A 64,861-nucleotide genomic window follows, 5' to 3' on the forward strand; every position below is an offset into this window, starting at 1 on the left:
CTGGAGCCCAAGAAAATAAAGTCTGTCACTGCTTCTATTGTTTCCCCATGTTTGCCATGAAGTGATGCGACCAGATGCCATGATCTTCATTTTTTGAATGTTAAGTTTTAAACCAGCTTTTTCATTCTCCTCTTTCACTTTCATCAAGAGGCTCTTTAGTTCTTCTTCACTTTCTTCCATAAGGGTGGTGTCATCTGCATATCTGAGGTTATTGATATTACTCCCAGCAATCTTGACTCCAGCTTGTGCTTCATCAGCCTGGCATTTCACATAATGTACACTGCATGTAAGTTTTACACATGGTAGTGTATTTATGTCAAACTTAGTCTCCCAATCCATCCCACCCTCTCCCTTTTCTCTCGTGTCTATGCGTCTTTTCTCTCCATCTGCATCTGTCCCTGCCCTGAAACTAGGTTCATCTGTACAATTTTTTTAGATTCCACATACATGCATTAATATATATTTGCTTTCTCTGACTTTATTCTGTATGACAGACCCTAGGTCCATTCACATCTCTACAAATGATCCAATTTCTTTCCTTTTTATGGCTGAATAATATTCTATTGTGTGTATGTACCGTATCTTTTTTATCCACTCATGGATACTTAGGATAGACATTTAGGTTGCTTCCATGTCCTAGCTGTAGTAGATAGTGATGCAGTGAACACTGGGGTACATGTGTCTTTTTACATTATGGTTTTCTCAGGGTATATACCCTCTAGGGGGATCGCTGGGTCATACACACCTCTATTTTTAATTTTCTAAGGAACCTATGTATTAATTCTCCATAGTGGCTGTATCAATTTACATTCCCACCAACAGTGCAAGAGGGTTCCCTTTTCTCCACACCGTTACCAGCATTTACCCCTTGTGTTTTTTTTTTTTTTTTTTTTTTGATCATGGCCATTCTGATTGCCGTGAGATGGTACCTCATTATGATTTTGATTTGTATTTCTCTAATTAGTGATGCGTTGAGCATCTTTTCATGTGCCTCTTGGCCATCTGTATGTTTTCTTTGGAGAAATGTCTGTTTAGGTCTTTACCCATTTCTTTTTTTTAAATTGGGTTGTTTTTCTGATATTGAGCTGCATGAGCTGTTTGTGTATTTTAGAGATTAATCCTTTACTGCTTCACTTGCAAATATGTTCTCCCATTCTGAGGGCTTTTTGTCTTGCTGTGCAAAAACTTTCGAGTTTAATTAGGTCCCACTTGTTTTTGTTTTTATTTTCGTTACTCTGGGAGGTGGATCCAAAAAGGTGATTTGTATCAGAGTATTTTTCCTGTATTTTCCTGTAAGAGCTTTATAGTGTCTGGTCTTACATTTAGGTCTTCGGTCCATTTTGAGTTTATTTTTGTGTATGGTGTTAGGTAGTGTTCTACTTTCACTGTTTTACATATAGCTGTCCAGTTTTCCCAGTACCACTTATGGAAAAGATTGTCTTTTCTCTGTTGTATGTTCTTTGCTTTGTCATGGATTAGATAACCATGATGCATGGGTTTATCTGTCCTGTATGATTGATCTGTATTTCATATTGATCTGTATAGTATTTGTGCCAATACCATACTGTCTTGATTCCTGTAGCTTTGTAGTAGTCTGAAGTCAGGAAGCCTGATTCCGCCAGCTCTGTTTTACTTTCTCAAGGTTGCTTTGGCTATTTGGGATATTTTGTGTTTCCATACAAACTGTAAAATTTTTTTGTTCCCATTCTGTGAAAAATGCTGTTGGCAGTTTGATAGGGTTGTATTGAATGTGTAGATTGCTTTGGGTAGTATAGGCATTTTCCCTCTATCGAGTCTTCCCATCCAAGAACATGCTTGTCTCTCTCCATCTGTTTGTGTCATCTTTCATCCGTTTTTTAGTTTTCTGAGGACAGGGTTTTTGCCTCCTTGGATAGGTTTATTCCTAGGTATTTCATTCTTTTTGTTGTGATGGCAGATGGGAGTGTTTCCATAACTTTTTTCTGATCTTTTGTTTGTTGTTAGTGTATAGGAATGCAGGAGATTTCGGTGCATTAATTTTGTATCCTGCAACTTTACCAAATTCATTGATGAGCTCTAGTAGTTTTCTGGTGGCATCTTCAGGATTTTGTATATAAATAGTATCATGTCATCTGCAAACAGTGACAGCTTTACTTCTTTTCCAACTCTTTTTCCCTGATTACCATGGCTAGGACTTCTAAAATTAGGTTGAATAATAGTGGTCACAGTGGACATCTCTGTCTTGTTCCTGACCTTAGAGGAAATGCTTTCAGTTTTCCACCACTGAGAATGATGTTTGCTGTGGGTGTGTCATATATGGCCTTTATTATATTGAGATAGGTTCTCTCTATGCCCTTTTCTGGAGTTTATTTTTTTAATCATAAATGGGTATTTAATTTTGTCAAAAGCCTTTTTTTGTATCCATTGAGGTGATTGTGTGGTTTTTACTCTTATATTTGTTAGTATAGTGTATCACATTGATTTTTTATATATTGAAGAATCCTTTCATCCCTGGGATAAATCCCACTTGATCATGGTGTATGATCATTTTAATGTATTACTGGATTCTGTTCGCTACTATTTTGAGGAGTTTTGCATCTGTGTTCACCAGTGAAAATGGTCTGTAATTTCCTTTTTTGTGTGTGATATATTTGGTTTTGGTATCTGTAATGGTGGCCTCATAGTGTGTTTGGGAGTGTTCCCCTCTCTGCAATTTTTTGGAAGAGTTTGAGAATAGGTTTTCCCGCTTCTCTGAATGTTTGATAGAATTCGCCTGTGAAGCCATCTGTCTGGTCCTGGACTTTTGTTTGCTGGAAGATTTTTCACTGCAGATTCAACTTCATTACTTGTGATTGGTTTCTTTATATTTTCTAATTCTTCCTGGTTGAGTCTTGGAAAGTTGTGCCTTTCCAAGAATTTGTCCATTTCTTCCAGGTTGTCCATTTTATTGTCATATAGTTGCTTACAGTAGTCGTCGTCTCTTATGATCCTCTGTACTTCTGTGGTGTTAGCTATAATTTTTTTCTAATTGTATTGAGTCCTCTCCCTTTTTAATTTTTTAAAGAAAATTTTAACTGGATAAAAATTGCTTTACAATGTTGTATTGGTTTCTGCCATACAACAGTGTGCTGCTAAGTCACCTCAGTCGTGTCCGACTCTGTGCGACCCCATAGACGGCAGCCCACGAGGCTCCCCTGTCCCTGGGATTCTCCAGGCAAGAACACTGGAGTGGGTTGCTATTTCCTTCTCCAATGCATAAAAGTGAAAGTGAAGTTGCTCAGTCATGTCGGACTCTTCTCAACCCCATGGACTGTAGTCTACCAGGCTCCTCCATCCATGGGATTTTCTAGGCAAGAGTACCAGAGTGGGGTGCCATTTCCTGCTCCACAAGTGTGAGTCAGCCATAATTATACACACAGCCCCTTCCTCTTGAGCCTCCCTCCCCTCATCCCACCCATCTAGGTCATCACAGAGCACCAGGCTGAGCTCTCTGTGTTATACAGAGAGCTCACCAGAGAGCTCACCAGTTATCTGTTTTACATGATAGTGTATGTATGTTGATGCTACTTTCTCAAATTCAGCCTACCCTCTTCTTCCCCACTGTGCCCACAGGTCCATTTTCTTCATGTACATCTCCATTCCTTCCTGCAAACAGGTTCAACAACTATTTTTCTAGATTCCATATATGTGCATTAATATATTTTTCTCACTCTTTATAAACAGGAGCTAGTTCATCCACCTCAGTAGAACTGACTCCTTTGTTCTCTTATGTGGCTGACATTCCCTTGTATATACCTACCACATCTTCTTTATCCATTCATCTGTAGACAGACATCTACGCTGCTTCCATGTCCTGGCTATTGTAAATAGTGCCACAGTGAACGTTAGGGCACATGTGTCTTAGAATTGTGGCTTTCTCAGGATATAAGCCCAGTAGTGGAAGTGCTGGGTCACATGGTCGATTTATTCCTAGTTAAGGAATCTCCGTAACGGCTCCGTCAGTTTCCATTCCCACCAGCAATGTCAGAGGGTCCTCTTTTCTCCATGTCCTCTCCAGCAATTGATGGCTTGTAGATTTTTCGATGGACATTCTGACTGGTGTGAGGTGATACCTCATTGTAGTTTTGATTTCTCTATTAAGTGATGTTGAGCAACTTTTCATGTGCTTATTTGCCATCCCTTTTTTCCTTGATTATGGCTAAAGGTTTATCAATTTTGTTTATCTTCTCAAAGAACCAACTTTTAGTTTTACTGATCTTTGCAACTGTTTTCTTTGTATCTACTTCATTTATTTCTGCTCTGATCTTTATGATTCCTTCTAACTCTTCTGTTGCAGTTGTCTGGTTGCCTTAGGTATAAGGTTAGATTGAGATTTTTCTTGTTTCTTGAGATGAGACTGAACTGTTCTAAGCTCCCCTCTTAGAACTGCTTTTGCTGTGTCCCATAGGCTTTGGGTCATCATGTTTTCATTGTCACTTGTTTCTATTTTTTATTTCCTCTTTGATTTGTTCAGTGACTTCTTGGTTATTCAGCAGAGTGCTCTATCAAACCAACGAAGTGCAGACAGTGGTCCTACATCCGCTTCACTTCTGACTTGAACTCTTCTAAATGTGCTTTGACCTGATGACTGTGGATCAGAGCACAAGTCACTAGTCATGGAGGTGTGGTCTGTGCTACGTCACCTTCCTATCCACTTACTCTAATGCATCAAAGGCTGAAAAACACCAACCTGGAGGGCACTACAGTTACATGAAGCACTTTCATGTGGTACGAAGACATAAACAACACTTTTTGGAAATAAATATGTTTATTCTAAAATTAATGCAAATAATTAAAATTATAGAAGAGGATGTTAAGGAGAGATTATGAAAAAAAGCAAGCACAAGATAAAGTAAGGCTATTACAATAGACAACTCACAAGGCTCTCAAACACCTGATTTTTTACATGCTGTAGCTGGGAGCTACCAAGTCAGGCCTCTGTCATTACTTCTGTCACTACTGGATCTAGCTAAGAGCAGGTTGTTGCTAATAAGACCCACAGAGAAGGCAAAGGAGCTCACAGCTGTAAGGAGCAGGTAGAAGCATCAAAATGCCACCTCTTGGGTGTGCCATGCCTCCCTCTAATCATATCCTGGGCCTTCTTTCTCTAGAGTTTACCCCATAGCAAGTAGGTCCTCAAGGAACCAAGTCATTTGGCGGAAAACCATATAGCAAAGGTGGCATTCCTTGGCTTGATTCTGGCTAAGTACAAGTGGGCTGAGAGCCAGAATGCAAAGCTAGGGCACCTGATGGACAGAACTAACCCAAATAATCCTTCAGAAAGACCTCTCACTTCCTGGTCATAATGGAACAAGAGGCCCAGGGGTTACCTCCGCAGATATCTGAGGTGTTCTGTCAGCTCCCAGAACAAATGCAGGGTTTGAAGTCAGTGTCCATTCATAAGATGGAACCACACTGCCCAGCTGGCTAGGGACCACCCAAGACAGTCCAGTCCATCATTAAGATGTGTGCAGATACGGATGATAACTGAAAACATAAGGCAGGACACTGGCTTTGAGGAACTCGAGATGCGAGTTCCCAACTTCCCTTTAAACAGGTGTGACCACCACTCCTGGTGGAGCTACCAAGGGTAGTGCTTGGAACTGAGCAGAGCTGCCACTCATGTATGGCTGTGACCTGGTTCTAGTATCAGTGGGCATGCACAACCACCTCCCCACAAAAGAGCACTTTCTCACCAGCAGCCAGTTTGCAGCAACCACCACCCCAGCAGGTTATCTCCCCTGTATGCCTAAATAAACAAATGAATGCGGTCATCCATCCACAATGATTAAGATTTGGGACATTTTATTACTTAGTTGCTTCTTAAGAGATTATTGCTACAATTAGGAAGGGAGCCTTGAGATGGAAAAGGGGGAGGTTAAAGACAGAAAAGATTTTAAAGAGGCAAGTACCATTTTCTAAGTATAAAACTGGTCATATTAAAAGTGACACGGCAGTATATTCATGCAACTACTTAAACTCTAACCCAGAAACAAGAGTAGTTTTTGCAGAGGCCAATGAGACATCTGCGAGCAACATGATATCATGAAGACATTCCATCTACCGCTGCAGACTAGATGCTACTTACGCACACAGGTACGTAAAGAACAAAAAGCCCACAAGTGTTTAAGTCTAACACTCATGATCATAAAGTGGCGACAGCAGGTCCCTTTGAAAACACCACAGCCCACAGAGGAAGGTCCTGGGGAGACACGGGAAGCAACAGGACACTGCAGGTATGTGCTTCTTCGTTTTTAGCAGCTGACAAACCACAGTCGTGCCTGCTGAGTGGTTCTGGGTCCCTGGAATTCCTCCAACACGATGAACGCACTGGAGATCCAGGGATGGTTCACACACAGTGCCCATCAGTTCATCAATCAGGGCGGAATGTGACTCCCCTATCCAAAGGATCTCTGCTTCTAACACAAACATACCCACATTCCTGGAGCCCACAAGGACAGAATGAAACACAACACACCAGCCCTGCAATGACGCAGCCAGCCAGTCAGTTACTGTGGAGGAAGTACAGCGCTAAAGAACACTTAGACGAATGTGCCAGGGAGTCTGGGGGAAGTCCGGGCCAGCACTGCCAGTGAAGAAGGCTAGAGGACACCAGCCTGAGGAGGCTGGGTATTCAGGAGTCCCTGAGAAGGGTGGTGGATCAGAGGAAAGTGTCTCCTGACTTACCCCTACCCAGGTAAAAACCTCAAAGACTGATCCAGGCCTGGGTCAGGAGTAGCCCATCACTGCTCACTGCTGAGAAAGAAGGCACATCGTGTGTTGTCATGCGGGTAGGACAGTGGCTCAACCGAGATCAGGGCCCTGTGCAGGGGGGCAAAGAGTAGGAAGTGGGCGCAGGGTTGGGTCCTGTTCCTGCGCCACCCTGAGCAACTGGTCTTAACGAAGGAATCCCAGGCCCTAGGCCTCAAGTGACACTTGACGTCTTTCTATTCTAGAAAGTTTCTCTCATCATAGCCAGGGCCGAGGAGCGTTCAGTACCTGAGGCTTGACTGCCGTCGTACCTTTGGGAGTTGAATGAAGGGGGAAGAGGCAGAAAGAACACACTAACAGAGATTTTCCTTGCCTTGGGGGCTCTCTCACGCCCTCCCTGGGTAAGTCAAGGCAACTTGTGAAGGTGCTTTGAGCTGTTCCTTCAGGCAAACAAAAAACAAACATGTGCATGACGGCTAGAGCAGCAGGGCGGGGAGGACTGCTGCTAACTCTGGTGGCACACCGGAAGTTTGGGTACCTGGAAGTCTGGGAGCTCGTCCTGCGCTGATACTCAGGGAGGTCTAGAAAAAGGCCTGGTTCCCATCTTCAGAGGCCCAGCAGAGGGCTCAGGTGTGCTCCAAGAGGCAGCACCAGGGCCAGAAGGCCCTAGCTTCTCTGGAACCCACACCACTCTCGTCCTAATCCACGCAAAGAGGAACAAACCACTGGGAACGGAAGGTGATGGCAACCAAGTACCACATGGGGACTGCAAGCACGGACAGGGACCACTCCAGACCCTGCCAGCCCCACAGAGCAGGATGATGGCTGGCCAACCTGTGTCCTTGAAAGCATAAGCTGTGAAAGAAGGGACTCTAAGAGAGAACACTAGGGCTGGGAAAGCCTCCTGCTTGAGCAGACCTCACCCCCACCTAGGGGAACACCAGATACAGAACAGAATTCCTGTCTGACTAGCCCAGCTGCCTGAGGTAACAAAGTACACCTTTTCCTATCGTAAACTGGAGCCCAGCTTCCCTAAGGAGTCGGGACAGGTCAGAGCTGCCACACCAGGATTAAGGGAAGTTGGCAGCAAGAGAGGTTAGAGAAGGAAATGGTTAAAACAATTCCCAGGGGAACATTTAGAACAAGGACAAAATAATTACGTCATGGGATCCTTTGAGGTCTTCACATTAAAAACCACCAAAGGATGAGAATCCTGAGGATCGCGCTGTCTCGTGGTCTGTGTCGCGCTCTATGGAGCAAGACCAGATGTTGAAACCGCATGGCCTGTCCCACACCCCGAGAGCCTCCTGAAGGCCAGACGCCCCTCGGGGTTACAGAGGGTCTCAGCTCAGCGGGGTTTCGGAGAGCCATTCATCTGGCTGCCCTGAGCTACAGTGTCTGTACTGAAAAGGCTGTCCAAGAAGACGGAGGACAGCTCCGCCACCAAGTTCCTGTCGACGGTAGCCTGGGCCATGCCATAGATCGCACCCTAGAAGTCAAGTCAAAGAAGGTCATTAGTGATGAGGGGTTTGAAGGAAACAAGTTGTGGTCATGCGCCCCTCCTCCCCCCATCTCCCTGCTCCCATCCCAGGCGCAGTTCCACCAGAAAGATAGCTGGCGTAAGACGATCGTCATAGGCTTTTGCCGGTCTGCCTTTCTGCCTAAAGAACTAGCCTGTGGGATCTGGTGTAGAAAATTTCAGAGGAAACTGGCTTAGTGCCTTTCCTGTGTAAAAATTTTCTTTTTAAAGGAACATTACCACTGCCTGCCTTCATGTTAACACTCTCTATTATTTTATCTATAGGTACCTTATTTGAGACCAAAAATCCCTGGGAATGGGTAAGCAGAGACCATCAGTTCTGATTAATGAAGAAGTTTGTGGATAAGGGGCAGAGGCAGGAACAGACTAGAGGTCATCTGATTCTTTCAAACCCACCACCAACACCTAAGCTTCCACAGGAAAAAAAAAAAAAACAAATGCCCCTACCATTCCTGTGGTCTTTGCTTTCGGATTCTTCATGATTTGAGTGACAGATTCCCGGATATCCTTAAGGAACTGTATGGCTACCCGCTTGCGGGTGTGTACCAATGTGATGCAGAAATGAAGGCTACGGGAGAAAAAAGACAAAGTGAGATGAATCTGAGAAAAAGAGGGAAACACATTCTGAAATCAAGCAGCTCCAAATGCAGGAATTTATTGGTTGCTTATTCATGTTATTATTCATGACAAACATAGTCAAGTTGCTCCCAGTCCTAGGCATCAGGGCTCTCAAATACCCAGACTGTAGGCTGGCATGAGGGTGTCATGCCCTGAGCGTGATCAAGACCCACTGTGGTAAGTCGAATACACCTGGCTGTTCTGTGCCACCCCTCCCCTCAAACTGTCCACTGCTTTAGGACTTTTGTCTTAGGTGGTAAACCTCATGGTGCTAGGGTCACATGGCCGGGGTCTTGAAGGACTTCAGGGCAAAGAAACTCTGACTCCCTCTGGAGGGAGACTGGGTACAAAAAGGCTGTGAAGAGACCAGGGAGTCCGGATGGGACTGGCAGCAGCACCAACACATCAAAGAATCAGGGCTGCGTGGAGGATACCGGGAGACCTTCTCTTGGAACGGAGTGCTTACTTAAAGGCGTCACGGAAGACTAGAAAGGCATGTGCAAGGGGACAGTATCAGGCCCAAGTGATCAGAGGCCCTCTGGAAGGTTCTGAGCTCACTGTTATTCAGGTAATCAGAGGAAGAGAGAGAACAAGAGCCCAGAGCAGGGGTGGGGGTAACAATCTCACTGTCTCGAGAGGCTGCCACCCCATTTGCCACAGTTTATAGCTAACAGTCTTATTCTTTAAACTGAGAAACTCCTAACGGCAAGACAAACGATCTACAGACACTACAGCTGCCATGAAAGTGCTGCTGGCAGTCCCTCTCTACCCTTGAGGTCACCTTGCTGCCATAGCTCTTCAGCAGCCATAGACCAAAGGAAGCGTCTCCAAGCTCACCTGGGTGGGAACTGCAACTGATTCAAGTTCCAGCCCTTGGCATGCATCAGGTTGAACAGTCGGTAGATATCAAAATCACGAGAGCCCAGAGCGATGACTGACAACTGAGGATTCCCAAAGACAAAGATGCCTTTGATGTTTTCTAGTCTTAAAGCGAACAGAAAGGAAATTCAGTCACATTATTCCGGCCAACATCTCATGTCACCCTTACAACAATCTAAGCTTTGGGGACTTGAGTTTCCTAATCAGGTGGCTAGACTCAGATCAGCAGTTCCTAAATATTACAAATACTTAAAGGCCCAAACCCCACTAGATTCAATACTTTTGGCTCCTAATCTGTCTGCCCAGCTCCTAAATTATGTATCCCCCCCCAGGAGTATCTGCGGAATAAACAATGCACTTTTTTTTTTTAATCCTAGAAAAACGATCCCTCCATCTCTCCTTAAAAACTCATCCATGTAATCCCTGAAGCAGGAGGTGGTACAGCAGTTCTCAGCAGATGGGTGTATCAGGACAATATACAGGCCTTGGTCAAACGAGCCAGGCCTAGCGGCTGCTTTCGTTCAACCTCAGTAACATATACAACCAAACAGGTAACACGTGAAGAAGAGACATGAGACAAAGCATGCAGCATGGTTTTGCCTTAACAACCCAGATTTCAGCACCGCCTCCTCCCCAACCCCTCCAATTCTTTTCTTATTCTAGTGATTCTACAAGTGTGATTCTTAGACCTGCAGCATTAGTGTCTACTGGGCATTTCCAGAAATGCAAATCCTCACATTCCTGTTCCAGACCTACTGCGTCAGAACACTCGGACTGGGGCCTGGTGATCTGCCTTTTAACAAGCCCTCCAGGTGATTAGGATTCAGCCTCAAGTTTGAAAACTACTGTCTTAACCATTAAGCACTTGGTAAAAGCTGCCAGTTGGTAAGACATCCTTGGAGACAAGATGGCCTACAGATGAAGCCTGGCTGTGACCCCAAGTCACAGCACAGCAAGGGAGCTTATTCTCCTCGGCCAGCAGCACACTCCTAAGCTTCAGGGGACTACAAGTGCTGGAGCTGTGGTGCTTGGCCTGGCAGATGCCTTGAGCCTACGTGCCTACGACGCAAGAGACAAGGCAGAATGCCAATCTTGCACACGTACTCTGACTTGAGGAAGCGAGTGGTTTTGATGATCTGTTTGGTAGCTTCAACGTAGCCGCTCTCACCGAAGTACATCAAGGAGGCCCAACAGGCTGCGCTAATGCCACCAGGCCGTGAGCCTGCAATGGTTGGGGAAGCGTAGATACCACCCTGCCAGTCTGTGGCAACGAAGAACTGATAGCGCCTGTACTTCTTGTCAGAGTATAAGACCACTGAAGAGCCCTTGGGGGCATAGCCGTACTGCAGGGAGAAGCAGACAGGTGAGTGAGTGGTTCGCCTGGTGGACCCGCCCCAGAACTCTAGGCATTTTCCCTTCACCTGTCCGGGTCTCTTGACAGCCTCATCTCACATTAAGATTTCCAACTCAGAACTTACTCAAGAATAGAGGACACCAAAGGGAAGGGGTTTCAAATTCTCTATTTTAGGACTGAGGAATCTGAGGCCTAGGAAAAATAATGTCTTATCTAGTTAATGGGTTTTGCCTCTTTTCATCCAGCATGTAGTTTTCCTTATTTAAAACAGGACCTCAGGGCGGTATGTCAGGATGGAAACTTCCTGGAAGGAAAATTTCCACTGGAAGCCAGGAAAGAAAGGAATTCAGGTCACTTGGAGCAACTAAATTCATGATTTGACTCACTTCCCATCTTTTTTGCTTAGTATACTTTCCTCTTCAGAATACCATGGTGCTCAAAATCTAGAAGCTACTTAATCCAGATTTAAAATAAACTAGGTACTTGACTAACGTGCCCTCCTAACTCTCACTGAAGCTAAGATGGAACTCATTTCACTCCCTGAGCCACAGATGGTAAGAAAAAGGGCATGGGGCTATCTGATGTAGACTTTGCCTCCGGGGACAGCAGCATGGACATTTCAAACATCACAAGCCAAACATTCCTGAGCTCGTAAGTTCATCCCTTTTCCCAGAGGCCTCTCCTGTTGATAAATTCCAGTCACTCAGGTGCAGGAGCCCCAGGAGCACGGGGGCTGAAACATTAACATACCTCCTCTTAGGAATTCTGCTATCAACCTCACCTCTTCCCCAAAACTCTTAAGGGTCCAGGAACCTTTGTGTAAGAGCCACCACACTAGTATGTCCTGGTTACGTATAGTCACTGGATACAGAAATTCTCTTAGCCATGTGACACAAAGATAATAGGTTCCTTTCCACTGCTGCTCGTCACCTCCAGCTCTATATCCTGTCATATCACTTTACCTTGAGACAACCATCAGCTGCCCTGGCAAGAGCAAAGAGCCAGATCTAATTTTACACTTATGGGGGAAACTGAGGCTTTGACTGATTTCTTTTAAATAATAGTCAAAATAATCAACTGTCAACTTTGATTAACATGTGGTCTTTTTCCTCGCTCACCTTATGAGTATCAGCTGAAATGCTGGTCACGCCTTTCACCCGGAAATCAAATGGCTGCTCCAGCGGGTATCCCGCTTTCTCCATAAAGACGATGAGGAAGCCCCCCAGACAAGCATCCACATGAAGAGGTATTTTGTATTTGACAGCCAGCTAGTTCCAAAGACCATAAAGAATATCAGTTATAGCCCTATAACAAAAGCTTTGCGACACATGGGTGGAAAGCTGGGATATAACCAGAGCATTATGTACTATGTTTTAAAATCCTGGTTATTTTTGACATTCTTAATAAAGCTCATCTTTCAAGTATAGTTAGCCTTTAAAATAATTCACCTGAAATGTGGTTTCTATTTTAAATATGCAGGGCCTCCAACTCACTGAAAAATCATGCAAGAAATGAGCAGAACTCTGATTTAGGCTTGAAGATGTGTGGTGTCCTGCTCTAGTAACTGCAGGGTGGGGAAGGAGGGAGGGGTGCTCTGGGGCAGCACAGTGGGTGAAGACCACCCTCTGGTAGGCATGCCCCTAAATGCAGATTATTTCCTTATCTGAATCAAAATGTCAGCACTACTGCAGAATGGACAGTTTAAATGTGTATTATCCCTCCTCCACAGCCCAAGCTAGTTACCTTCAGAGGCTTCCAGAGAGCTATGCAGCTTACCACAGGGTGGATGAAAGGTATTCACCACCACTGGGCTACAATCTAAACTCAAAATCACTTTCTTCTTTCCTATAAGGCACCATTAGACTCTAAAATCTCTATCTGCCTGCCTAGTAGTCCTTTCTCCCACATACCTTGGCCACTTCAGGGATAGGGTCTATCACACCATGAGGGAACTGTGGGGCAGAGCAGACGAGCATGGCCGTATTCCTAGAGATGGCTCTGCGCATTGCCTGAGGGGATAAAGTTAAAAGGAAAATGAGAAGTCACATCACAGTTACTCTGCTCTCATGCTGCCAAGAGCAGCCTAGGCTACTAACCTAAAGGTTCAGCTCCACCAGCACACCCCCTTCACCTCTCCAGCTCAGAGGAAGACACTGCCCCACCATGGTGGTCAAATACAAACCCCTGGGGAAAACAGCAAAACCACTGTGATGGTAAAGAAGAATAGTGGGCTAAGAGGCAAGAGCGCCCCACGTTAGCAGTGAAAGCTTGAGGAAACTACTTAACTTCAGTCAAGTGTGTTTCCTCATCTATAAGATGGAATAATACTAACTGCTTCTATGATCCCCCCAGGTTATCATGAGGCTCAAATGCAGCTCTGAAACTATAAAGTTCCTCTACACAGATGCAAGGCACACAAGTAATCACTAAAGCCTTATTATTCTGGCTTAAAAAAGAAAGCCTGCCATTTGAGACCATGTAGATGAACTTGGAGGTCACAAGCCTAAGTCAAATAAGTGAAGTGAAGTCGCATCGCTCAGTCATGTCCGACGTTTTGCAACCCCGTGGACTGTAGCCTACCAGGCTCCTCCGTCCATGGGATTCTCCAGGCAAGAGTACTGGAGTGGGTTGCCATTTCCTTCTCCACGGGATCTTCCCGACCCAGGGATCGAACCGAGGTCTCCCAGATTGCGGGCAGACGCTTTACCCTCTGAGCCACCAGGGAAGCCCTAAGTTAAATAAGCCAAACACAAAAGGACAAATACTGCATGACTTCAGTTATACGGGGAACTGAAAACAGTCAAACTCACAGAAGCAAAGGACAGAATGGTGATTGCCAGGAGCTGGAGAATGAGGGAAATGGGGAGACGTTGGCCAAGGGGTGCCAAGTTCCAGTTATTAAGATGAGTAAGTTCTGGAGATCTAATGCAGAGTCATGGGACTACAGTGAACAACGCTGCACTGTATACCTGAAATCTGCTTAGATATCTAGAGGGTATAAGTATGCTTACCATGAAAAAAGAAAAAGAAAACTAAGTGAGGTGATGGAGATGTTACATAGCTTAATTGTGATGATTATCAGTCACAATGTATCCATATAGCAAAACACCAAATTGCACACCTTAAATATACACAATTTTTTTTTGTCAATTAACACCTCAATTAAGGTGGGGGGATAATGCTAGTGGTAATAAACTGGACAATTTACTTCTAAAAAATACTTACCATTAGAAGGGCAATGGTACCAATTCAGGCCAACTGAAAACAATGAGTGTCTTGGGGCAAGTTAGTCCAGGCTCATTTTACAAAGAGAAGAGAAAGTGATGGTACTGAAGCAGAACTCAGGTCTTTAAGGTACCAAGTTAGCCTCAGCTTCCTATGAAGAGTTCACGTACATATGAAAGGACTGATGCTGCGATGACTCACCACTGCCAGTGGCAGATTTTCCAAGTCCTAATGCTATAATCAAAGGCACTCCCAGTCTATCCATGTGTGACCCTGAAAAAAGCTAGTGATCAGGTGCACTTCCTGCTTCTCCCAGCCCCAGACAGACAACAGCTCTTCAGAGGAACTCACCCGAACATCCACCTCCATCATTTTGTTCAGGGGAACTCGTATAATCTTCATCCCAAAGTAACTGGCGGCTTTGTCAAATGCAGCATGGGCACTCTGGGGGGCTACGCTAAAGGAAAACAGTGAAATTCAATCAAACCAGGTTCAAGAGATACCATGGCTAGCAGCTAATTGCAATCACCAGGAATAAACTTCTGCTTATTTTTCCTCAAAATTTTTTAAGTGTTTATGTTGTTTTACTTTTCGTTTTAAACACAAACAAAAAGAGGTCAAATGATTTTCTAGAGAAACCTCCTACTACTTAGGAAATCACTTTGGTAGCAGGAAGAACTTGGAAGTAATGCCACATGGAGGAATCCCAAGCTTACATCAGGGCAGATAGGTGAAAGGTGGCAGAGAATTTGGATCAGATCACCATGAAGGTGTGCTTTCTGGTTGTCCAACCAAAGAAGGGCACCCCAATGAGGAGCAAGCTTCCTGGCACCACACACACTCAGGCAGAAAATATAAGACTGCTTGGCAGGGATGTTAAAGCAGCCGTCAAGCATCACATCGATGGTCTTCTCCATCTCTGGAAGACCATGATCCTGTGAAAAACTAAAATTCCCGTTTGTCCAACACACTTGGGAACAGCATTTCAGACAGTATGGAAATCAAGTCATTTGCTTCAGACTTCCCTCAGTTACTCCACTCTTAAAATTAATCTATTCCCTTTGAAGGAAAAAAATTGCCATCAGTGACTAAGTACCAAGTACCAAAGATGTCTGTGTGAAGAAAGATGGTAGCCTGACTTCCTCTCTTACTCTTGGCGTGAATTATAGCACGAGATCACATGCAACAAAACCCGGAGTCACTGACACTTGTGGGAAACCACTAACCCAAAAGCTGTGGTATGAGCATACTGTACAAGGGGGAGGGCTGAAAGAAAAAATTAAAGCAACCAAATAAAATATGGTCATCTCTGGATTTTTAGAATTTTCCTTCCCAGAACACAGCTGGCAGGCTGAAATTTTCTTAAGGAGCACCCTGAAGCAGTCTAGGTAATTTTCACTGAACTAAGGTAAGTTAGAGAGTTTTCCTTAGGTTCCAGATAAACTTACAGTAAGTATCACAGAACTCAAAGATATAGTCCTATAACTGTTACTTTTAGAAAAAGAATCTTGTTCTTGCAGTATATACCATGTATAAATTGGGGGGGAGGGGTGGGTGGGTAGGAAAGGGAATATTAACTAGCAAAAGCACTCAGGATTTTGCTGAATGTGAAGGGTAATAATGGTCAAGGGCACAGGACAGGACGGAAGGGGACTGGAATTGCCAGAAGAAGCAGAAAACAGATGGTCAGGCTGTTTCCCACAGAAAAACCTAAATTGGCGGGGGCAGAGGGGTGGGGAGTCAGCTACACATAACACAAAATATTAGGGGGGTAAGTTCCAAAAAGCAAAAGCTGAATTTGCTGCACACCAGCAACTGTTTACATAGCATTTACATGTTAAGTATTGTAAGTAATCCAGAGATGATTTAAGACTATAGGGAGGATGTGTGAAGGTCATATGCAAATACTACACCGCTTTACATAAGGGGCCTGAGCATGGAGAATTTGGTATCCATTGGGGTCCTGGAAGCAACACTCCATGGATACTAAGGAACAACTGTACCTACATTTCTGGAGTTTTGATCCCATTCTCGAAGGCTAGTTCCCGATAAGCTTTGCAGGCCATCAAAATACTTTCTGTGCCCCCAGAGGTCACCTGTAATAGAAAAGAGAGTTGGGGTAGCTATCAGCATGCGCTTTCTCCCTTGATCTTGAGGATATCTGATGCAGAGACGGATAAGCTCTGGGATGCACACTTTAGAGCACATGCTGCTGTCTTTCAGAAGGAAAACTTGACTTTACTGGCTAAGCCCAATCTTGGCTCAGGAGAAGAATAAAACTACTGACTGGTCAGGAGCTCCACACTGTGTGAACAGATAAACGCGTCTCTGCCCAGACCACCCGTGCACAGTACACTTACATTTCTGTTGTTCACCCAATTGCAGACAGGACAGGGCTTTTTATCCCCTTCCAGAAGCATCAGGGTTACTGACTGATTTAAATTTCTAATGCCCACTAAAGAATGTGAAACTGGGAAGTTATAGCTCTAGTCAACTATGCGATACATTAGAAGACCAAGAAGAGACACTTAGACATTCCAGAGTAAACTTGTGATTCTGACAAGTCTGAAAGACAGAAAAGTAAGGAGCCTCTGCTTAGAAGTTTATTAACTTACTTATCTGAAATCAAAACAAAAATCCTAATGTTTTTAAAGGAAGAAAAATGTCTTCCTGAAGCTAGGCCTATCTAGCCCCTCTGACACAGGCCAATTTTACCTGAGTTGATACAAAAATACTTGAGGTCATTTCCTTCATCCTGTTTTCCTCACTGGACTACAACCTCATGAAGGTGGCGACAAGCCTGTTCATGACAATATTCCTGATACCCAGCTAGGAAAGCTGACACCTATCAGATCATCAGTTAACATTTCCTAATGCCTGATTTGACTCTCAGTAAACCACAACCCATACAGGTACGTCATACCCATCTGGCTCTCCTTTGGTAACTTCTAAGAATGAAATCATTTCAAAACACACACACAAAAAAAAGAGCCATAGCACTGAGCTAGGTGAGTATTTCCTTAGACTTGTCATCTCCAAAGACTCGTACAACCTTAGAAAACTTTTCCATTTTATAGCTAAGAAAACAGCCCTGAGAGACTGATTCACCCAAAGTCATCCATCTTTTGATAAAAAGTAAAACTTTCTATATTTTCATATTTAGTGTAACCTGATGAGATGAAATGAGAGCAGATGATGGCTGAAATTTCCTACAGTAATATCCACATATAAGACAGAAATACCATAGGCTACAAAATCCAAGTGGTTAGGAGTTACATGACAGATTAAAAAGTCAGTCATCCTGTAATTGAGGAAGCCATCAGGAAACACGTGACCATCATCCACACAGTAAGGCACTGAACTGGGGCACAGGACCCTTGTTTCTGTGCTTACAGTTGAGGTCAGTGCTGCAGACTGCAGTGTGTCCTGGGGTCCAGCATAAAACCTCAGAACACCACATGAGGAACCAAGACAGCGGCAAGGGAAGTCAGGAAAGCACCAAGTTCTCAGTGCTCTGTTCTCTCACTGCAGTTCAGCAATGACCTAAGCAGAAATATTTCCAAACCCCTAGTCACTCACTTCACATGTCCTATTTTCACTCCAGTAACAAATCCAATCAGTATCATCTGTTAGGCAAACAATGGTGTACTTTGGACTGTAAAAGCAGGAACACCTAAATTCTGCTTCTGATTTTAATTTCTGACCCCGAATTCTGTGTTCAAATTTTGCTGCTACTCTATTTCCTCTACCCCCCGTCCCCTGTACCACCCCAAAATGGAAATCTAATTCTAAAGTAAGAAGACAGAAGCCTCAGTAACTACTGGACACGTTAGTCAACATCTTTCAACACTTTCAAAAACTCTCACCCTGTATATGCTATGTCAGAAAACAAGGGCAGAACAGGACCTACTGGGAAATTTTTCTTTTAGATACTCTTTGGACCTGATGGCATTTCTACAAGCCAAGACTTTACTGCAGCAACCAAATTTCTTTCAGTAAATAAAGTCACCTCTCACTCATTCTAACTGAGGCAAATGAAGCTACAAAAAGGAAAGACAGTGTCCGGTGAAGAATAAAGAATGAGAAGAGCTTAAGACCTCAGTTGGGAACAGGTTCCAGACTGCCCAGTCAGCTGGCTTTGTCTTCTTGTTTCCTACCTCTGAACTTTCCTCACCAAAAGGAGATCATCGAGAGAGACAGAGACACAGAAAGGCAGAGACGTAAGAGAGAACCAGAGAAACTCACATAATCCCAGAGGTAATTAGTTCTCTTATAAAAGTCTAAGTGCCTGAAGAGGCTGGGGATCTGAGATTCTATCTGGTCTCCTCCTGACCCCTGACACAGTGCTAAAAAAAGGTCCTAACTGGAGAGGCACGGAAACAATGCAAGAAAACAAGAGTTGGACTTTGGTATTAAGGCAGAAGACTGAAACCACTTCACAGATTTTCTCCCCTCAGTACATGCAAGAATGAAGGAAAAAACAGTAAAACCCTGCAATAACAACAACCAAACAAGGAGACAACCTAACACGATAAACTTCAAATACTGGCGATGAGAAAACAAAACAAGTTCCTGAATCATGGCAAAGAGTAAAACACAGTTCCCAATCCCTCCTCCAAACTGTGGAAATTGTCCAGGTAAAACAGCAAAATGCTGAGAATTGTCATTAATATTCCCCAAGTGAAGGGGGTTTCCTTACTGTCTGATGAGTGGGTAAGAGAGACATGGCAGCTGGGGAGAAACAAGCAGCCCAGGGAGGGGGAACACCAGGACTTGCTCTTTAAAGTGAAGCCTCCAGGGATATAGGATGAGCTAAAGAAATACTCAAAGCCCAAAGAGTACTATTCTCTTCCAGCTAGGCAGAGTGAACTCTGGTAGGTGACTTTGAATGAAGTTGCAGAAGAGGCCAACATATTCTAATATAGGTGGAACAAAGCTTTACCCAAGCCTTGCCTCTCAGACAAGACCAGACCTGCCACGCATCAGAACAAACAGAATGTCTAGAGACAGTCACAGAAACATGCGCCAAGATGAAAGAAGATGGCATGGTAACTATGCAAACACAGAAAAGAAAAAGAAGGTAGCCTGCAAAATAAAGGCCAACTCAGACGGCAACAACCTAAGGAACAGAAGGGAACTCCTCCTGTGTCTCACTGTAGGACAATATAATAAGAACAGGAATTGAAGAAAACAAGAGCTCAAAGAGTGGACACTGAAATAATGAGACTGCAGACCTGAAAAAAACCACAAAGTATCAAAACGCATGACTGCAGAATTACTATATACATTAGGAACAGCAAGGAACATCCTAAACACTGCTGAGAAGCTGAGAACCACTATACTGATTATAGGAAAGGTTTAAGGTCAATTTAGTGAATCCAGAGAAGGCAGAGACTGAAAACTCAGTGCTCTGGAGAACTGTGTCCATGTGCTAGTCATACATAGCCAAAAAGCACTGAGAGGAAGGCTGGGCACGGGTGGAAATCTGTGAGATCGTATTCACTTAGAAAACTGAGTATCCTAGGAAAACCATGGTGAAGAGAGGATTCAGGGGAAAGAGGCTCTGAAGTATGCAAAGGTCTCCCATGTAGAAAAAAATAATCATGTAACTTCTGTTTCCAGCAATATACATCTTGGGCCACCCTCCTATATGAAACAGCTAAAAAAGCCTGCTAAAACATTAACAAGTATGTTTACATCCATCCACAGCTGAGCTAACATAAAGGAACACACTGGATCAATAACTGTGTGATCAAGAGTCATCTAAGCTAAGTGTCAGAGCTGGTTGCAACTCTGAAGGTTACTGCCAACTCCTAGATCAGACTTCAAACTTTCACTTTGACAAATAAACAGGAAACAAGTTTAGGGCCTGTTCAAGGTAAGGCATCTAAGAGGGCATAGCTGAAAACACTGACTTCACCCACACTCTTAGCAGTGAGAGAAATAAACCCTGCTGGCACAGAGGAGGATAGCCAGAAAAACTGCTTTTCTCAACCCAGATACTCAGGGCAAAGAAAAATAAGGATCTCTCAAGAATGTACGCTGAAACAGCTTTTATTTGAGTGTGTGGTCTGAGTTCAGACTACTTCCACAGTACAAAACTATGGGCTGAAAATCAGACTTACACTGGCTCCAATGTGGCAGTACTTCCCAGCCATTCCCCAGTAACTGGCAGAAGTAAATACAAATCTCTAAAAGAACTTAACTTCAACCATCAAGTTAAGTTTCCAGGAAAACCCTAACTCATAGGGGAAAAAAAAAAAGATCAAAGATATAAGGATACAAACAACGTAAATAAAACTAGAAAAGTTAAGTTTCCAGGAAAACCCTAACTCATAGAAAAAAAAAAAAAAGATCAAAGGTATAAGGATACAAACAACGTAGGTAAAACCAGAACAGAAACATAAAAGTAAGGCTCATGGAATTATCAGATGTAGAATATAAAATAATTATGTGCAATATATTTAAATAAACAAAACATAAGCCAAGGAAAGGGACTACAAAGAACAACCAAACAAACTAAAAAAAAAAAAAAAAAAACCAGAATTCTCAAGAATGAAAAACACAGTAAATGAAATTAGAAACTCAATGGAAGAACTAACGAGAAGAATACACAGAGTTAAAGAGGGAATTAGTAACACCCCTGCATGTATCACCCAGCTCCAACATTTCTTAACTCACAGCCCATCTGCCTTTTACCAGCAACTGCCCCAGCCATCGTTGCTATTGAGAATATCAGTTGTTCTATCAGTTACACCTTTACAGGTTATCTATTTCGGGGGACTGCTTTTAAATATGAACTAGAGGTGTGCTAGCCCTTCTCACTCTATCTTTCATGTTTCTTCACTTTCTATTCATCTCTCTGGGTTTTATTCTGGTTAACTTGTCTTTCTTTGTTCTATAAATTTTACTTTTAGGAACCATGAAAATATTTTACATGGTTATAAATCAACTAGGGCTCCTTGAACTAGGGCTCCTTGAACTAGGGCTGATTCTGGATCTGAAGCAGGAAATGTAAAAGATATTTTCACCAAATAAAAATAGTTTCTCCAAAAAAAAAGAAAAAAAAGCAGGGGGAGGAAAGAAAGGAAGCTTTCGAAAACTACTTTGAGTCATGCAAAAAGACACTGGAGTCAAAATTAAGAAGCTCCTCAGTGGCAAAAACTGGAGCAATCTGAGCATCAATCTGAGTGACAGCTACAGTAGCTTGAAGCATACACAGTCTCCTACAATTTATCAACCCCACCACTGAGAGATAATTTGAATTACTTCCAGTATTTAACTATCATGAACAATGTTGCTATGAATATACATCTACCCTGATATACACATGTACTAGCTTTCCTAGAATATATCCCAAGAAGTGGAGTTTCAGGGTCATAACATATGGGTATTTTCCACTTTACTAGATAAACCACAAATTGGTTTTGTGGTTGTTTAACGCGTACTCTCTTAAAAGTTCATTAAGAGTCTAATGGCACAGAATACCCAGGTACTGTAAGAATATCGGCATCTGTATCACCCCATTCATTAAATGCCATAAGGGAACCCACTGCTAGATTAGGGTTGATTCAGTTTTTAACAGTTTTAGAATCTTTTTTTTTTTTTTTTTAATGAGTGTCTGGAATACCAGACACTCATTTTGTTAGCTACTGAATATTTGAACATGTTGATTTTTCATGGTGCCAACTTAAAACTAAAACCCAATGCTGCTTATTGGGGAAGAAAAAAGTAACTATAAAATGTTCTTGTCTTGGGATGGGCCCTTCAGTAATTTAATTTGCAGACTTCATGACGATTAGAGAAGTATGACAGCATCAGCACCTAGAGGTTACCATTATAGTACCCTGGGTTAACTCTGTCTTGCATAAGCTGAAATTTAGTTTTGTCTAGAGAAGGCAATACCAGTCTATAGTAACAAATCTCAATAGAAGTTCATCAATCACAGTTTAGGAAAACTAACAAACATCTACTAGAAAGAACAGTTGAGAGAAGGAATCCTCATGTATATCTTTAAATACAATGACTCTTTCTTTAATCCTAAACCAACTAAGATTTGATTTATGGCAAAACAATATCCAGCTCAAGCAAAACAAGTATATCAAAAAACGATGAGATGCTTTGACAAAATTATACAGCAAGGAGATCCAACCAATCAACCCTAAAGGAAATAAACCCTGAATATTCATTGGAAGGACTGATGCTGAAGCTCCAATACTTTGGCCACCTGATGCGAAGAGCTGACTCATTGGAAAAGACCCTTACGATGGGAAAAATTGAGGGCAAGAGGAGAGGGGGACAAGAGGGGATGACATGGTTGGATGGCATCACCGACTCAACAGACGTGAGTTTGAGCAAGCTCTGGGAGTTGCTGAAGGACAGGGAAGCCTGGTGTGCTGCAGTCCATGGGGTCGCAAAGAGTCAGACATGACTGAGCGTCTGAACAACAACAACAAAGTGGTTAGGTATGTGGGTGGAAGAAAGAAAGGGAGAGAGAGAAAAAGAGAAGAGATAGGAGAACTATCCTGACAATATAAGTTTAAAGATTTTCAAAATAAAAGACTGAAGAAAAAAAAAATCTAGAAGATATTTACTAAAATGCTGATAAGACACTAATTACAACATTGCAAGTAATCTTTAAAAATTTCTGTTCAGCTCGATCTTCTTACAATAATCATGTATTACTTGTGTAACAGTATGTTTTTAATAACCTTCTACTTTATACTAAAAAAAAAAAAACAAGTCATATTATAGAATGTCATTTGCATATACTTACACATCCACAGGAATCTGGTCCCCCATTGAATAAGGAACAAGCCATCCTCACAATCTCTGCCTCTATCTTCCGGAGTCCGGGGAAGATATCTGGATGCAGTGGATTACTCCATGCAAAATCTCCATAAGCCTATGGAGAAATGCAAGCACATGTGGAGACGCTTACATCATACAGGAAAAAGAATCAGGCCAACTATGTTAGATACAACAGGAACTGGGAAAATGGCAAGATATGGCCTCCAGTCTAAAGAAGATCGACATGCTGCAGTGGAGGAGACAGGCATGAAAATTATCTTGACCCAGTGCTAACAGAGGAAGTATACATGTGGTTAAAAGCACTGACTAAAACACCCAACAGACCCAGTTTGAAATCTTAGCTTTAACTGTCACGGCTAGCTGTGTAATCTTAGGTAAATAACCTCACTGAGGCTGTTTCCCCATATGTTAAAGAGGATAATCACAGTACACAGCTGATGGGGTTCTAGCCATAAGTAAGATAACACACACGAAGCAAACACACACGAAGCAAACACACGCGAAGCACTTAGTAGAGTGTGTGGCATAACTATTTTCAGTGTGATACCAGATTTGTGTATGTACATGAAGGCAAGGGGCCTCAAAGAAGGAGTCACGAACATTCTGAGTGGTCTGGTGGTGTCTGTTGAGTGGAACCTTGAACCGTGAATAAGAATTCATCATTAAGAACAGGTAGCAAGAACGAGGGAAAGGAAAACAACAAAGAAGCAAGGTACTCAGTAAACAGAAAAGGCAGGAGTCAGTGTTCATGTGGGGAAATAACAAGAATGGCTGAAAAAAATAGGTGGGATCTGGCTCACGAAGGGACTGGTATTTTTGGTTGCATAAGCAGCTTAGGATTTGTCCTGTAGACAATGGGAAGTCACTGAAAGATTGTTAAGCACAAAAGTAAGGTCAGGGTATTATGTCAAAATACAGCTGAGCAAGACATGTAGTATGTAGTAAGGTATGCACAGTTCCATAGTTCTAATAATCAAACACAAAATCCTTAGAAAGCAACAGTCCAATGCCAGTTTTGTATGACAAAGTGAGATTTAAAAAATAAATCTGATTAGAAATGGAAGAAGCTAAAGCAATTCTAAAGTCAACAAAAAAATATGACAATTATATGAATTATAACTGAGACCACTGCTCATTCTCAGATTCTCTGATTTGAGACTCAAGGGGTACAGGAAACCATGACCAAGTTTCCATCCCTTATCTCTTCTGATCCAACAAAATATATCTTATCATTAACAATCGCAAATGATGGACTACCTTCCCTAGCCATCTGCTTTCTACACAAGGTGTCTATTAAGCCTGGAGACATAAGTTACATCTTACTTTTTTACAGACTGAAGATGTCTTGGACAATGTTATGCATATTTGTCTATGTTGGGTAAGAGACATTGAACCTGTTTAGTTTTAACAATAAACTTCCCTTAAGTAATTTTTTTTTTAATTACAAGAATAAAGAGAAAAAGATGTGATCATCTAAACCAGCAGAGCCGCACACTCCTTCCAAGGACTAGGCACTTGCTCACCTTCACGAGGAGGTCAGTGAGCTCCTTTTCCCCACTGTACACTGCTCCGGAGGCTTTCCCCTCTTGCCACAAGACATCTGCAGAGAAAGGGCAGACCACTGGATCAGTAAGCAGGAGCCTCTGGGGAGACAGATTCTAAAGAAGAAACAGGGAGAAACTCCTCTGCGTACAAGAGTTGGAGCGGAAACTCCAAGGCATCCTTACGTTAAATCAAGAAAAAGAGCTTCAGTAAAGACTGTCACAGCAAAAGAAAGATGAAAGGTCAACCACTACCATCAACAACAGTGTGAAAAAGGTAGCAACAGCATCTAGGTACAATAAGGAGAGTCCACTAGTAACGTCATCATCCCCAACTGGCCTCTACCAGCAGAACCACTTCCTCTATCTACACTCGCTTTCTGTTCCCTGTATGGCTCCGCGTGACCTTTTTCTGCAGGGGCTTCCACCTTCTCTCCCTTTCTAGCCAGTCAAAGGAAGTGTGGAAACTGCTATGAGCAGAGTTAGCAGAAAAGAGTAAGGCAAAGTGCAAAATCTCAGCACAGGATCACCAGAGCTGGAGTCAGGGAACTGAATCTCTGACTGGACAACCCATGGTGAGATGTGAGCCATCAGCATCACCCTCAGACAAGCCTGGAAACCCGTACAGAGTCAGCCACCTGCTTCCAGCAACATCTGCCACAGCACTCAGCGTCAGCAACACAGCCAGCACTGGGAGAAGGATCCGAGGAAAGGTTCCTGACCGGGAGGTGAGGCCCGGCCTCCCACGCTTCTCTGAGGTGCTCCCCCAGACGCTCCACAATGCCAACAAATCCACTCGTGTGGGGGTCTCAGGTCCTTTAACATGCCTGCGCCCTACTGAAAGTGAGCAGTGAGAACTACAGAAGCACTCAACTGAAGACTGCTGCCATCACTCTAACAGAGCCAAGGTCTGCAGCTCCAGGGAGAGCAGAGACGGAGCAGCGACTATCCAGACAAACCCTCATCCTCACGTGACGGGCCAGCTCTGGCTTGTGGCCAAGCTGACGTTGTCCTCAGAGGACTGCTCTGTGACAGGCACGTCTTCAGACCAGAGGTCACCTGCATTTCAAAAGCAGGGCGTGTGCTTTCATTTCCTGCTCTTTTACTGGAGCTGCAGAGTAATGGGAATGGACAGCGACTCAGAAATGGAAGGGAGGGAGATATGAGGCAGCCAACCCAGCACTCATATGTAGAGATCTTTAATCTGCAGGTCTCAGAATGCTAATCCCTGTTTTATATCCTGTATAATTCCTGGACTGTATCTAGTTTTGTATCATCTGATCAAAAATATCATTAAAAATTCAACACATGTCAATTAGAACTTTTAAAATACAGTATGGTACCCTGGATCCTAGCACAGGAGAAAAGACATTATAGATAACCCTGGTGAAACAGGAATTGAATCTGTGGTTTAGGTAACAGCACTGTACCAATGTTAATTTTTTTAGTTTTGACACATGTACCAAGCTTATTTTAGATGTTAACATCAGGAGAAGCTGAGTGAGAGGTTTGTGGGAAATCTCTGTATATCTTTGCAAACTTTCTATAAATCTAAAATTATGCCAAATGAAAAAGCCTATGTTTAACTTATTTGTAATATAATCCTAATTTGTAACAAACATGTTTGCATTAATAATAGTTAACATTTATTGAAATTTATTGAGTACCTATTATAAACCAGGTGTTATATGCTTACATGTATGACCTCATTTAATCTCTACAATTATCCTTTCAGGTTAGTATTACAATTACTATCCTCATTGCAGATAGATAGATACAGAGGCATAAAGAAGTGAAGTAACTCACCTGAGGCCATCCTGTTAAGTGGCTGAACTAGATGTGAGTCAAGGTTGAGTCCATGGGCTATACTCTTAACACTAGGCTGCTAAGTGCATTTATCCTTCCTACATGCATACATGTACACGTGTGGGCTTATTACACAAAATACCATGAACATTTTGAGATATGGATGTATAGATATATATATCATCTGTGTTTGTCTTTTGAGGATGAAATTATACTGACTTCTTATTTCTTCTGTGCCTCTATACAGATTCCATAATTTCTAAAATGAATCTCTATTTCAGTCTTATCACATTTTGTCTTTCCAAAAAACAAATCTATTTTATTCAGGGTTAGAAAAGAAGTGGAACCAAGTTCCATCTTCTCTGAGATCTGCTTGCTTTATAGGTGAAGAATGAATCTAAACATAGTTTTTAAAAGATGAAATTCAGCCTTTGAGACAGGTGGTGGGCCCTCCTGAACACAGAAGCACCAGGGATGAACTCTACTTAATCTCTATAAACATCCAATAGTGAGTGAGTGACCAGCCACATTAAGGAAGTGGGCAGCGTGCATTTGCTGAGAACCATACCCTTAGAGCTGTATTCTTTGAGCTTCTCTAGGACTGCAGCCGGGCTCAGACCGTGAGAGGGCAGGGCTTTCACGTAATCTTGGTCCACTTTCAGGAATGACATGTTCTTGCTAATATCTTCCTTGGTCTTGTTCAACTTATCTTGGATCTCCAAAGGTAAGGAAGATAAAGTTAACAGGGAGACAGGAGAATACAGTATTGAGAGTGAAGAACCAGTTACATCACCAAACCAACTGCTTGATGCTGGGCACTGCACAAGTGCTTGAGAACAAGGACGGTACTTTTTCTTAAAGAGGTACATTGACATTGTGACCCCTTCAGCTGTTATCTCACCTGGGCAACAGTCTCTTAGAAGTCTGAAAAGTCAGCTCTCTCTCTAAAGGTCAAAGATACACCCGGTGTCCCACCCCGCCCCGCCCCTTTCCTCTGTCAGGGTGCTATCACCAATGCTTTGCCTGGTCTGCATTTGCTGAAGTCAGCACTTCTCTGCGGGCAAGAGTCAGACCTTGTTCGTGCCTTGGCAGCAGCTACAATGTATGCACCGAAGAAACCAAGGTAGAACCATGAACAGCAGCCAGGAAACAGGCCAAGCAGCAGTAAAACAGATTCTGGTGCTCGAGCCAGCGAGGGGCTCCTTCACCAGGCACGCCCAGAACCCACCAGGAACTGGAGGCCTTACAAGAATCCCACGCAGAAGAGTAAGGCAGACATGCCGGGAAGAGCCAGGGAGGCTGCCGCCTGTCTCCTCAGGCTGACAGCTCGCACTGCCCCACTCTCCAGTGCTAGGAGGCGCTACGGGCCTTTCTGCCACATACTTTATCAACTACGGTTATTTTGTTTCCATCCCCATCCTCATGTTCTTTCATTCCTTCACTAGTAAACATCTGCTGAACTATACAACAGTGATACACAGTGGGCCAGGGATACACAGTGGACAAAACAGACTTGGGCAGTACCAGCTTAGGCGGGGCGGGGGCTAAGTCCTGTCCTGAAGCTTATCTCTAAGCATCACAGTCAGAAAATAAAGGTAATGAAAAGTGCTAGGGTAAGGGGGGAAGGGAGGAACAGAGCAGATAGGAAGAATACAGCAGAGACTGCTAGTTGTAATGAGAGACTCTTGGTTTGCAGATTTAGGGAAGAGTGGCTACACATTACAACTCGTGTGTGTTACAGTGACATGGTTTCAGCCCTATGTCTGTTAAAGTTTGACGCCTCATTCCAAACATTTAGGTTGTCTCATCTCTAGCAGTGGATGATTAGAATCCAAGATGGTCTTCTTAGCTGTGGCCCTCAATAAAACCACAGGGAAAGCCCCTCCTTTGGAACATGTCTGCAACAGTCTATCGGGCAGACACTGGCAGGAAGAACAGGGAATACTCCTGGACAATGCCAGAGCAGTATGTGATGGGCACGAAGATATTTTTTGGATTTACATAAAGAACTGTGCTGCATAAACGTAACCAGAACTATGAAAGCTGGGCTTCCGTGCACAGCTGATGCTACTGTAATAAAACAGACAAAACTGACCACGAGAGGCTATCAGAAAGCACAGCAAGCACTTCCTCAAGTCACCTCATCAATTCTTGCCTCTGAAGCTCCACTGCATTTTAATTTCTTCACAGCATTTATCTCAAAGGGAAATTCGTATGTATTTGCTTCCTTATTCATTTTCTGTCTTTCCTTAGTACTGAAATGTAGATTCCATGTGGGAAGGGCGTGGCCTCCCAAGTGGTCCTGCACTATGTCCCCAGCACCCAGAATGGTACCTAACGCTGAGCAGATGCTCAATGAATGAGGAGGGACACACACACTCGCTCAAAACAAGTAACTTTTGTCTCTGCACCTCATAATCTGCATCTGAAAGTTGAAAGTTGATTATACATTTTCTAAGTACCTTCCAATGCTGCTGTATTTACTAAGTAACACAATTGAATAATATCTTCCAATGCTGTTATCATATATATTTAATGGGTTCTGGAACCCCAGCATTCATTTGTATCAAAATTAGAAATGGAAGGAGCAAAGTGTAAGGAATAAGGGTGGGGGGGGGGGGGGCGGGGAATACAGGAAATGATAAGGGAAACACTCTTCTCCCTTGTAATCAGCCTGTCCTCCCTATCCTTCCTCTCCCCTGCTCTTTGTTCTCTAAGGACTACAGCAGATTGATTTTAGGGCTTAATATGATTAAGGGTCAAATAAAAGCCCTCATTTCTCTCCTTCTCCAGCCGTTATTACTTCCACTTCCCCACAGGAAATGAACCTAAAAATACAAAGTTCTGGGAGAGTTCACACAGTCGTCTGAATGGACATGAGTCAAAGGCTGGAAGTAACTGCCATCTTTTCTGATTTGGCCAGGAAAGGGGGAAAGGAACTGAAAGCCAAAAATCAAAGAAAGCTTGCAGGAAAGCTGAGGGGGAGGGTGGGAGGCAGGGGAGAGGAAGCCATCGAGGGCTGTGTGCCTTCGTCAGAGCCTGCAGTGGGGCGCCTGCCCTGTTGGTCTTCATCTGTGATAAAGAACCCGTGGGAAGGCAGAGGCGACTGTCTCATCCTGAGTGTGGGTGAGGTCAGAGAGGAGCCAGTGAAGGGAACAGACTACACTACAAATATGAACAAAGAGCGAGAGAACAGCTCTGCTAAGTTTCTGAACCTGGGATCAGCAAACTACAGGCCGAGTGTGGACTGTGGCTATAAGGAGATTCTTGCCGCAACACAGGCCCACTCCTCCACCCGCTGCTCTACTGCTGCTTTGCCTCCACAGGGACAGAGCTGAGAGGCTGACAGGTGTGGTGTGGCCTGCCACGCCTAAAATGCTTCATATCCAGCCTGCTACAAAGCCTGCCAACCCTGAACCATGTAAGCACTCAATCCCTGCTAAGTATCTAAATTCAGCTCAGCCAAATATTGCTCCGCTTCCCTCATAGCTCAGTTGGTAAAGAATCTGCCTGCAATGCAAGAGACCCAGGTTCAATTCCTGGGACAGGAAGATCCCCTGGAGGAGGAACTGGCAATCCACTCCAGCATTCTTGCCTAGAGAATCCCCATGGACAGAGGAGCCTGGCAGGCTACAGTCCAGGGGGTCGCAAGAGTTGGACACGACTCAGCGCCTAAACCACCACCACCAAATATTCTTCCAAAGCTTCCTGTCACTTCTGTCAGGTGGTCTAATTTCAAATTTTTCCTGAACAGACATCTCCTTTCTCCTCTGGTCAAACATGGTGGAGAAAGAGTGTCATCATGCTTCTCACTCGTGGCACTTCTGCGTTCTGAGTCTGATGGGTCTCCGCTGCATGGCCTGCCCCTGCGCACTGGAGGATGTTTAGCAGCATCCCTCGCCCCTGTCCGCTCCATGTCCAGAGCACCCACCTCCTCTTCTGATATCCAAAATGTCTCCAGACGTGGTCAAACGTTTCCTGGAGATGGGACAAAACGCACCCATCCCCCTTGAACTCCTAGCTTTAGTAAACAGAAAGAAAGAGGTGTGATCGTCATGGGGGAGCGAAGCAGTAGGGAAAAGCGAAATGACTCTGCTTACCTGACGACCAATGACAGGCATCTTCCGGATAAGCTTAAAACATCTCTTCTTAAACCTTGACCATAAACCTAAAAGAAGCAAATGGTTCTATTGAAATTCCCACGGATTATGACCTGATAGTCATAATTTATGAACTATTCAATATTCAGCATGTCCTCTGTAATCACACTTGCCTTTAGATTACAAAGGTAGTTTCTTAAAAAAAAAAAAACTTTTAATTTTTGAACAAGTAATATAACATGGTTCAAAAAAATAAACACACACACACTCTCATCTATCCCCCAGGTACCTCACCCTACCCCCAGGTTAATACTACTACTACTAGTTTCTAGATACCCTTCTAGAGTTTCTGTATGCATATACAAGCAAGAGTGAAGACACGTTCTTGTCTTGTCTCTTTTACACAAAGGGTAGCAAACTCCAGCACTGCACTGGACCTGTTCTACTCAGCAGCAGTCTTTTAAAGACCAGCGCTCCCTAATGCATTCTTACATCCACAGAGTATTCCATTAGATGGACGTACCTTAGTTTATTTAACCTGCCCTTTCCTGATGGAAACGTAGGTTGTTTCTGATGTCTGCTGTTAAAAGCAGCAGCTTAGCCTTGTAACACATGCTGTACTGCATACAACAGAGCATATCTGCAGGATAAGTTCCCAGAGACAGAACTGCTGGGCCAAGTGTACCGCAGAGTTCCTTACCTTCCCAAGGTTTCCAGGTGCCCAATACTTCTCTCCCCTGCCTCAAAACAAATGACCAACCCATGCATCTTCCCAGAATCTGGGCTCTAGTCTCTCATTCAACACATATCCCAACAACATTTTCTGGACCTAAAAAGGCTTTCAGATATCATGGACACCAATCAGACTTCATTCTGTTGAGCAGTACATAGGACAAATCTGAAATTCTGATCCTGTAAATTACAATTATTATAAATACATGGCATCTAAACACACAGTCATGCCTTTTAATGAATTCACGTTCAGTGTATCTCAACTGACTCCAACAGCAAGATTCTGAGGCTGGCATAGAAGGCACTACCTACTATCCAAGGGCAGCTGAGGATCAAAGCATTAATAACTTGCTCAAGGCCGAGGATCATATCAGTGATGGGGCAAGGATTTAAATGAAGTCTCTGTTTTTCGAGTCCTGGACTCCTAAGACTCTACACTGCTTCACATGCACAATAGAATTTTCAGTTATCCCAAATGAGTTTCAAAGGAATCTAGACCTATGCTTTCTGCAAGGATACAAGGCATGAACTGAATGAACTTTGCTGCTTTCCTAGGAGGTCTGCATATTCCAATTTCCTTGCCCAAAAGTAGCTTTCACCAACCAAAGAAGGTGTCTGCACCATCTACGGGTATTTATTAAAAGATGCTATGCATCTTTATAGTAGTTTTTGCCTAGGTTGCATCCCTAAGTGCTTAGCACTGAGGTTAACACTCTATAAATGTCTGGGACAAAACCAGGTATCTAAGACACAGGCTAAGACAAAGAGCTGAAACCAGTTACTTTCTGCTTAGAGTATTTCCTTTCAGTCCTGAAATCTTATGGTACACAGAATATTGTATTCGCTTCTCCTTTACAGCATTTCTACATTATTATAAATTCTTCTGAAGTGTATTCTTAAATGTCACCACATCAATCCATCAAACGAGCAGCATTCAGTGTTAGATGGTTCAGCTGCTTGTTATCTGCTTATTTCTAACAGTGTTAAAGCTGTAAAGATTCAGAACTACTCCCTATTTTAATGGATGAAGCAATTAATTAAGGAGGTAGAAAGAAGTCTAAAACCCAGCAAGCTGAATCAGGTGTCTGAAAGTACATTAATGTGACTGGGTGGAGGAGAACACATAATTTTGTGAAATCTGTGAGATAACATGGTACAGAGTAAAAAGAACAGAATACAGATCAGAGACAGAGACATTAAGAATGAAAAGACCATGTGGTCGAGACCTAAAAAGATGATCTCCAAAGTAAAAATCAGGAAGTAGGACAGTGGGACCAACAGAAGGTGCACTAGTGTGCGCAGAGCAGGTGACTACTGAGAACCGACGGTGCAGCTCAGGGAGCTCCGCACGGTGCTGTGTGTGACCTAAATGGAAAGCAAATCGAAACAGACATGTATGCGGAGAGCCGATTCACTTTGCTGTACAGCAGCAAGTAACACAACAGTGTAAAGCAACTATATGCAATACGAGTTAATTTTTTAAAACAGTAAAAATCCCCAGAGGTCCAGAAAGAAAAGTAACGAGAACGTTTTAAGGTAATAAAATAGGAAATGCCAGTGTAAGAACAACAATGCATGCCTCTTTTTAGTTTACAAACCCCTTTCACACCAGTGATGCCACTCAAGCCTCACAGCACTCTCTGACTGGGTAAAGCACTATGAGTATGCCCATTTCACTGCGAGGAAACAGGCTAACAGGCTGAAGGGCACTGCCCAAGGTGCCATGGCTAGAATCCTCCTACAACCACAGAACTCTGGTGTCTACTGATGACCTACAGACAATCCCACAGGTAAAGCCAACATCAGTGAAGAAGGATGTGAGCTGATAACCAGAGAAGTAAAAAAAGAGATCACGCCTTACAAGACTGCCAACCCTGCCCTACCCTCCTGCCGCGTCCAGTTCTTATCTACCTGTGTCCATCCTGTGTTCCACAATTACCCTCTCTCCCTCAGGAGGGTACCCAGAATTTGAAGATCAGCAAAATTTATCACTAGTTGGACTTTAGACTCCCCTAGGGCAATACACCAAAAGGAACTCAGTGCTTACTAATACACAGAATACGTCTACGTGAGCAAGGTGCTAAAAAAATTGGCACTTCTATCAAAATTACCCGATCTATGGAAGGAAGACATTTCTATCTGTGTCTAAAGTTCAAGGTGGAAGTTATAAAATAAAAAGTGTGTTGTGTATTTAAGCAATATGAAATTGCCAATAGTCAGCAATTTTCAACCTACGAAATTAATTTTGTATGATTCAGATACAGAAAGAGGTGGGCGCCTGCATGATCAGTTGCTCAGTAGTGTCCAACTATTTGCATCCCCATGGACTGTAGCCTGCAGGCTTTTCTGTCCATGGAATTTTCTAGGCAAGAATACTGGAGCAAGTGCCATTTCCTACTCCAGAAGATCTTCCCAACCCAGGGATCGAACCCGCATCTCCTGTGTCTTCTGTTTTGGCAGGCAGATTCTTCACCACTGAGCCACCTGGGAAGCCACAGACAGCCATACAGATACATAAACAGTGGCTATCTCTAGGTAACAAGATCTTAATTTCATTCTTATGGCTTACCATATTGCCTGATTTTATACAATGAAAATGTACTGCTTTCATAGTAAGAAAAAATGTTACTAAAAACCATGCAATGGCTTGGAGTTCACAAAGATTTAGACGGCACATACCATTAACACTGCTAGTATTAGTGTTCTCATGGTGTACTCAGAGCTCGCACATTCGTTTCTGAACACTAAAGGCAGGTAAGTAAGTAGCAGGACCTCAGATGGCTGAGCTTCTACTATGGGTTAAACAAAATGGGCACGGGCACGGGCACTGTGGGCTGCACAATGGAAAATACAAGTAAATACCTAATACCCAACATACTGGAGAAATATAAACCTCAAGGTCCCTGACCTTGACTCTGGCCTGACCAAGGTCTCTGACCAAGACCAAGTAAATAGATAGTTTCTCTAACAGGAAGACATGCTTATGATTGTAAGTAAATCTGTAGCTCAGATTTACAAAGCGCCACTTTAAAAGGAAAAACACAGAGAATGGTGAATGCCAGGAGCTGAGGAGAGAAAGCAGTCGGAAGGTCAAGTTTCATGGGCACAGAGCCTAGAATTATGAGAAAGGTGGTGGTGATGGCTCCATAACAATGTGAATGTTCTTAATGTCACAACTTTCCACTTAAAAATGGGTAAAATGATACATTTTATGTTCTGTATATTTCATCACAATAAAAAAACCAAGAACTGCTACTCCTTAGAACCCTCTGGAATCAGACAGAATGGTGGGCGGCAGTGAATCAAATGCTTCCCAGGAAAGGAATAAGCCTGAGCAGAAGGACAGGGGTTGCGTCTGTTCCCAAACCATGGAGCAAATGAAGCACAAGGGTTAGTCTGTATAATCTGTCATGAATTTATGAGAAAGTCTTGCAAGCACTAGGAGCAGAAACTGAGGACATTTCACCTCTACTTTAATTAAGTGCGATGCTAACTCTGCTATAACTTGGCAATGTGGCAGAGTGTTACCGGACGGCTGGCTAATCATCATGGTAAAGGGATAAAACAGAATCTGGCCTCTAAGCTGACTTTCCTAGGGGAAGAAGGAAAAAAACAGAAAAAAATATGAGTTGAAGAGCCCCTTCAAATAGATGTTATCAGGGAAGCAAACAGTTAAGGGAAATTTTAAACAGATGAGAACTGATAAGGAAGTCTCATCAATGTTACTAACTCAGATACCCTACTATGGGTGAGGAAGGGGAGCAGGAGCGTGTACACAACACCCATCACCTCTCCTACCGTTGACTTACGCAACCCAGCCCACACGGGAGGAACTCGTAAGGAGCTAGCACACCACCAAGTGGTAGGGGGTGGGGGTGGGGTGCAGGGAACATGAGCAGGGTCTTAGCAAGGATGGAAGATGGACAAACTGATCACTAAAAAACTTCTCAGTTCCCACACTCCCTGAGGAGAGGCCTTCTCTTCCCATCAGTCTGGCTGCCGGAGTCCCTACCCAGGAAGCTCAAAGTGTACTGTCCTGACAGCAGAGGTTCAGTTCCAAGAGGACAGGGACCCTGTATTACTTGTACTGTAGAGACACCTCTAGAGCATGGCAGTGCCTGACACACAGCAGACATTCCAATGGTCGCTGCATGGGTGCTGTTCTAATTTCACATAATCTTTTATTGAAAAAAAAGCCTATAATGAAAGCAATAAATCCATGCTTAGAGAACTCCAGTTGACACAATTATGTTCTAGGCAAGAAAGTAAAAGTGAAGAGCATCTGAGCCACATTCTGGGTCCTTATGATGACTAATCTCTCAGGGGTTTTAATGCAAATTTCAAATCCAGGAAAATCAACATAAACAGTTACAGTCACACAAGAGTCCTATTAAAACATTACCAGTCAGAAGGCAATGCCCTTTCTATCTAAACAGATTTTAAAAATCAGAACCAAACCAACCAGGCAAGAAGTTAGCCCAATCCATTAGCCCCGAGTTCCAAAGCTGGTGTTAACTCCACTGTACCTTTACAGAGGGGGGGCAATATACTTACTCTCTGGCTGGAAGACAAACTCATACACCCAGACTATCAGCAGGGTCCACACGACACTCCACATAATCAGCTGCCAGGGCTCGTACTTGGTACAGTGCCCGTTCACGTAGTTCTTGGCCTTTGTGGAATATACTTCCAAAATCTCAAAGTAGGGCTCAAAGGCCTTCTAGAAATACAAAAGAAAAAAATATTACTTTCAGAGAGAGAAAGGAAGTCTGTTCTTAGTTTGTTTTTCAACCCTTATTGTTTCAAGGGCAAGGCCATTCATGATGTGGCCCTACCCCAGCAGTAATCTTATCATCCTCTAAAGTCCGCAAAGCTTCTGCTCCAGGGACTGCAGTGGACACTGCCCCTTAACAGACATGTGGACTTTGACAAAGTTTCTGATCCTCTGTCTGTAACATAAAAGGTTAAGCTGGGTCATCATTGCAGCTCTGAAACTTCTGGAAGACTGCAGGACTTACTGTCCTACCATCTTCTCCGTTGGCTGCGCTGGGTCGCTGCAGTGGCACGTTGTCTGAACTGCCCCACAGCACATGGTATCTTAGTTCCCTGACCAGGGATCAAACCCACATTCCCTGCACAGGAAGTGGATTCTTAACCACTGGACCACCAGGGAAGTACCCATCCCATTATCTTAACTCAAACTAATCCTCTCAATATGTCTTTCTCTTCTTCTCTTCTTTATTTGAATCTTTCCCATTCTTTAATCCAAAAGGCAAATAGACAATTCATTGGAAAAGTCCCCAGTGCTGGGAAAGATTGAGGCAGAAGGAGAAGAGGACATCAGAGGATGAGATGGCTGGATGGCATCACCGATGAACATGAACCTGGGCAAACTCCAGGAGATGGTGAAGCACAGGAAGGCGTGACATGCTGCAGTCCATGGGGTCGCAAAGAGTCAGACACGACTGGGCAACTGAACGACACCACAGCCCAAAAGGCAGCAGACTATTTCTGTAAAAGGCCACAGAGTAAATATTTTAGGTACTACAGGCCAAGCAGTCTGTGTCACAACTACTCAGCTCTGCGGCCACAGCAAACGCAGCCACGAAACAGAGGGTGAAGACTTGAAGGGAGCCGTGTTCCAACAAAATTTAATTCCAGATGCTAAAACTTGAATTTCATGTAATTTCACAATCACAAAATACTTTTTTTATAAAAACAATTGCAAAATTAAAGTATCATTCTTAGCTCACAGGCTATACAAAAACAGGCAGCAGGCAAGGTTTGGCCCCACAGGCCATAGTCCACCCATCTCTGCTCTAAGGCCCCATTTGACAAAAACTCTTAAGGCAAGGAACTGTATCTTATGACGTGAATCATTCACAACAGCTAGCACAAGCAAGAAAAAAACCCTCTCCTCTGAGAAGTCACCAGAACACCCAACTCATGAGAGTAAATCTCCTGTCAAGCATTCACTCGTGCCTCAACACAGAGCTTATGACAATGTGCCGTGCGGACTCGTGATCCTCATCTCCCTGCACGGTTGGGTACCTGAAGACTGACCGGATCCCAGCCATATTCACAAGCGCCCCGAGTGCCCCAAACAAAACAAGTCCATCTTTAGTTTGCCATTCATTCCCTTCCTCGACATTTATGAAGCTCCTCCAGTGTTTAAGGCATTAAGCTGGGGGAACATCAAGGTAAACAGTGTAAGTTCTTGCCCTTATGAGCTTATAATCTAATGAGGCCCATACATACACAGGCAGACACACATGGGCACGTGCATAAATAAATGAGTAATCAGAACTATTCAGGACAAGCACTATAAAAAGGATGCTAACAGAGATCACTAAGGAAGGCCTACCTACCTCTACCTGTGGGGAGATGAGGAAGACAAGACAGAGGATAAAATCTATAGAATGACCAAATAAAAGTCTCTAGGTAGAAAAAACAAAAACTCATACCCAGAAGAGAGAATAATAGCAGCAAACGCATCAAGGAGCCTGGGAATGGCAAAAAGCTCTGTGCAGTAAGCGCACACACAAGATGAGGGCAGAGACCGTATTCTGTCTTCTCCAGAATCCATCCTCAGCACCTAGCAGGGTGCCTGGCAGACAGGCTGTACTGAACAAAGGCCTGGACACGGCTGACAGAGGCCAAGTAAATGAGGGAACACATCAAGTTACAAGCAAACCGAGGCTAGGGGAGTACACCAGGTCCAGATTTAAAATGCGCTTAAAAAAAAAAAAAGCACAGAGATTGGAAGCATAAATTGACAGGTACTTTTGTAAGTGACTTGTCAGTATCTATTAACATTTTACGGAGAAGGCAATGGCACCCCACTCCAGTACTCTTGCCTGGAAAATCCCATGGACGGAGGAGCCTGATAGGCTACAGTCCATGGGGTCACTTAGAGTCGGACACGACTGAGCGGCTTCACTTTCACTTTTCACTTTCATGCATGGGAGAAGGAAATGGCAACCCACTCCAGTGTTCTTGCCTGGAGAATCCCAGGGACGGGGGAGCCTGGTGGGCTGCCGTCCTTGGGGTCACACAGAGTCGGACACAACTGAAGCGACTTAGCAGCAGCAGCATTAACATTTTAAATGTACATTCATTTTGACTCAGTAATTCCAATTTTTGGTATCTACCTGTTTGTATCTATGTGCAGTTCAAGGACATACACTTTGTGACAGCAAAAGAAAAAAATATAAACAAACATAAACACCTACTGATAGAGAAACAGTTAAATAAACTATAACATATACATTTTATATACCCATACTTAGCAGCATTAAAAAGACAGATTTAAATGAACCACAATGAAAATTTTCCAGAACACGGTGTAAAGTTTAAGAAAAAAGCAAACTGAAGAATAATTAAAAACAAAACAAAATGCATGGGTTATTAATCAAGAGAGCAATTTTTTTTTAAGATAACTTCATGGGAAAGGAATAGAAAAAGGACAGAGATTACAGAGACAAAAAATTTTAGTTAAGAGGATTGTTGAAATAGTCCAAAACAGAAATAAACTGGGCTTGACCTTAAGAGCTATATATCAGGGCCAAACAAACAGCACAATTTGAAAAACAATTTTAGAGGTAGAACAAACAGGGTTTAGTAACTTATTAGACACAGGAAGTATGGAGTGGGAAGCATACAGATAATTCCAGATTCTCAAATTCACGTTTGAGAGACTGGGTAAGCAGCGACAGCATTAACTGCGGCCGGCAAGAAGAGGGAGGGAAGCTGAAGATGGTGGAGATTGTGCAAAAACGACAATGCTGCTGCTTTACATTCCTGTTGGCAATCTACATGCCATGTTCTAGCAGTAGCATGAAAGCTTAGGAGGAGGATGGGTGGCTCAACTAACGTTCGCTGAAAACATTTATGCCCTTAGCAATTAGGCTGTGGTATACAGTAATTAGCACTGGGCAAGTCCTGGGTCCCCAGAGGGCTATCCATAGAAACACAGCTTATTTGCAACCCCCTCCCCACAGTTCTGGGTGGCCATTCCCTAGAGCCCACTGTTGCTATCAACAATCAATCCTGCACAGCAGTGGCAGTGCTGGCTGAGACCTGAGAAAGATCAGAGGAGGCTACCATCATCGAAGGTATGTCATAATTTCGATTATTACAGAGCATCTTCTAGTGTTAAAGCTGTGATAAAACCAAATGGTTGAATAGAGTGCATGAATGGGACGATGGGAGAACCATCATTCCAGCTTTTCAGATCAGTTTTCCCTCTGGTGATTCTAGTTCCTAGTTCACCCATAAAATAAGAGGTTACCAATGTCAGAAGATAACTGGATGTTATCACAGCACTGACTGAATAAAAAGGTAACATAACTAGTATTAGGGAAAGAGCAAAGGATCAGCAAATGCTGACTATTAATAATTCCATCGTAAAAAGCCTATTACAAAGGCATTCCTTGCTAATGTTTACAAAATTATATTCAGCAGAAGTATATTTTCTTTGTAATAGCTCTGAGAAGATAATGGGAATCCATGAATTTGAAGTCTTTGACTACATCCCCTTAAGCACAGAGAAACACCTCTTAAGGAGATGTATTTCTATATTCTCTTATTCCAATGATAGAATGCTTCTGTACTTGGACGGGTCCTAGCAAGTTTTCTGGGTAGGTAACTAGTTGGTCACAGAAATTACACCTCCTGGCCTCATTCCAAGGTCCTTATAGGTCACCACAAACAACCTAGGCTCAGTCCTCAACGAAGAAGCACCTCACAACACTGGCAGCTCACTGCATGAAAGGGCTGTGGGGGTAATGTTTGCTATCTCCTTGGATAGCGAAAAGGAGGCGGCAGTTCCTCGGGGCCTTGCAAACACCACCAACCCTAGGCTGGATTCTGACGCAATAAAGCAGCCCTGGGGAAGCATGCAATCTAAATGCTAAAGAGAGCTTTAGAGACCAAACCCACATCTTCATTTCGTAGAGGCCCCGAAGTAGAGCGCGGTGCCTAAGCTCATCCGGATGGGCTTGAGTTAAAGCAGAGACGAGGAACCCAGGCCTCCTGACAGTACCCAGTACTCTTTCAAGCCTCCATTCTCAGTGTCACAGGCAGAGGAGGACTAAACACATCACAACCCAGTGCCACTCCCAGAATTTTCTTTCCATAGTTCACGCTCTGGGTCGAATATACCTTGGATATACGGTGACATACAGCTACAGAGGCTTCTATTTATTCCAACTTAATCTCTACACTGTGTCTCTGGAAATACAAGAGCTATGAATGGTCATCTCCGAAGGCCACTAGCTTACTGTACACCTCCAGGCAAATTATTTCACCTATCTGTGCCTCTGCTTCTTTATCTAGAAGGGACACAGAATATCCACTAAGCAGTGTCTGTGTGTATGTGTCAGTGTCATCTATTAAGCAAGCCTTTTCTTGGTACTGATGAAACTTCCACCAAAAAAACGTTCTCTCCTTCACACTTTGTTAGAAAACTGAAAATGTATTCTTGTAGAGGAAAAAACCAAAACACTTTGCCCAATGAATGTATACAAAATGATAGTAAAGAATACCATAAAATCTTTTAGAAGTATAATATTAAAGGAAAAAAGATCAACTTTAGGGTGAAGATTCAAACATTAAGCACTTTAAGAAGCTATCAAATAATGATAAAAGTAACCAGACTTCCTCTTTTTCTTTATTCCATTTCCAATCTAAAGGTTTATTCAATAATCCTAAGTAAGACACTTTCATAACCACGACAGTAGCAGTCTGCCAAATCTAGTAAATTTAGGGCCTGTTGCTTTTTTAGACTGAGTTTCAAACTGTCCCAATGCAGTTCCACAGAAATGTATTTTACAACACAAACTCGCATATATAGCAACAGAAGATATAAAAACAAAACAAAAATTTCCAAAATACTTTACACCTTATTACTAGTGACAGACTTACATTTCTTTTCTATTTCTCCCTTCTTTATAAAGGCTTGGCCCACTGAATTGATTCTGCATCCCTCTAAATGGATCATGACCTTCAGGTTTAAAACCAGTGTCTTAGAGTGATCTCCCTCCTGGCTTCCTTAAATTCAGAGTGTGGTTGTGTAACAGCACAGGAATTAACACTAAGGCTCCACTCAACACAATCACAGTGCTTTTTATACTTAGGGTTTATTTTCTTAACATTTTCACAAGGCCAGGACTATGATGTGATAGAGTCCATCTAAGTCCAGGAAACTCAGAATTCTTGCATCACAAATTACTTTCCTATCAGCATGGACCTACAGATCTCCCCAATGATATTAACCATTTTCAGTCTTTGAGTCCCTTCAAGAGAACATGACTCTATAAGCAAACTTTGCATAATGTCACCATCCACATCTTCTTTCCCCCTCTCCCCTCCAAAAAAACTTCTTTGAGAAACAGTACTGCACTTAATCAACTTCCTAATTATGCAGTGATATTTTTCTCCCCATTAAATTTCTTAATTAACAACTTAGACCAGAAGAAGAATTCTAAAAATTACTATCACTCAAAGAAGATATTTCCAGACCCAAAAGGGATGATGCTTCTTTCCTTAATAATAACCAGTAGAAGGCACCAAAATCATCCAAGGAGCTTTTCTCAGAACAATCCACCCTGCAGGACTGTATGTACAGAGTGGAGCCCAGAAATATATATATTTTGGAAAATGTCCCCCAGGTGACAGTGACATCCTCACTTGGTTAGGAACCCTTTCTCTACACCATAACATGGCCCCTTCTCTCCTCATCCCCTACTCTGATAAAAGAAATACTCAGCAATTGAGTTAACATATTACTGTGCTTAGTCGCTCAGTTGTGTCCAACTCTTGGCAACCCCAGGGACTATATATAGCCCACCAGGTTCCTCTGTCCATGGGGTTCTCCAGGCAAGAATACTGGAGTGGGCTGCCATTTCCTTCTCTAAAACATATTACTAGATGGGGGTAAAAGACGTCCACCAAGCTTAACTGGAAGTGTTAAAGCTGGGGCCCAGCCACATCAATTCGCTGCCCATGGCTAATATTTACTCTTTGGCGAGATACTAATGATCAAATCTAATCTAACTATTAGATACTAATAATCAAAATCCTCTAGTAAAAGCGCACAACTCAACACTCAATAGTCTTTCCACAAGAGCCCGAAGTCAGAGCTTTAAAGCAGGAATGGGCTGTTGAGGAAAAGAAAAACCTGTTTTACCCAGTCCACCCACTGCCTTAATGTCTTAAAAGCAAATCATACTCTAATGACTGAGACTGCAATAAGGGCATGAAATTGAAATAAAGAGTTAAGGGCTTATTCTTACTTTACTTCTACTCTAAAAATAGGAGGAAAAAAGTTAACTGAATCTGATTCTCCTTCAGATTACATTCTGCAAAACTTCAAAGTACAAAGTAAACAGGTAAGAAAACACTATTGTCTTTAGAGCCTCAAAAGGCATTAAGGTTTATCAGCAAAAACAGATCACAAGCCCACAGGGAAAACTCCCTTGAGTCATTAAAGAAACTGAGCAATAAACCAAACAGCTATTCCAACCAACCAGGGGTAACTGTGTGATACAGAAACGCTTGAAGGGAATGAGTCATCATTTCTTTGGAGGTAAAAAGCAAACTATATACTTCCCCCAAAATTCCGCTATGTAAGTCAAAAGATCCAGTATCTGAGAAGTTCATCTCAAGACGCTTAACTGTCCACACTTTCCCTTCCAGTCAGGCCTCAACAATCAGATATATATTCTCAGGATTAGTTCACAGGCCTGACAAGACTGACTGCTCTACACTTAACACTAGATTATTTGGGCAAAGCACCTCAACCATCACTGGAACACAATCTTGGCCTGAGAGAGGAGACAGCCATGCAATGTAACACAGTTGTTAAGAGTGCATTCACAGAAAATTCAAGCTCCTAAAAGCTGGCAGCTACCAAATGGTCGTTGAAAACTTTTTATTCCTTTAGGTCAGGAGCAGGCATCCAGTGAAGACAGATGCTGATTATGTCAACTGTCAACTCTGAGCACCGCTCTTCTAAAATACATCAAAAAAGACATTATGGGGAGGTTCAACCTAGCGGAGGATACTGAAACACATGCAACTAAGTTCAACAAGCAAAAGGTACAGACTGAGGGATACAGTGCGTGCTCACTCAGTCGTGTCCAACTCTTTTCAATCCCATGGACTTAGTCCTCCACGCTCCTCTGTCCATGGGATTTTCCAGGCAAGAACACTGGAGCAGGTTGCCATTTCCTTCTCCAGAGGATCTTCCTGACCCAGGAATCAAACTGGCATCTCCCATGTGTTTTGTATTGGCAAGCAGATTCTTTACCACTGAGCCACCAGTGTTTTCTTGGTAAATACGACCTCAGGCTGAGGGAAGTAGGGCAAATGTGGAGGGAAAGCACTCCACAAATTTAAGCACCTAATGTTGCCAAATCTGCAATGAACTCCCAGAGTCTCTTACAGTCAGTAGCTAAAAGACTTACTGTGCACGTGTACACAAAGTTACCTGTCAAAGTAGAAAAGAACTTCATCATCCTCTTAAGACCAGAAAGGACCCCCTGGATAATAAGCAAGGTCTAGTAGGAATAGGAGAAGGGGACGACAGAAGATGAGATGGTTGGATGGCATCACCGACTCGATGGACATGGGTTTGGGCGGACTCCGGGAGTTGGTGATGGACAGGGAGGCCTGGCGTGCTGTGGTTCATGGGGCTGCAAAGAGTCGGACACGACTGAGCAACTGAACTGAACTGAGTGGGAATAATCCCACATTCTTCACATAAAAAGGAGAATTCTTGACTTCCCTGAGCAACTGGAGAAGAAGTCAGTCATCTAGGTTTCTCTCTTCCCGTAATTCTTTTACTAATAGGATTATCTACCTACCTTTGTCAAGAGTTAAAACAGCTAGACTTTCCAAATTATAACTAGTTACAGAAATCCCCTCCCTTCAATAACAGTCACACAGCTATTAGAGATGAGAAATACTGAACACAGGCCCAAAAGTGTGACCTAAGTAAACCACAAGGGCTACTTCTCTGCAACTTTCTAACAAGTAACACTGTTCAAAAAAATAAACTAGAGACTTATCCCTGGGTCTCTGACTGATCCTCAACTGATACAAACACTTTTAGAATGCCTGCTTTCAAAATCTAGTCATGAAGGAGCTACTTTTTAAAACTGAAGACTTTAAATTTTAAAGGAATACTTGGAAGACTTTCAGACTTTTTGGATAATCTGTTGAAAGTGTAGGAGAAAATGTGTGCTTCCAATGAAAAAGTATATACTGTCAAGGACACCCCTCTGAGTTACTGGCTTCTGATTATATGTAAGTTGTTTTACAGGTTTGGGCTTTGCAGGTGGCTCAGTGGTAACGAGACGCAGGTTTGATCCCTGGGTCAGGAAGATCCCTTGGAGGAGGGCATGGCAACCCACTCCAGTATCCTTGCCTGGAGAATCCCAAGGACAGAGGAGCCTGGTGGGCTACAGTCCACAGGGTTACAAAGAGTCAGACATGTACAAGCTGTAGATAAGATAGTAATGCAGACTGCTCTTAATGTATATCTGCACGACCAGCAAAGGTTCAATGACCTCCCTTCTCCACTATGGAAGAAACTGTTTTGACTCTATTTGTATATTCATTTTAATACTCCTGAACTACAAATGTGTTGGTTCGTTGGACTTCTCTTTTGAACACTGTAAGTAAAAGTGTGTATTCATTTCATACCTGTACGAGTGTCGCAACTTTACCTTCCGGGGGAAATTATCATTTAACCAAAGCTAAATGTTCTCAGTCCCCTATGCTCCCCCATCAAAAAATGCTTAGGAATATAAAATCTCACAGATAATTACAAAGGGTTCAGGGCATCCTAAAGGCCAGTCCCTGGGGTTATATTCCTCAGGTTAATAACTCCTCTAATATGACAAACTATCCTATTATATAAAGCAAACCCAAGACTCCTATGTTTCCTGCAGGTGAGAACAAAATAGAAACACTGAATATATCCATTACTTAAAATTCTTCAGGAAAAGCCTCACGCCTATAAATAAAAAGGAATGATGTTCTGATCCAAGCTACAACATGGATGAATCTTGAAAACATCATGCTAAGTGAAAAAAGCCAATTATAAAACACCACATAGTATATAATTCTATTTATAAGAAATGTTCTGAACAAGAAAATTTATCAACAAAAAGTAGTATGGTATTTGTTCAAGACTAGGACGCTGGGAGAAAGTTATTACATAAGAGTAAGGGGTTTCTTTCGAAAATGTTCTAAAATTGTGGTGATGGTTTCACAAACTCTGTGAATACACTAAAAACCACTGGATTGTATACTTTAAAAGACAAAAAACCATTATGACTCAGCAATTCCATTTATGTTCACCAAATGTTCTCTCAGCTAAGACCAACCACCTAAATTGTTTGTATTCATAGACTTAAAAAAAAAAAGTCTTTCTGAAAAAAAGCTTCCATATGACCAAAGAGAGCAGAAGCTTTGCAATTCCAAAAACAGAGATTAAAGCTTTGGGCTCCAAATTAAAGGATCCATAAGTGTCTAAAAACAATGAAGAAATCTGTAGAGTAATTATGTACAAACTAGACAAAAAGGATCACTACTGTTTAAAGGTATCATTTTGAAAGTTCATAAACAGAATTACTAACTGCTAAAACAATGAAATTTTTTTAAAACATCTGTTGTTTTTTTTATGAATACATACTCCAGCCACTATCCAGGATATCTGAAAAGGACACCCACCTCTGAGTACTGTCCTGAACTTATACCTCATCACGACTCCTGTGGACTCTGAGAGTTGTGTTAATAGTGTTTCACAGGCCACTGCTGTATCCTAGAAAGTCTGGATAGTGTTCAAAGGCTTCTACTCTAATTTTAACTCTAACTTAGAAGCTGTGTGACCTTTGGTAGTTACTGAACCTCTATGTAACTGGATTTTCCTCATCTGCAAAAACAGATGCCATTGTTATAATTCAACAAAAAAATTCACAAGAAAAATAATAATTCAAGGGTTGCTGTGAATCTTAAATGCAGTAAGGTAATGAGCAAACAGCTTCAGATAATACACACTTAACTAAGTATCTGATGAGTGAATTCTCTGGTGGTAAACATTTTCCTTTCCTTTTCATAAGCAGCAAGGAAAAGTGACCTTTGCAAGGTTCCAAGCAAAGCCACAGAGGCAGAGCTTTAAGAGGCTTTACAGAGTTTGATTCCCATGCCTACGCTGTATTTTCTTACAGACGATGCTAATAAATGCAGGTAAATAGTAAGCTGCTCCTCGGTTTTGTAAGACAGATGTTAAGTCGTCTTATTGCCTTCATCAACTGAATTCAATCAGAAGGTTGCAAGTGTCCCCTTCTGTTCCAAGAAAACCAGATTAAACCAGTTACCTATTAATAATTATGTGTACAGATCATAAACCTGATTTCAGTCATCCAGATAGACTGCTGCTGACTGCTGCAGTCATGATTTGTGGAACATCTGAAACCTTATCAAAAAAAAGGGCTAGGTAATGTAATCCTAGCCTTTCTTTCACCGTGGCTGTGACATGACTCAACCATGAGCAGGGCCACAAAGGCATTCTCATATTTGTCCTCAATTCCAGCCCATTAAAATTTGAAACAAGTGTCAATTTGCCTCAGCTCTCTCAAAGACTCAGCAGCCCATTAAGAGGAGAACTCAAGATAGGATCAATGAGTTCCTTTTTAGACTCATCAGCCAAAACGCAATTCAAAGGACTGAATTCAAACGCCTCGCAGTAAAAGTCTCCAAAGAGACAGGTCTTCTCACTACCGAGCATGAAGTGTAAATACCCCACAACTCCTACTTAGGTTCCAAAGAGTTCCAAAGGATTATGATTTCAGCCTTGGAATTAACTGCTGCTGCTGCTGCTGCTAAGTCACTTCAGTCGTGTCCGACTCTGTGTGACCCCATAGACGGCAGCCCACCAGGCTCCCCGGTCCCTGGGATTCTCCAGGCAAGAACACTGGAGTGGGTTGCCATTTCCTTCTCCAATGCATGAAAGTGACAAGTCAAAGAGAAGTCGCTCAGTCGTGTCCAACTCTTCACGACCCCATGGACTGCAGCCAACCAGGCTCCTCCATTCTTGGGATTTTCCAGGCCAGAGTACTAGAGTGGGGTGCCATCACCGTCTCCGGAATTAACTGCTACAAATGGTGTTTTACAAATCTAAACTTTTAATATTCAAAAAAGACCAAGTTTGCTTGTTTTTCCCATCAAATGTTTATTAATATTTACAGACTAGATAAGAATGCAGAGAAAAGAAAGGGCATGATCACATTTTAAAAGTACCTGCATTACTTCAGGAAAGTCCTCAAAGCTCTCTCCACTGTCTAGTATGCAGGTAACAAAAAGTGAAGACTTTTTGCCCAAAGCTAAATTCAAAAGTTACATATTAAGAAAACGTAGGAGTAGCAACTGGTACAACCACTTTAGAAACCTGTTTGGCAGTATACCTCGTGACCCAACAACCATACCCAACAACTGTATTTATGGTTACTAAAGGATATGTTCAAAAATGCTGCAATGTCACTGATAACAGCCCAAAAATAGAGACATAAATGTTTGTCAATTATAGGATGAATAAATCGTGGTATTTCATACACTGTAAAACTGCATAGCAATAATTTTTAAAAAATCTTCCTACATAGGACCATGGACGAAATTCACAGATACAATCAACATCAGAGGGAAAAAGACATTAATGAAAGATAATGTATGTTTCCATTTACACAAAGTTGAAAAATCTTCATAACCACCTATCGTGAGAAGAGTGACCACCTTTGGCAGGCATCAAGTGGGAGGGAAATGAGGAGCTTGCTGCGAGGCTGGACACGTCTCACATCTTGATCTGGGCAGTGAGGACATGTATCCATATGCCCACATAATTAAGACTAGGGCCCTTTACTGTATACAAGTTGTACCTCCCAAAAAGAAAACTCTATTGCCTGGAGAACAGACTTGGCAGAGTGCTCTGAAGCTCCTGCCTCTACAACAGCTAAGTCATTCATTCACCAAAAATTTATAGTTTGCCTACTTCATAACAAAAAGCTCATGTGGCTATATTAAGTCAAAAAGCATTGTTAGATAAAAATCGTAGCTTACTAGGTAAGATGTAACAATTTTAAATCTATTATGTACCTAGTAAGAAAACATCAAATTATGTACAACAAAATCTAACAGAACTACAAGAGGAAACAGATAAATAATAAGGTATAAGATTCAAAGAGGCATCCACAAAACAGGAAATCCAAATAATCAATAAACATTTAAAGGACACAACATCATTAGTAATCAGGGAAATGCACAAGGAAAGCAATTAGATTTCAACCCTACTGGACTGGTAAATGCAGTTAAAACCTTTTAAATATCAAGTCTGTCAAGCTCTGTAGAAACAAGAACTTGCATATAATGCTGCTAGGAGTCACAGACTGTATCAACCTCTTTGAAAAAGTTTGGCATTATCTAGGGAAGTTAAGGATATATACTGTTTAGAATCCACCAATTCCACTACTAGGAATAAATCCCAGAAAAACTCTTCAACACTTGTGATCATCTGTCATATACAAGAATGTTTGTAACAGTAATCTTCAAAAAAGTCCCAGATTGGAAACAGTCCAAATATCTATCTTCAGTGGTACGGCAAATAAACTGTGATAATCATGCATTGCTTATGCTGTGATGAAATGCTATACAACAATGAAAATGAAGGAACTAAACTATGAACTACACGCAACAACATGGATGAGTCTCACAAATACTAATGCAGGAAAACCATCAAAAACACATGTAAATCATTCAATGCAATCCCTTGTCAAATTATCAGTGGTATTTTTCACAGAACTAGGACAAAAAAATTTTAGCTTGTATGGAAACATAAAAGACCCCGAACAGCCAAAACATTCTTGAGAAAGAAGAATGAACTGGGAGAATCACACTCCCTGACTTCAGACTATACTACAAAGCTACAGTAATCAAAACAGTATGGTGCTGGCACAAAAAGAGACATATAGATCAATGGAACACAACAGAAAGCCCAGAAATAAACCCACACACTTATGGCCAATTAATCTACGACAAAGGAGGCAAGAATACACAATGACGAAAAGACAGTCTCTTCAATAAGTGGTGGTGGGAAAACAGGACAGCAACATGTAAAAGAATGAAATTAGAAAACTCCCTAACACCATACACAAAATAAACTCTAAATGGATTAAAAACCTAAATGTAAGACCAGATACTATAAAACTCCTAGAGGAAAACACAGGCAGAACACTCTTTGACATAAATTGCAGCATTATTTTTTTGGACCTGTCCCCTAGATAAACAGATACAAAAACAAACAAATGGGACCTAATTAAAACTTAAAAGCTTTTGCACAGCAAAAGAAACCATAAACAAAACAAAAAGATAACGTATGGACTGGAAGAAAATATTTGTAAATGACGCTACTCAACAAGGGATTAGTTTCCAAAATACACAAACAACTCATGCAGCTTAAATATAAAAAAAAACCAAACCACTCAATCAAAAAATGGGCAGAAGCTCTAAATAGACATTTTTCCAAAATACACACAAAAATGTTCATAACAGTAATCTTCAAAAAAAATCCCAGATTTTCTGGAAACAGTCCAAATATCTACCTTCAGGGGTATGATAAATAAATTGTGGAAATCATATATTGATTATGCTATAATGAAATACTATGCAACAATAAAAATGAATCAACCATGAACAGACAGCCAACAGGCACACAAAGATGCTCATTATGTCTAATTATTAGAAAAACGCACATTAAAATTACAATGAGGTATATAACAGAACGGTTAACATTAAATACTCTACAAATAATACATGCTGGAGAGAGTGTAGAGAAAAGGGAACCCTCGTACACTGTTGGTGGGAATGTAAATTGGTGCATCCACTATGGAGAATACTAGGGAAGTGTCTTAAAAAACTAAAAATATAGTTATGTGATCCTGCAATCACACTCCTGGACATATATCTGGAGAAAATTCTAATTCAAAAAGATACATTCACTTCAGTGTTCATCACAGCACTATTTACAACAGCCAAAGCATGGAAGCAACCTAAACACCCATGAGCAGATGAATGGCTGAAACAGTGTGGTACATACCTAACGGAATACTACTCAGCCACAGAAAAAGAGTGCAGTAACGCCATCTGCAGCGTCATGGGGAGACCTAGGGATTACCGCATTAAATGAAGTAAGACAAGACAAATAGCATATGACATCACTTATAAGTGGAGTCTAAAAAATGATTCAAATGAACTTACCTACAAAACAGAAATAAGACACACAGACACAGAAAACAAACTAATGGGTACCAAAGGGGACAGTGGGGACAGGAAGGGTAAATCAGAAGCTTGGGATTAACATATACACACTACTGTATATAAAATAAACAACCAAGACCTACTGTGTAGCACAAGGAAATATATTCAGTATCTTGTAATAGCTGATAATTGACAAGAATCTGAAATATAAATGGATATGCATATCTCTCTCTATATATGCTAATGCTGCTAAGTCGCTTCAGTCGTGCCCGCCTCTATGCGACCCCATAGATGGCAGCTCACCAGGCTCCCCCGTCCCTGGGGTTCTCCAGGCAAGAACACTGGAGTGGGTTGCCATTTCCTTCTCCAATCTCTCTCTACATAAAAATGTATATATATGTAACTGAATCACTTTGCTATACACCAGGAACAAACCTAACATTGTACATTAACTATACTTCAATTTTTTAATGGTTAAAAAAATACATATAAATCCATTTGTAGCAAGTTGAAAAATAAAACTAAAATTAGGGATGCACAAATAGGTGGTAACACAATTTTTTTCTTAAACAGCAAGGGAATAACTATTCTCCAAAATCAGGACAGTAGAGTAGTTTCCCTAGAGGAAAGGGAAGGAGGTGTTACCAGGGTGGGGAACATGGGCTTGGGGGTAGATATTCTATTTCCTAACCCAGGTGGTAGATACATGATTGTTTCCTTTATTATTATTCTTTAAAATGAGGATAAGCGCTTTATTGGGGCTTCCCTGGTGGCTCAGACGGTAAAGAATCTGCCTGCAATGCAGGAGGATCCAGGATCTTAGATCAGGAAGATTCCCCTGGAGGAAGAGATGGCAACCCACTCCAGTATTCTTGCCAGGAGAATCCCATGGAAAGAGGAGCCTAGAGAGCTACAGTCCACGGGATCACACAGAGTCAAACATGACTGAGTGACTAATACTTTCACATGCTTTATACAGGTTGGTTTGTATAATAAATTAAGAATACAGGCAAGCTCTTCTTCCCTTTCCTCTTCCTGCCAAATGAAACGCGAACCTGACAGCTCAAGCTCCAAGCAGCTGTTCTGACCCCAAAGAGATGCACTCTGAGCAGTGGAACTTCCTCAAAGAATTAGGAATAATGGTTATCGGTCATCAACTGTCTACTCTGGATTTCTCTTACTTTAGAAAAATTTACTTCTATCTTAAAAATCTCTGATACTTTAGATTTTTCTCTTCTATTCAGCCAAACCTAATCCTGATACATTCTGTGATTTGGACAAATAAGAAACTTTCTAACAATTAAAGCTGTCCGACAATGGAAAGGACTCCCCGAGAAAGTCTTCTGTACCCACTCCTGGCCAGGCATCCTAGGAGGGCTTTCCACGCGGCAAGGTAAGTGGCAATGAAGGGCTTCTAAAGGCCCTCTGGCAATTAAGACTCTAAGGCTACTATGGAAACAAACTGGCTCTGAAGTTGTGGCAACTGCTTCTGGGGATCTACGCCTCTGTTATAAACGAGAACATTTCTTTTCTATAATGTTCCTTGACCTGCGTTCTTCAAGACTCTGCTCAAACACTGTCTTCTCAGCATATCTTTCAAAACTAACCTGAGGGTTTCCCTGGTGGCTCAGTGGTAAAGAATCCACTTGCCAATGCGGGAGACACGAGTTTGATCCCTGATCCGGGAAGATCCCACATGCCGGGAGCAACTAAGCCTGCGCGCCACATGCCCTGGAGCCCCTGCTCCATGACAAGAGAAGCCACTGCAATGCGAAGCTCAAGCACCACAGCTAGAGAGCCAGCCCCTGGCTGCCGCAACTGGAGCAACGGAGACCCAGCACAGCCAAGAATAAATTAAGGAAGAAAACCCAGAAACTAACCTGACCTTGATTTCAGCATCCTGGGTATCCCGATCCTCTACCCAACCTTCCCCAACTCCATTACGTGCCTCATGGGGCTGTCCTCTCGATTCAGTCACCCAGGTCCCCATGTCCTCTGGCTGCCAGTTGGGTTTGACAATGAAAACCTCCAGCAGAACATCTGAGGTGTTTATTTCCCTGGATCCCCTCCTGCTAGGCCACTGTTCGGAAGTGGCTCCATTCCCACAGCTTACCCTCTCTTTCAAGTCCCTCTCTTGCCCTTTCAGGCCTAAGAGAGCTAATCGCTCTTAACACCAACCCCGCTGGTGTTCCCTAACTCTGGGCACTCAAACTGTTGGAGTGCGCCAGGAGATAACAGACAGACCCAACAAATTATTTTCAGCCTGCACTGTTCCATCTTCCCCAGTGCATGGCTCCTTTCTCTCCCCTTATCCCTTAACATGGTTCTTCTCTCAGTAATTGCATTCTGTGTGTTTCCACATGTGGACTGATTCACTGCAAATCAGTTCCCTATGGAAAAGTCTCAATCCCAAGCTGATTCCCATTTCTGCCACCAATGTGAACAAACTGCATGTAATATCAGATTGTGCAAAACCTAATTAGGAAGGTATATGTTACTAAAAATTCCTGACACACAGACTGCAGAGTCAAGCCAAAGACAAGGATTTGGGGGTTATCTATTTATAACTTCCCTTTCCTTCACACCAAAAACTGGAGAAATTATCATACTTGTTATTATATTTTGCTTTATTTACAAAATTAGAACAACATCAAAACCAGTGCTCATCCTACAATGGCCACTCAAACTGTCAACAAAATTTCAAATGTCCTGCCTGTCCTCCCTCTCTTCTAGACAAGACTACAAATAAGACATCAGATGCAAATAACAGAAATGAGCTTTTACTGTCCATCTTTCAGTTTATTGCTTAAACTCCATTAGAGAGTCATTAAGAAAGCACCCCTGAAAAGGATTCAAGGGTCAAAGATAAAGCTCTAAGATCTGGAAAGATTTGATTTTTGAACCTGAAAAACAAAACTGAGACGGGTTTACTGCTTCCGAATCAAGAAAACAGTGCTGCAGAATTGTAGTAAAAGACAGCATTTCTTAGGAATTTTACCATGCTGCAGAAAATTATGCTCTCCAATGTATATTCCAAAGTAGTAGAGCTTGATCCATGGGCAAAATAACCCAACTACCACTGTGCTTATGCTCACTCACCTTAGTTGTGTCTGACTCTTTGCAATCCTATGGACTGTAGCCCTCCAGGCCCCTCTGTCCATGGGATCCTCTAGGCAAGAATACTGAACATCCAGGAGATATTCCTGACCCAAGGACCAAACCTGCCAACTCCTGCATTGCAGGTGGATTCTTAACCGCTGAGCCACCAGGGAAGCCCTTAAAAATGTCTCTGCTGCTGCTGCTGAGTCGCTTCAGTCGTGTCCGACTCTGTGCGACCCCATACACGGCAGCCCTCCAGGCTCCCCCGTCCCTGGGATTCTCCAGGCAAGAACACTGGAGTGGGCTGCCATTTCCTTCTCCTAAAAATGTCTCTCAGTTCAGTTCAGTCACTCAGTCGTGTCCGACTCTTTGTGACCCCATGAACTGCAGCACGCCAGGCCTCCCTGTCCATCACCAACTCCCGGAGTTCACTCAGACTTGCATCCATCGAGTCCGTGATGCCATCCAGCCATCTCATCCTCTGTTGTCCCCTTCTCCTCCTGCCCCCAATCCCTCCCAGCGTCAGAGTCTTTTCCAATGAGTCAACTCTTCGCATGAGGTGGCCAAAGTACTGGAGTTTCAGCTTTAGCATCATTCCTTCCAAAGAAATCCCAGGACTGATCTCCTTCAGAATGGACTGGTTGGATCTCCTTGCAGTCCAAGGGACTCTCAAGAGTCTTCTCCAACAAATGTCTTTAGACATTGCCAAATGTCCTGGGGCCATGGCAGGGAGGGGAGCAAAAATTGCTCCTGGTTGAGAACCTCAACCCTAGATAAACAACTATCACTGAAACCCCACCCAGCACTACCACAGTGCGTACAGTAACACTGCACCATCCCTTTAGACGGGTCTAAAACCTAGACTTAGCTTTACAAAGTATCTTTTTCTTAAAATCTAGGAGCATTTTGCAACTCTCAAAGTGATCTAGCCCCTGAGCACTAGGAAGGAGGATAATATGGATAAAAAGAATGGTTGCTAAAGTGGTGAAAGATTGCTAAAAGATTTCCAGACTTGAATTCCCTCTGAAAGCATTGCAATTCTCAGATGAATGAATCCACTCACTCATTTTATTCTCTCTGAGACATAAGTGGAAAGTATTACAGTCCACGGCATAAATGAGCAAATGGAAAAAAGGCAGGCTTACCACCTTAATGAAATGAGGACAAAATCAAGGACGGGAAAGCACTGAGGGCTGACAGCCCAGGAGTCCTCCTCCGGAACCCTAGGCTTGTTACACATGGACTCCAGTTCACCTTCGAGTTATACTGCCCTCCACACAGTGGTATTCAACCTATCAGACCCAATGCCCTTTTCTATAACTAATATTTCATAATGCCCTTTATTACAACATGAAACTCAAAGAATATAACATTATAACTATAGACATAACTTTTAAAAATGTCAATATAATGCCCCAACTGCAACATAAGAGAAAACAAACATGAGGATCTGTGTATTAAACATGTATGCTCAGACAAGACTAGATCAGAAGCCAAAAGCACCCTCCCCAACTCTTCCAAAGTGCCCCCTTAGAGGGCAGAACTATTTCACTAATGCTCCACACAAACCTGCTCTCAACAGCCACAAAGTTCCATAACTTCTTTGCCTTTCCGTGAAGACAACTTACAGGTGGCTTCACAAAGTAGACAAGAAAGGGGGTTTTTAAGACAGACTAACTGTGGTTAAAGCTCCACCACCTCATTGCTATGATACGCTGTCTGGTTTTTCATCTATAAAAGGAGAATGCCAGCATATTTTTCAAGGAATTTTAGGAAAATTAAATGAGTACGTAGAGTATCTATTTATGCACCTAATGCATAATATGTGCTTAATAAATGTTAGCTATCAGACTTACATTATTACTCCTGAATCCATCTCTTATTTATCTTAGCTTATGCCTATCTGATTCCCCCAGGAGAAAAGATGGATGACTGGATATTAATTTAGCAGAGATACTCTAAAAACGATGCATGTACAATAAAAGTAAGAAATTGCATCATATAACTTGCGAGGTTGTTTCTAATTCTGAAATTCTACCATATGCTGCCCTATGCTGAGGTTATCTTCCATTAACTCGAGTCCTTTCTGTCCAGTTAGAAGGCCAAGAACATGTGTAATGCATCACACGATACAAAAGCAAGTACAGAGAAACACCTTGAACTCAGATCTTGACCAAATGTTCATAGCCTCCTCACTGAAAACCGAGCCCTGGCCACTGGTTCTTTACCATTTAGCACAGTACAGTCAAAGAAAGAAGGACAATTTTTCCATCAAGAGCACCTCAAGCAACATGTACAGTGTCTTCAGAGAGTGATGATTCTCACGGGCCAGCTGTTATTTATATGATTTAATTCCTAACACCAACGAGCAAAGCAACACCTATAAAAAGCTAGATTTTCAAATGAGGAAGTGAAAAGCAGTAGCGATAGCTAGAGAAATACCTCAAAACAAAACTGATTCCAAAGTTAATATTCTAAATAAAAGCACTCACTGCTCAGACTGCTAAAGGGAGCCCACAGGCCCAGGAAGTAATACACACATCTCTGGGTATGGAGTTATATTTTACTAACATATAGGAATCTTAATTTACATATACATACTAATTTATAAAAGAGAAAGAAATTGCCAATTATTGCAGATCATTCTGCAAGGTGCTAATAGTGGCTATTTCTGAATAGCAGAATTATTGGGGGCTGCTTCCTTTTATTAATAGCTTCCAATTCTTCTAACATAACTGCTCTTGTAATAAGAATTTAATATTACAGAACACAAGTTATTATCTACTAACAATGTATGAAATTTGAGGCAAAAAAAAAAAAAACTATTTTAGGTGAACCCTTCATCTGAATCTTGGATAAACCAAGTACCTGTCTATGTCTCCAAAGTCATCCTTGCTCCTCATCAAACCAGAACTAGTCACAACTTGGTTGATCTCTCAACTTCTCCTGCAGACCTTAGAGATTTTGACACTACAGGACATCAGCTGTGGATGTTAAAAAAGAAAAAACAAAACTCACTACTAGTTTCTGCCAACTTCCCAGTGACAGCTATCAACTCTCTGGGATAGTGACAGCAAGAGAGGGAAAGGAAATGTTTTCAAATTAATGCCTCATCAGATTCAAAGATGTAACTTATTAAAAACTAAACACATTGCTATTTGAAAATCATGGGTTCCTCACAATCCTCTCACTAACATCCTCTATAAAAAAATAAAAATCAATAAAGAACTTCTATGGAATCTACAAATGTCCCAAGAATAAAACGTCATTTTGGTAAACACTCATTTGGCAATTCTATTTTCCCTGCTCACTGGGAAATAAAAAAAAAAAAAAAAAAAACCGGCACAGAAAGATCTCAAGAGGGGAAAAAAACAGCCTCTACCAAAACAGGCCAACTGCTCACCACAACAGAAGAAAATAAATTCAAACTAGCTCAATTCAGCAATTAGCAACTTATTATATACAGAGCACCATGACAGGTGTTTATCATCTCTAAACAAATAAGATATCTGCCTTCCAGGGAATAACTCTAGTCTGGGAAACTAACACTTATAAACTAATATATGGCAGATCCAGACAAAATTTCATTGACGTTTTAAAACGGTTCTGGTAGTATACGAAGAGAGAGATGAAAATCAGCTGCGAGAATTTTGCAAAAATTCTTCATATTCATTAAATAAATATATATATTCATACATTTATTTCAGTCACTACCCATCTAATTATTAAATCCAAAATAAAAGCAGACAGAAACTCTCAGCTATCAAAGGCAAGCATCAGAGATTAAATCTACACATTCATCCTTTGGACTAAAAATAAAACATACTGGACAAGTGCCTTACAACAAGAAAGATATTTGGAAAAGGACTCACCAACGACATTAGGTCTGTACTGGGCATCTTCCTCTCCCAGACGTGCTTTCAGTGTCTCCCCTCTGCAAAAGGGAACCAGGTTTGTTTACTTTTAACGCTACAAACTGTCCCGTTGGCCCGCCTATATTCGCCAGAGCTACAGAGAAATGGTTCTGTTCCCTCCTTGGAAAGCTCAGCTTTCACTCCGCTTTCACACCAAAGCCCGGCACCCCAACCCAGCGAATTAAGAATCCTGCTGGCAGTCTGCTTCCCTCCCGCCGCTGACCAAACGCCACCAGATAAAGCCCCCCTACAAAAGCAATTCCCTTCCAGGTAGGTCCGAGGGAAACGCCCAGCCCGCAGCGGACCGAGGCCTCGCGGCCCGGAGCCCCGCCCACTTCAAACTAACCCGGCGGACCAGCGGCCGCTCCAGGCAGACCAGCCCCAGGGTCCAGCCTCCACTGGCCGCTCTTCAGAAACAAGCGGGCCTCGTTCTAGACTTCATCCCTCCCTCCACACAACCCTTTCCTCGCCGGGGAAGGATCGGCAAACCTGCCCACCGCGAGACCACTCCTACCGCGCCCGCGAGTGGAGTTTCATATCCGGCTCCGTCTCGGCCCTGGCGCGAACCTGGCATTCAACTCAAGACCTGGGGTGGCCTGCGCCCCTACCCTCAGCCCGAACCCGAGCCCGCCCCGAGGTGCTGGCCCCTCGGTCCGGCCCGGCCCTTCCAGCAGTCCTCACCCGCTCCGCATCAGGACCCCCCGCCGTCCCGACACTCCTCCTCCGCCCCGGCCAGGACCCGCCTCCCATTCAGTCCCGACTCTCTCCAAACCCAAACCAAAGCCCTCCTCCCCAGCGCGGACCCGTCTTCTTCCTCGGGGTCCGCGGCGGCCCAGTAAACCTTCTCTGCCGGGCGCCAGCTCCCGCGCTCCTTCCCTCCCGACACCCTCTAGCCGGCCTTGCCTCTCTTCACAGCGAGACCGACTCACCGGCCGCCGCCGAGATTAAAGATCCGGCCGCCGGCGGCCCCGCCCCTCCCCGCCCCGCCCGGAAATGGCCCCCGCGTTGCCCCCCGCCCGTTCCCCAGCTCTGGCGTGCGCGGCCCCGCCGCCGATCACGCGCACGCGGGGACTCGGGCGCCGGGCCCGCGTGCCCTCCAAGCCCCAGGGGGCGCGCGCGCCTCCTACTGGCCTGGCGGGGGCGGCACCAAAGCCCTCCTGGGAAGGTGGAATCAGCCCTCCCCGTAAGGTCCCCCCCGGCTTCGTCAGTCCCCTTTTTGAAACCAACTTACTGGTCACTTTTGGTGACTTGAAGCCCCTGAGAGAGTCAGCCTGCAGAGCACTGTACAAACTGATCCAGAACGTCGATTCAAGATGTGTCTCTAGAGAGGCTTCTGGGATTTCAGTGAGTGACTCAGAGATTTGCTCCTTGTCTGTTTCCTGAGACTTCTGTTGAGGTCAACGATGGGTGAAGAAAAGCGACAGGAAAAGGCTCCTTATTGGAAATGTCATCCCCATCCTTCCCTCTGCCCACAAAAAGGGAGAACAGGGACTATAGGTGTTGGGCAAAAATTCTATCAATACTACTTTATTTTCATGAGCAATGTTGGTGAAAGTACTCACCGGGATAGCAAAGGTCACCCGTCATTTCTAAAAGGACCAACTCTGAAGTCAGTTTCATGACTTGTCTGTGTTGTCACGACACTAATTCGGCAGAAGCAGAAGACAGGGTACTCACTTGTAACTGATCAGTGATCTGCATACAGTATTTTTTCAACATTATTTAAATGACACCTACCTGGAATCTTGACATCTTAATAAAAAATGACACTTAAGGAGGGCACCAAATTCCATCCTCTTGCAAAATGTCATGACACTAATGGGGGGGGGGCGGTCATCAGTACTGTCATTACACTCATCTAGTGTTTTTAGGATGGAATTCCTTGTTATCACGCCTGCCCTTCTCTGCACAGCCCTTTTTGCACTTCCCAGTTCCCCAGATAGAATGGTCAAAATTCTGACAGAGTCAAATAAGATCTCTCTGGGCTTCCCCGGCTTCACCTCCACCCATCAGAAGTCCTGGACATCTCTACTATCCAGAGCTCCTGAATCAGACACTAATAATGCCAGACCCTTAGCCCTTTTGCTGCTGTTGCCCAGTAGACATTCACTCTCTACTGTGTTGAAGGGTCAGAAAATGTTCTGGAACTTCCTGCCGATGCCTATTCATCAAGAGTAATTTGGGGGACTGGGGGTCCAGTGGCTGGTGGTCCACCTGCCTGGTGGTCCAGTGGCTGGGAATCCACCTCCCAATACAAGGGACACGGGTTCAGTCCCTGGTCCGGGGAGATCTCACGTGGCATGGAGCAACTAAGCCTACGCACCAGAACTGCTGAAGTCCACGCTCACCTAGAGCTCGTGCTCCACCACGAGAAGCCATTGCAATGAGAAGCCTGTGCTCAGCAACGAGAGAGCAGACTCTGCTGCCACAACTAGAGAAAGGCTGTGTGACAGTGAAGACCCAGAGCACCCAAAAATAAGTAAATAAAATACCTTTTAAAAAAAAGAGTAACTTTAGGGCTTCCCGGATAGCTCAGTTGGTAAAGTATGTGCCTGCAATGCAGGAGAGCCCAGTTCAATTCCTGGGTCAGGAAGATCTCCTGGAGAAGGGATGAGCTACCCACTCCAATATTCTTGGGCTTCCCTTGTGGCTCAGCTAGTAAAGAATCCGCCCGCAATGCAGGAGACCTGAGTTCAATCCCTGGGTTGGGAAGATCCCCTGGAGAAGGGAAAGGATACCCACTCCAGTATTCTGGCCTGGAGAATTAAGTTATGATCAACCCAGAGAGCATATTAAAAAGCAGAGACATTACTTTGTCAACAAAGGTCCATCTAGTCAAGGCTATGGTTTTTCCATTAGTCATGTATGGATGTGAGAGTTGGACTATAAAGAAAGCTGAGCACAGAAGAATTGATGCTTTTGAACTGTGATGTTGGAGAAGACTCTTGAGTCCCTTGGACTGCAGGGAGATCCAACCAAGTCCATCCTAAAGGAGATCAGTCCTGGGTGTTCATTGGAAGGACTGATGTTGAAGCTGAAACTCCAATACTTCGGCCATCTGATGCGAAGAGCTGACTCATTTGAGAAGACCCTGATGCTGGGAAATATTGAGGACAGGAGGAGAAGGGGATGACAGAGGATGGCATCACTGACTCAATGGACATGGGTTTGGGTAGACTCCGGCAGTTGGTGATGGACAGGGAGGCCTGGCGTACTGCCGTTCACGGGGTCGCAAAGAGTCAGACACAACTGAGCAACTTTCATTTTCACTTTGGGGATTCCAGGTTATGTCCTCCCTTGCCCTCAGCCCCCACCCTTCTGCTTTATTTCTTCTTCAGATCCTAGGATCTGCTTTCCCTAGCCTGCTTCTTAGCTGTCACCTCTCTTCCTTTAATCTAGAATGTCTGTGCCAGCTGCCTGAAGAGCAAGGTCCATATGTGATTCCTCCCTACACCAGTGTGGTACAGCTTCACTGGTCACACGCACAGCAGGCAGCCTGTTCGTTCTTCCCAAGTGAATCAGTTCAACCATATTGTCTAATCTTAATTGTTATAGACTAAAAGATCTCCCCCGAAATTCATATGTTGAGCTCTAATGGCAGGGCCTCTGGGAAACAGTTAGCTTTAGGTGAGGTAGTGAGGGTGGAGCCCCATAATAGGATTCAAGTCTTTACAAGAAGACGACAGCAAGACCAGACAGAGCACGCCCCCTTCTCTGTCTCCCTTTCTCTCTCTCCCTATCTCTCTGCACAAAGTAGTCCTGCAGGCACACAGTGAAATGGTAGGCATTTGCAAGCCAGGAAGAGGATCTCGCCAAAAACTGAATTTGCCTGCACCTTGACCTTGGACTTCCCAGACTGTAGAACTGTGATGAATCAATGTCTCTTGTGTAAGTCATTCAGTCTGTGGTACTCTGCTATAGCAGCCTAAGCTGACTGAGATAGAACTATGCTAGGGACCTTTACATCCAAAGCTCTGTTTATGTCCTAACGTGCCCAGACAAGCTGACTCTCATCATCTCTCAACTTGTAAATAAGGACATGCGTATGTGCTCAGCTGCTTCGGTTGTATCAGATTCTTTTCAACCCTATGGACTGTAGCCCGCCAGGTTTTTCCATCGATGGAATTCTCCAGGCAAGAATAGTAGAGTCAGTTGCCATGCCCTCCTCCAGGGGATCTTCCAGATCCAGGGATCGAACCCGCGTCTCCTGCATCTCCTGCACTGCAGGCAGATTCTTGACCCACTGCGCCACCTGGGGAGCCTGTAATCAAGGACGCTAAACCCCAAAGAAGGTAAACAATCATCCCAAAGACACACAGGAGAATGGAGTGCAGTTCAGATGGGAAGGAAAGACTTCAGATTTTGTAGGAAGAACCTAAAAAATGTTTGTTAATGAATTTGAGTCAAAGAATGTGAGAGCTAGAGGGGCCTTCAACTATTTGCAGTTCAACCCCATAATACATGCATGAAGAAACCAAAGCCAGGAAAGGAATATGCCTCCTGGCAGAGCCCAGGGGCCCTGTTGTGGGGGACAGACAGAGGGTGAGGTTTCAGGCCCCACTGCTCCTGTTTCCCACATTCCCTCTGATGCAGCATATCATCAGGGATTACAAGAGAAGCATCGTAGAAAATGACCAGAGATAAAAGATGTGTGAGAATTAAGAAAGAAAACTTCAGCCTTTACAGGAGAATCACAATGTACCAAAACAGAACCAAGTCCCCACTGACTATCAGGTTCACGTGTCCTAGCTATATTGGTGGGCCCTGGGGAGAAAGGAAGAGCTCAGAGAGCAAAGGGGACATAAATAAAAGACAGAGTTACAGTTCAGAGACAGGAAGGATTTGGAAAAGTCAGAGTGGTGGTTAAGGAAGGGACCACATGCCCTCTCCTCCCTCCCCCACCCCCTAGACACTCCCATGCTAGAGGCTTCAGAAGTTCTACAAATGAGGGGCTCATCTGGCTGGTAGAGGGGCAGAGGTGCGGTGCTGGGGCTCCCATACTGGCAATGAGGTCTCCCAGCAAACAGCCCTGGGATCCCAAGGGAGCTGATTAGAAATCCAGGTTCCTGGGACCGGGCTCCAGAGCTACCGAATTGCAATCTACATTTTATCAAGATCCCCAGACATGATAATATGCACAGTTACACTTGAGAAGCACTTCCCTCAACACCTTCCTTGCAGAGAAAGCTTGGTGTTTTTCAGTCAAGATTGTACATTTGTTTGGGATGATTTAAGGAGACTGATCAAAAAAAAAAAAATGGATGGGGGTGAAGAGGAGAACTAAGGCTCCCCAAGTTGGCCTTTGGTGCCATCATGGAGCCTTTCAGGATAACAGAAGACTGGGAGGGATTAGAAAGGGCAGGAGGGGTTGGGGGAGAGGAAGAGGGGAGGGGGAGAGGCGGGGTGGCTAGGGGTGGGGGGCGACCAGGGAGGGACTGAAATAACTGCTGATGACAGAGGGTTGGGGATGGCAGGGAGGAGAGTGTGGAGGAAGATGGTCTGGGATTTTTTTTCTCCTCACGTGGATTCTTTTAAAATAATTCATACCAGCAAATCTGTTTCTGCTTAAAATGGCAGCTGGCCATGGCCAAGTTGGAGACACCCCTCCCTTCACATACGAGCACACACGCTCCACTCTGAAAGGCAGGAACATGCTATCATGCCTCCACTCCTGTCCCTGACACCCCTCCCCCCAGCCCCAGCCATCCCAACCTGGGATTTTCTGTGGGAGCTCTGGTTAGGACAGAACTGCCGGCAAATCTCATGGAGGTTGCAGCTTCTGAACTCTTGGGAAGAAACAGCCCACAGGAAAGCCCCCACCGCAGGACATCCGCTCATGGAGCCTAAAACACCCAAGGAGGGCTGTAGACCACTCAATGGCAGCAGGCTGTGAAATGATCCTGACCGGACCTGCCACTGGGAACAAGGGTGCTGAGAGCCGACCCGACGTGGGAGCACCTGGGCAGGAAGCATGTGTCCAGAGGTTGCCAAATGGGATGAAGACTAAGGAGCAGCGGATCACTAAGCTACACGTCCCAGGCGCCAACTCAGCCAAAAATCAGAGCGGCCAAGTCTGATCTTGAGAGACGAGTGATTTCCCAAGAAAGCCCACCTTTCCTGAGGAAGCACCCTGTTGCTATCCAGGCTGCACAATCACTCCTAGCAAAGCATCAAAACCAGAGAGTGACTGCTTATCAAAAACCAAATAAATACCAACTTCCTTGGGCAAAAGGAAACCACCTGGGCCTGCAACGACGGAACAGCTTTGAAGGCAGGCTAGCCTCTACCCAGAGATCACTGTGTGGCCTCAGGCAAGTGGGTTTAACTGAGCCTGGGCTTCCTCAGTTGAAAAACAAAGGTTGATTGCATCTATCCTGGGACTGTGGTGGCAGGTGGATATATGTACCCAATGTAGGGCCAAACCCACAGAAGGCATTCAAGAGCTATTAGTCTAACTTCCCCCACGTGCATGATGGAGCTCAGATAACCTGCCAGTCTGGGCTCTGGGACTGGCTAAACCAAACCTTGCCCTCTCACCTCATTGCTCTTGGTCTGGCTCGGTCCGCATCAGGACCTGATCCTGACAGTTGATTAGTCTTTCCAACCAACATGCCACTTGCCCCATTAAGTGCACCCTAGACCGTTTGCCCTAGGTCTTTTCCAGGCTTGCCCAAGAGCTACAGTATTCCTGCGGGTTTTGTTGTCTGTTTTCTCTAGCTCAGCAAGTCCCAAACCAGTGAGCCCCAACACCCTTTTCATGGGCGTTACAAAATATATGTCATATACAGGGGTGTGTACCCACCTATATAGCAATATAGTGTCCTAACTTTAAAAGTGAAAGACATCATTTAGAAAATTGTCCATGAAGTTAGCAGCTGCGTGAACTTTGAATAAGTATTCACTGAAGAGAAGGCGATATTTAATTGAATATTGTTGTCACTTTTTCCTTTATATTTGCCGTTTTGAAATAAGGGCTAAATGAGGTTCTTTATATTAGTACATACAGCTTTTGAGACTAGGAAAGCTACAAATGCAGGACAGAGGTCTTGTCTTTGTGACACTATTGCTCTGTGAACACCAATGCCATGGGTGATGTGATTTTCCAAAATGACAGATTAAGAGTTGATAAAGTTCCAAGCAAAATGAAGGATAACCTACAAGCAACATTCAGCATGGTAGATGTGTACCAGGAAGAGTGT

General features: G+C 43.3%; 1 protein-coding gene across 2 annotated transcripts; it reads right to left on the minus strand.

Annotated features, from left to right (window-relative positions):
• Positions 1-5,725: 5,725 nt before the first annotated feature.
• On the minus strand, positions 5,726-58,612 carry SGPL1 (sphingosine-1-phosphate lyase 1). 2 transcript variants are annotated; one of them, XM_052639966.1, is made up of 15 exons: positions 58,592-58,612; positions 57,621-57,682; positions 35,890-36,055; positions 30,604-30,671; positions 27,072-27,219; positions 24,680-24,756; positions 23,122-23,250; positions 16,353-16,441; positions 14,697-14,802; positions 13,031-13,129; positions 12,239-12,388; positions 10,871-11,109; positions 9,725-9,871; positions 8,717-8,837; positions 5,726-8,218 (listed from the first exon to the last, which is right to left on the minus strand). In XM_052639966.1, the coding sequence occupies exons 2-15, from the start codon at positions 57,645-57,647 to the stop codon at positions 8,078-8,080; spliced, it is 1,707 nt and encodes a 568-aa protein (XP_052495926.1). In that variant the 5' UTR covers positions 57,648-57,682; positions 58,592-58,612; the 3' UTR covers positions 5,726-8,077. The 2 variants fall into 2 exon arrangements, with proteins under 2 accessions (XP_052495926.1, XP_052495925.1); XM_052639965.1 differs by lacking the exon at positions 58,592-58,612 and adding an exon at positions 58,466-58,567.
• Positions 58,613-64,861: the final 6,249 nt, after the last annotated feature.

Source organism: Budorcas taxicolor, chromosome 5 (assembly GCF_023091745.1).
Source record: "Budorcas taxicolor isolate Tak-1 chromosome 5, Takin1.1, whole genome shotgun sequence".
Taxonomy (NCBI): domain Eukaryota; kingdom Metazoa; phylum Chordata; class Mammalia; order Artiodactyla; family Bovidae; genus Budorcas; species Budorcas taxicolor.

Excerpts from the sequence above, each read along its gene's own strand:
- SGPL1 (XM_052639966.1), bottom strand. The coding sequence starts at position 57,647 with ATGCCCAGTACAGACCTAATGTCGTTG. Across the intron at positions 14,803-16,352 it reads GGGATCAAAACTCCAGAAAT|CGTAGCCCCCCAGAGTGCCC; the intron begins GTAGGTACAGTT and ends GTTTTCCTTTAG. Across the intron at positions 8,219-8,716 it reads AAGCAAAGACCACAGGAATG|GGTGCGATCTATGGCATGGC; the intron begins GTAGGGGCATTT and ends CTTGACTTCTAG.